We start from the raw sequence: 72,089 nt of genomic DNA, 5'->3' as shown, positions 1-72,089 counted from the left end.
ACTATGTGCCAACAAGTCTCTGTGTGTTTACTTTTGCTTGAGTCTCGTTTCCTCCAAAGCTTCTAAATCACAAACCTTTTTAAACATACTAGAGACAGGATCCAATCCATGGGGTATTTTTGGAAAATAGTCTGAACATTCTTGACAAATCATCAACCTGTAAGTGAAGGGTAGAAAGGGAAGAAACAAATGTTCACAACCAGTAAGAAATCTAAACACTAGAAGTTTCATAGTGATTGTTGATTCCTATAAACTCAAATGTGAGATGAGAGGCTTGTTCACAACCAGTAAGAAATACTAAGTAGAAAGAAACAAATCAGCACCGTTTTCTGATTCTGCTGCAAGCAGTAATATGGAGCGTGACCCACAACAGATGAGGCAGTCATCTCCTTGAAAGCTAAATACATATGTTCTCGCAACAGTAACATAAAAAAACAAACAATAATGAGAATAATTTATGGCATCCATCACCGTTAGTATCCAGCCACTAATCAGGACAAATTCATCCATCAAACACACAATCAACACTCAGCAAGCCCACTCCACTACCCTCTCCAACAGCAAGTCAAAGTAAGCATCATCCAAGTGTTAGTGCCAAAAAAAAATCAAAACATTCATTAATTTTAACGTGTTGGGAGGAGAGCAATTAGGTAAAAGGATTGAGAAATTCATACCCATGCTTATCTTAGCAAACTTGGTTTGGAACACATGCACAATAAAATATAAATTATCAAAAGACTAAATGACTATCTTACCCTTACATTGAAAAGTCAAAGTGCCGATTTAATATGAAACATGGGTATGATTGTATAAAAAACGGACCTTGAAGCCAGTGTCACCTGGATTGAAGTAGAATCTCTCCTGGTATCCTGAAAAAAAAAACAAGGGACTATTTATTTTAATTAAACTTACATAAAATATAAGAGATTCTTTATGCTGATTATATGTGTAGATAATTAGAAACTTAACTGAAAGCATTTTAAGTCTGGGGAGGGATAATATTGGGTCCATATGTAGGAAAAGTATCTGAAGTACATCACCTGAAATCGATCGACAACCACAACTCGAGCCTGGTCGCGATTATGGCTTTAAAATTACATCATTTACTTTATTAAAGGAAACATCCATATGCTACTCTATTTTACTTTCTGATGAACATCTTTCAAAGGAAACTTGTCTTTCTGTTGACCCAATAGGAACTGTGTTATCATCATAATTTAATTTAAGAATATAATACACCATGACATGTGAATACAGTAGACATTACATGCAAGATATAGCACTGTAGTTACATTTATATGTGTATTACAACAAATAATATGCAGCAAAATTTGTGCATACCTTCTTAATATCTCTTATTGCAAAGAATCCAATGTAGTCTTCCTCAATAACCATCCACTGGTCAGATAAAACACAAATTAAGTAGTAAGTTGACAAATTAAACAACATTCAAACGTATTCATAATCCAATAAAGTACCTACCTGGCTACAACTATACAAGTAGTGTCCATCATAAGCTCAAGTCAGATCATTCGTAATAGTGGCCTATCTTGGTTTTTGTATATTTATTAAAATAAAAAAATGAAAAAAAAAACAAGAAATATAAATGTAAGATACCATGTTTTTTTATTAAAGATTGTACCTTTACAAATGAAAGAATATGTTGAATTGCAAGTTGTGGGGAAAGAATACGACAAAACTGGGTGACTTTTTCAGCAGTTGCAATACGTACTTCATTTTCATTATCACAAAGCAGCCTCAACGTATGTTGGAACTAACTCACCCCTGTTATAATTTAGATGGAAAATGTTAAAAAAATGAAAATAGAAAAAGAAAATAGAAAAATAAAAAAGAAAAGAAACTGTTTTGGATTTGAAAATTGAACATACTTGGTGGGTTCAGGGCCCACACCTTCACATAGTTCATACAATTGATTAGCAACTATATAATGAACACGCAAAGACTTGTCCTGTTTTTAAGAGAAAACATTCAAATTTTGTTTTCATTTCAAAAAACAAAAAAAATTCACTTGTTAAAAAAAAATTCACTTGTTTTCAATAATGTAGCACATCCAATAATGACGTGTCATTGTCCTTGGCTTTTGATGTTTGGCAACCTAGGACAAACCAATATCATTTACCGTATCTTAGTTTTCAATATATATATATATATATAATAATAATAATAATAATAATAATAATAATAATAATAATAATAATAATAATAATAATAATAATAATAATAATAATAATAAAGGTAGGTACCTTACAAGCCTAATCATTAGATACAACATAAAGTTTAAAACTCTTTTTAATGTATTAGTATCAGTATCGGTTTATTAAAACCTGGAGCCATTGGCCGTGACACCAAAAGATAGCATTTTCAAATGCTTAAATAAGTGATGATTATCATCGATTGTTTTTTTTTTCCAATCCTCATGAACAAAATGCTCAGATTGTCTTTTTGCAATTTATAGCATTTCTACATGTTGTACTAAAAATGTTTTAAAGGTTGTACTAAAAGTTGTATACGCTAAAGTGTTGGTAAATGTCAATTATTCAACCTCCAAATAAGCAGAATGTTTTCTAAAGCAAAGCTATAAATGGAAAATGTCATGGGTTTCAATCTTTTCTCCTAATAATTTCCTGTTGAAGAACATGGCCAAAAGGTAGAAACCTTTTAGGAATTCGTGAAACCCATAGGAATATGGCATCACATACATAAGACAAAGCACACAAAAAATAGTGCATGCTTGGTTTATTCTAAAGAATAAACTATGTCCACAGCCATACAATCGAGTTTAAATTATCATAACAAGGGTTTTTAAATTAAAAATGATAGTATTTATAAGTGCGGAAAGGGGAAAGATCTTATCAAGAGTGATAAGTAGACATCCAGCTTGTTTAGATTCAAATAAATCAAGTTGATGGCATCTCTAATCTCACAATCAGTCCACTAAGAACTTTCTTGATTTACATCTGGCAGTGTCTCAAACATCAAAGGAAACGAGTAACCCCCATCAACAAAAAATCCAATCTGCAAAATGAAAATTTAATTGAAAGTTAGAAAATTTTTGTCCCATCCAAAAAAGTAGAGAAAACATAGCCTTAACATCCAATCAACTTGAACTAAGGTTGTGTTTGGTAGCCAGCCTAGTTGAATATATAAGGGTAGATTTGGAAAAAGGCCCATGAGCTTATCAAGAAACTATCTCAGCTAGCTTAGAAGCTACTTTAGTTGTCTCAACAAACACTACATTACAATTACCTCAAAAAATAAGTTAGCTTAAACGCGCCAAACACAACCTAAGTTATCAATTGTCTGCCTTTTTAAGTAGCATATGAAATGGAGGGTACTTGCCTGATGTGTTGCACTGAAATGGCCAATTGCTGCATCTAAAATTAAAAATAAGCCATTTACAGTGCCTAGTAATGCAGCCAATGACTTCCCAGGCTCCTTAAGTATCCGCTCCCTCGATTTCTCAACCTCCACATAGACCTGATGTGTAATAAAAGATAAAAATATGATTCAACATTGAAATATCAAAAGGAAGGTTTCAACTCACAGGACCTGTGCTAAAAATGTAGCCAGTGAGTATCTTAAGCTACTTAAGACACTTATCCTCTCAGAGATATATACAGATGTTGAGGATGAAACTTGCTTCATGCTGGTACCATGGAAAACATAGCATTGTAACAACTGGGCTGAACCATCAAGAAATGCTAAAGGCCATCTCTCAAAAACCATCAAGTATACATTATTAGAAGTTGATCCCCGACACAATAACACTATTAGAGTTGTAGGAATTTAATGCGCTCCTATGGATTCTCTATTGAATTTATGGAATTCATATAAGTTTGCCTTGAGAAGTTCATAAACGATTAATAAATGCTCCTGAAAGTATTTATTATAAACAAGTTAATAATACAAAAAGGGAAAACCAAATTAATAAAAAGAAGTTATGAATTTGACTTACTCGGTAGTAAAAGTAATCATAAAGTATGAGAAGGTGATATTTGTCACTGGGATCATTTTTGTTGATATATTTTCAAAGCTTTATCTCATTAAGACTAAAGTTAAAAGAGTTTGTTGTTTTTTTATTATTTTCACACACACATCCATTCCAGTGTGAAGATCATGTGCTTGAATAGCTTTGTTGAATGCAGCAGAACCAAGATACTTTGTAACATGATACTTACCAGCTATCACATAATTTAAAACTACATGGAAATTCTTGTCCTCCTCAAATCCAGTTCTGAGAAAAAACAAAAATCAAGGGTAAAATGGTAATTTTAGATGCAAGAGAAGACAATAAAGATTAATAAGACAACAAGATACTCTGTAACATGATACCTACCAGCTATCTCATGTGCACGGGTTTCTGGGACATTTTCTGTTGTTGTTTCCGTGACATCTTCAATTCATGGATCATGTCCGGAATGATTTGATTCTGTACTTGGCCCATCCACGACCTCAACTGGAATATGCCTTAGTTCTCTTGGACGAGACAAAAATGGTTCACTACCCCTGAACCTTGGCCCACTATCAAACATACTTCTTGTGAAGTTTGGATCAAGAAGAGAGAATAGGTTCATGTTGATATCTCTAGCAGAAGGAAAGAGGGAGAGAGGAGGTCTCAGAGGTGGAATAGTTGGATCATCTATGTCCATGAAATCCTCAGGTGGAGCAGCAATGGAGGTTGTCTGTCTTCTATAACAACATAAGTGAAATATATGTAAGAAAGTAAGATGTTTCTATCTCCTTCTGTGAAATGTGCATTAACAACTACATTAAGATCTCCACCATGCTCCTGACAGAAATATAGATAGAAAATATCTTAGTAAACTTTGAAATTTACAAAATTAAATCCAAGAAAACATGAAGCAAAAATACTCAAAGCAACAAATCATCACGAAAGCAAATTCAAAATTAGACCATTTTGAAATAATCTCACTTGTTGACCTTTTTGATGCCAAACAAGTTACTTACAAACACGTACCAACAAAAAATCGCTACCTTGATTGAACTTCATAACAAGTAATGTTCTGAGATTTGATATGACAGAAAACCCTACCACTTTTGTGTATATAAGTACTAATTTTGAAATCAAGCCCTAGCCCTTTCTACGATAACATAGTAAATCAAAATTACATCTGTATGCAATTAGTTTATTCGAATCAAACAAAAAATTATGGAATAGTTAAAAAACTAACCCCTATACTCTATTATAATATCAAAATCAAGCTCAAGATAACATATAAGCATGAATTAACACTATTAATATGTACCAGAATAAATCAAATAAACGATAACAATTAATCAAGAAGGAAGAGGAAAACAAAAGCTATATGAGCAGTGATGCGATTTAGATGAAGATTTAGCGTAATTACCGTGAGTTTCTATATAGCAACTGATTCAGATGAACCGGTGATGCTCATGAAATTATCGATTGCTTCTTGATTAGGTGTCACCATCGACAACAAAATTATGAAAAAAAAAACTTACGTATAGGAAGAAGCCCTAAAATCAATGTTAAAACAGAGTGGAAAACGAGATTTGAGGAATAACAGCTACCTGAAAAAAAAACACAGCAAGGATCCAAAGTTCTAAATGATATAAAATACAGTTTTTCAATCCAACTGGAAACATATTTCATTTTCGTTCTTTCATTCCATCAAACTTGGTTAGTATATTTCTTTGTCATCTCTACCCGCTTTTGCCTAAGAGAATTCGACTTGGACTATGGTTTTTCATAGTTATTTGTGTTGTTGGTCTTGGAAAACGAAATCAACGGAGGTGAAAGGAACGCAAAAAGAAACCCCTGTGAGAGAGAAAGAAAGATTCAATTTGAAGCAACCGACAAATGAAATTGAAAGGTAGAGGTGCTACACTCCTTTTTTTTGTTCATGTCACTACACATCAACATAGAGAAATCGAGAACCCCTGCGGGTTTGATCTGTTCAAAAGACGGGATCAAATATTTGGTGATATTGCGATTTTGTTGTGGGAGAAAAGACGATTGGTGATGATATTAGGGTTTCTTTAGGTATTAGAGTGAGAGAGATATACAGAGAGAGAGAGAGAGAGAGAGAAAAAGAACGATGGAAATAAGGCAGAGGATAACGATGGCGGCCTTTCAAACTTTTGGGATTTTCGTTTCCCCCCAGCTGCAAAAGATGAGAACGCGCCTTTCAATAAAAAAAATATATAAAGCGACATTTCTAGAAGACGCCCATTTTTAAATAAGTGACCTCCGTGTTTTTAATTTTTTTGTTGGACGTTAATTTCAGGGCACGCACAAAAGCGTGTCCACTATCCTTCAAATTTTAGAAGAGATGACAGTATTTTTAAGGCACATGCTTTTGCGCATCGTAAATCTCTGCGTGTCATTGTTTGCGCGTCATTAAAGGGCTATTTTCTAGTAGTGTAAGCCCCTAAAAGCGACACACAAGTATTCTAAGAAGAGTATAGATGATTTTGGTGCTTCCTAAACCTCTCTCATAATCCTCCATTTGTTCTTGGTGTTTTGTGACTTATTTGAGGCATCACATTTGAGGTGCTAAGCTCTTGTAAAGCCAAGTTCTACAAGCTACAACCAAAAGGTAATCATCTAACTCGTTTTTATGTTTCAAATATCAATGTTGTATGCTAGTTAGGCTTCGTGCTTTGGAAAATGAAAATTACATGTATAACTAGAGAAAAATTAGATCCAAAGCATTAGGGTTGTATGTGCACCATAGGGATGTTATAGTGCTCAAAACCCATCAAAAAGTTCATAAATTGATAACTCTATATTGTAGATCTATCCGTTTCTTCCTTTAGGGCAATTTTGGTCCCAAATATGGTGATTCTTAAGCATGTCATGTTCTTAACTAAATAAGTCGTCCTTTCAAATCTTATGGGGGGGGGGGGGGGTCTTAAGTCATAAAAATGTGGTCTTGATGGTTAATTTTACTCCATGCATGCTATAGAAGATCTTAAGGCATTAAGATGTTGAGATTTTGTGTATTAAGCACTTAATGGACATGCAAAGTCATAAAGTTGGAAACTTTATGACTCTTGATAGTATATTAGCCTTGGATATGCAATTGGACGTGTTAAGTCGGAGAAATAAGCACTTAATGGGTTAAGTGGGGGGACAGTTGCGTATGTTGGGCGTACCGAAGGGTACACTACACGTACACAAATCTGGCCCCAACGTCTCGGACAGCTAGTACAACCCACGAGTACGCCCCGCGTATGAAGTGTGAGTCGACCCGACTGAGTTGGCTCGACTGTGTTAACTCTGTTGACTTGTTGATTTTGACAAGTTTTAAACAAGAGTATTTTTGGGGAAATGTTATTAATTTAGAATTGAAATGTTTTGACATTTAAGATTTGGTTTGAGTCGGTATTTGGGAGCAGAGTATTGATCAACTATTTGTTAGACTGTGAGGTGAGTTTTCCTCATTATACTTACGGATCGAAGGCACCAAGGCCGGCCCATTGGACTGATATCCTAGTTATGTTGTAGTGATATGTTAGATCTATATCCTGGTATATAGGATGTTGCTATGTTGTAGTGATATGTTAGATTTGTATCTTGATATATAGGATGTTTCTATGTTGTAGTGATATGTTAGATTTGTATCCTAGTAGATACAATGTTGTTGTGTTATACTGATATGTTAGATTTAAATGACCACCTGTATATGATAGCTATTAATTGCTATGGTATATGTTGATATGTGACGGTGTACCGGGTTGAAGCGGTCCTGCTTTGTGCTGGGTCCAGATAGACCGAAGGCCTGCAAGGTGGACCAGTTAGGCCGATGGCCCGGAGAGCGGTCCAAATAGGCAGAAGGCCTAGTGAGGCGGTCCAGTCATATTGAGGGCTCTGTAGGCATGCTATTGTTTATTATATTTATGTGGTGGTACTTTGGGGGAACTCACTAATCGTTGGCTTACAATTTTAGTTTTGTTTCGGGTACTTCAGAGGTTTATGGGAAGACGAAGGCATTACCATACACACATCCTGAGCTTTATGTTGTTGATCTTGGGAGACTCTATTTTTGAATAATGTTTTGAAAACAATGGTTATGTAAACACTTATTTTTAGTAAATGGGTTGTTTTGAAAAGTTTAAATTTGTTGTGATTTTTGAGACGTTACATTTGTGCTGAAGGACAAGATACCCGGGCAGGCCAACGGTGTGTTGTAGGCCAGGTGCATACCAGTTGTATATTATAGGAATGAGAGGAGTACCATTCGTGGACTGGAGGCCCATGTGTAATGTAAGACTCACAAAGCGGTCCATTCGGACCGAAGGCTTGTATGTGTACATCCGTTGTATGTGTATTGTTGTGTGTGGTATTTTAGGGGGACTCAATAAGCATTGGCTTACAGTTATGGTGTAACGTCCCAAAATTCATAGTAAAATTTTCCTTTTAAAACAGTAAACCATACAAACGAGTTGTTCCAATGTGACATCCCCATTTTTACGGTCAGAAAAGACCGACTTTGTTTATGCTTTATAAAAAAATCAGAGTACTTCTTTAATAAAAGTGTTGCGGAATTTGTCCCCAGAAAAACATGATAAATACGTTATTAAAACATTTTCGAAGAAACGTATTTTATTCATTTTAAAACGTTTGGGATGTCATCGTCAATACAGGAACATAAGCATAAACAGAACTTACATTTATTTACACTAATGATTTACATCTCCTTTATTCTCTCAGTGAATTATGTCTTCGTATTGATACCTGTGATACAAAGAAAACTGAGTGGGTCAGGCTTGGGAGCCTGGTGAGCATATAGGGTTTTCAACCCACAATAATACATTTATTATATTCAATTATCAACAATCAACCCAAATACCCATCCCCATTATCTTCTTTAAGGTTTTACCCTAAGAATCGATTATACTTTCTTCATTTATTCCTAAGGGTTTACCTGAGGAACTGGCACACAGTCCATTTGCTACCACGGTTTATACAATAGGTACTACGTCGCATAGTCACCAGGGTTCATACAATTGGCACTACGTCTTATAGTCACCAGGGCTTACACAATAGGCACTACGTCTCATAGTCACCTGGGTTCATACAATTGGCACTACGTCTCATAGTCACCTGGGCTTACACAATAGGCACTACGTCTCATAGTCACCTAGGTTCATACAATTGGCACTACGTCTCATAGTCACCACGGTTTGCACAATAGGCACATCGTCACCAAAGTTTATCAAATAGGCACAAAGTCGCATCGTCACCAACTATTCCATCTACCCATGTTCTACCCAACATATTTGTAGATATAAATACAAACACAATTTAAATCATTTAACACCCGTATAAAAACATCAATTTCCAAATCCATCTCAAATAGATAATTAATATATAACACCTAGCACGTATTTCATAACTAATACTTTATATTTATGTATTAGAAGAAAGTACTATGCACTCACGCATATAAACAATAATATATATGTATACACATAACACGTATCTTATAAAATACTTCATATTTATGTGTAAGATGAAAGTGACTATACACTCACTTGCTCAGAAGATGATCCGACAGCACTACGGCTTGCAGATGTAGCGCCTCTCCGTAGATCTGGAAGATCTTCACAAAAATCGGGCTCCTCGCGGGCAGGGCTTCGGCTCGGGAATAACGCTCTTCGGGATTCTCGGGGCTTCGGATCTCGCTTCGGGGCTCGGGAATGATACCGGGGCTTCGGGATATGATTGGCACGCAAATCGAGGCAAAACTTAGAGAGAGGGAAGAGTTTGAACAAGAGAAAATGGCTGATTTCGAGTTCTATTTATAGGCTGAGGGTCTGGGATTACGTGGGGCGTAATCTCAAATTACGCAGGGCGTACTCAGTACGCGGGGCGTACTCGGTTACGCAGGGCGTACTTTGACGTCACTGCATGCGTCGATCTGTGGCACTCGAGTATTGGTCAGACAAGTTGCATCCGACTGAGTACGCGGGGCGTACTCAATTACGCGGGGCGTAATTGACTCGTCGAACTTCTAAGTTGCATAACTTTCGCATACGAGCTCCGTTTTCAACGTTCTTTATATCCACGCGAAGGTCAGACCATACTCTACAACTTTCATTTAGACTCTGTCGGCTAATTTTGACTTTTATTTTTATTATTTATTTTTAGAAGGCCGGGACAGAAAAACTTCGTTATAAATTCATAACTTCTTCGTCTGACGTCCGTTCTCACCTAACTTTTCATCGTTTCGCTACTAACAACGAGATCTTCGATTCTCATTTAGATTGTTTCGGCTAAAAACCGCTCGATCTCAAATCGAGTATTTGGGCTGCATACTGCTAAGTCAAAACTTAGAAAAATCATAACTTCCTCATACGAAGTCAGATTTGGGCGTTCCTTTTATGCACGGTCTCGGTTTAACGAAATCTACGACTTTCGTTTAGATCGCTAAGGCTAAATATCGCTCTAACATAAATTCACATTTTACGTCACTCGGCGTCGTGTCGGTTCTGTCGCGAAACTTCGACAGGTCATAACTTCTTCGTTATAACTCAGATTTTGGCGTTCTTTATATGTACGGAATCCTTGTAACATATACTATAACCTAGTTAAGATTATTCATTCTAAATAATCTTCTATCAGAAACTCATTTTTGACGCTTATCGTCTTTAAATTGACTAGCCCTGATCTACGGGCGTTACATCCAAAAACCAATCAAAGTGGATATATCATTTAAATATCAGAGTAAAAATCACAAATAGCCGATGCGTAAAACTCTGGGGGATGCTTTGCAGTGATGCCCGACATAGAAAATCAAATGTTATGTGCCAACCATAGTCTTACAATTACTATGATTTCGTGAGCCGTATCATGGTATTTCCTTTCCATGTCGGGGAACAATACCTATGTCTTACAAACAAGTGCCAAGAGTTACCCCTTGGTCTTCCATGCAATCATCACAAAGACAACTAGCACCCTACATATAATTGACAGGGCCGAGATCCTAGTCTTGCATATAATTTTTCGGGAGCCATATCCAGGTCTTTCATACAATTGGCAGGGGCTACCGCCCAGTCTTCCTACATAACATAATCCAGTGAGCTGACATTTGTGCCTTTGACTCACAAGTACAGTGAGGAGACTCACCTCGATCGGTAAACGGATAGAGCTCACATACGATCCACTGGTGCTGAAGTCTCTCCCACTAAGCATATCCAAAACCAAACCCTAATTAGCAATTAAGGTAATGCCCTACTTAATAGGTCCAAATATTAAGAATAATCCCCAATTGGGTAAAAGACCATTTTGCCCTTTTAAGTCCTTAACCCCTCACAGCTGACTAATGGTCAAACTGGTCAAAAAGTCAACGTTCAACGCCCATTTGTCTTACGCCATGCATAATCAATCTACGCCCTATGTAGTAGTACACCATGTGTACTTAGAGTACGTCCTACGTACCATGTTGTTAAGCCATTTCCATTTTCAACTCTTAATCCATAAATACCAACTATCTGTTGCTCATATATGGTCCTAATAAATGTATAGAGTGGTAAATTTCTTTCATGAATGAACAAATACAACCAAGATCCCATTTTTATGACTCCTCGATCTCAAAAATCACAAGGGATGACAACCACAAGGTCTGGAGTAGCTTATACTCATCAGACTCAAGATTATGGGACTAAAGGACATGAAAATCAAGAATCTAAAGAGTTCTGACATATAGACCAACAAGATTCAAGCTTTATACCTCTCGGAGGATGTTGAAGAAGAGTAGAGTCTGGATCTACAAGACTTGGACTCCCTAAGCACACTTTCAATGATATCCTTCTTCATAAAACAGTGAAACACACAACGGGGCACTAAAATGCTTCCAAATACTCCCACTATGGATAGGGTTTCAAGTTATATGCTCAAGAGGGTGGAGGTTGATGATAAAAAGGGCCTCAAGGGGTTAGAGTCCTTAAATAGGGCTCAAAACCCCGAAATTAAGGTTTTTACTTTGTGTAGTTGCCCCCTACGTAACATAAGGCACGCCCTATGTAGCTCAATAAAAACACATCCTTCAGCAGCCACTACACCCTGCGTACTTAGAGTACGCCCTGCATAGTGCAAAACTCTCATTTTCCATCTCAACTTCAAACAACCATAACTTCTTCGTTTAACCTCCGTTTTCGGCATTCTTTATATGTACATAAAGGTATTGAAGAGCCCCACAATCCTATCTAGTTACTTTGTTCTTATCACATATTGAACTAAAATCATAACCAATGCAATAAGCCCGATCTATAACTTTTCCACTTTCTTCCCTTTGGTTGTAGCATAGTAATCAAGAGCTTAGACCTCACAACCAATATTATTAACCTTTAATAAGGTCCAACTTTACCTTCTCAAATTCCAACGCCTTTACATGATCAAATTATGACCCATGATCCTTGAGTTAGGGAATGTATGAAATAGGGTGTTACATATGGATTAAATGTTTTTAGGTACCAATGGTGATCGTGAGAAGGCAAAGGCGCGACCGTACACACTTATCAACAACATTAGAGATTCTGCATTTATTATATTACTCTGATTTTCAAACAATTGTATTTTGGTACAAATGAGTTTTCTTAACTTGGGACTATGAAAATGATGTTTTATATTAATTAAAAATGAAAATTTTGTTTTCGAAAATGGGACTTTACACAGATCAAAGGTAACTAATCTTAAATTGTGGATTATGATGAAGATAATGAAAGTATAATACCTCCGTGAATTATAAATTTTTATTTGGACTTGCTTGTTATTTTTAAGCTTGTATTATGATGAAATAAGTTTCATTAACATGATTGATTATAACAATAACATTATTCAAGCTTGCATTAATGATTTATGGATTTGGGTTAATAACCATGATTTGAGAATTTTGCTTGTATGTTAAAGTTGATGTTTGTAAATCGTCATGAATGAAAATTGAATTATGAAATTTGATAAAAGGGTAATTATGATATAAACTCAAATTTGGAAAATTGTTTGGAATGTTGGAATTTGATATACATAGTGATGCATTAGGAAAAAACATGTTATACATGGTTTAAACATGTTAGAAGTTGTGTTTGATATCCAATCTAATGAAATGGGATAGGGTGATTGACAAATGGGATTTAAACTTGAAATATGTATCGAATTGAATACTTATTATTATAATTAATATATTATAAAATGAATTTAAGGTTATTATCATTGTTGCCTACTAAACAATGAGTTTTAGCCTTATTTAGTCTATGAAGTTATTTTCTCGTATCGTGACCCCCACACAATAAATTTACCAACTAAATAAGAGAACCTTTTAAATAGTAACCAATTTCATCGACCAGAAGGAAATGATAGAGCCAAGTAAAATTACACCTCACATCTTCCACATGGTTTTATAATTTTTAAAACATAAAAAAATTCTTATATAATATTTAATATTTTTTTGTTTATGCAATTTTGAAACCTAACGAATATTGATTTCAAGTTACTTTGTCATATCTCTCTACGTTTATAATGTCTGTTTTCCTTATTTGACCATTTAAAGACTTAAAGATTTCAAAGACAAGGGTTTTGGGAAAAACCTCAAGTCACGATGTGGTAGGATGATGAACACGACGTGGCCATGACACATAATGAAGAAGCATATTTGGTTGGCTGCCACGACATAGTGAGATGCTGGCCACAACGTGGTACCTTTTGCAGCCCAAGATCAAGATTTTAGGGTTTCTCCCATAATTAATGTAACAACGCGAATTTTCGAAATAAATTTTTGATTTTTAAAACATTCATTCATTCATAAATATTGTCAAACACATTGTATCAATGTTATTATCACAAAACATTTCCCCAGAATCTCCACAAAAACTCCAATGCGTGTGCGTACGAATCATGCCGGCGTCTTCCCGCGCTCATCACTAGTACCTGAAACACATAACACAACAACTGTAAGCATAAATGCTTAGCGAGTTCCCCAAAATACCACATACAACACATACCCCACTCGAGGCTATAATACGACCCTCCAGTCGCTATGTCTCAGCGGGACCCTCCAGTCCCGTAGCTCGTTGGACCCTTAGGTTCAGTCATAGCTCGTTGGACCCTCCGGTCCGGTCTATAACATCATATAACATACAAATACCACATAGAACCTAATCTCATACATAACAATTAAGACCCTCTGGTCATCGCATAGTACCACTCTAGGTAACGTATAGTGAGAAGACTCACCTCAATGTCTCGGAAAATATCTGACTCGGAAGAAGTATGATCTAGCCTCCGCCTAATCACATAAAGTAATACTCCCATAAATACAACTATGCTCAACCCTAAAGCCAACAAGGTCAACGGTCGAACTTGACCCGACTCGGCGAGTGCACAATGGCAACTCGGCGAGTCCACACGTGTCCACTGACTCTCTTAATCCCTCTCTTGACACGTCGAGTTCTTCCCCTGACTCGACGAGTTCCACCTGGCATGAATCGAGGGGCCACCCCGACTCAACTCGCCGAGTCTCAAGAACAACTCGGCGAGTTCCAACTTGAACTCAGACCCCTGACTCTCCCTGACTCACCGAGTCATTCCCTCAACTCGGCAAGTCCACTCACTGAGTGATTAACAGGCAACCTTTATACTACTCGCCGAGTCTGTTCTTGGGACTCGGTGAGTTCATGCCATGCACAATCTCAAAACGACTTCTGAGGTCAGATCTGTTCCATACAATCATAGATCTGGCCTCCCCAAGCATGATTATCACATAAAGTTCGGACCTTGACACACATATAATATAGAAATGGTCCAAAATGGTGATTTATCCCCAAAAATGTCATTCTAAGCTCATGACTTCCAAAATGGCTCATAAAGCTCCAAGGGTTTAGGTATCTGGACCTCTTTGGGTCCAGATCCAAAGCAAAAACTCGAAAACGGGACTAAATACTCTACATACTATTCTTCTAAAGGGTTTAAAAACCCTAACTCTATGAATCAAAGCTCAAAACTGGAGAAGGTCTGAAGGAATACCTTAATATGAAGCCTTTGATCCCTGAAGACACTAGATTTGCACTTCCTTCAGCCTTCTTTTGCCTTGGACACCTTCACCTTCAAATTTCACCAACAAAAACTCAAGATTGCCTCTCCTTTCCTCACAAACGCTCTAGATCTCTTTAGGGTTTCTCTCTGGGGGTTGGTGGCCACAAATGACGACCATAAGGCCCTTTAAATAGGTCTCAAACCCTGTAAATTAGGGTTTCATTAAACAGCATGGACTCGTCGAGTCCACTCATGAACTCGCCGAGTCCAGATGTGAACTCGCGTACAAATCCGCGACCATACTCGCCGAGTACCCCCACAAAACCCAAAAATAAAAGAACAAAATATCATACCTGGGAATCTGGGTGTTACAATTAAAGACCTTAACTCTTGGATTAGGGCATTCTCTGCAGCCTCCATTCCCCCTTTTCGAAACTATGGCCTCCTTATATGGTTATGAGCTTGGTGGCTTGGTTTTGAGCTTTCTTTTGAAGTTTTGTGAAACTTAAGGGTGAAGGAACTCCATCTTTGTCTAAGGAAGCAAAGAGCCAGCTTAGATCCATCATCTTTTACATATTCCTATGTTATCGGAGGTATAAAGCTTGTATCTTAACATTTGTTCTCTTTGATTCAATATTATGCTCTTTATGGATGGTTTTGGTCCCTTTCATGAATGCTATTGGAGTTTGGGGAACTCCATATCTTATTGTGGAGCTTTTAAGGCTATTAGACTTTTGTGGAGTAAGAAAAAGGTCCAAAGTTTATCTTAAGTCCATCCATAAGGACTTAGACTTTGAAGGACCCAACAGACTTAGGGTTGTAGATCTTGGTTTGTGGCGATGTATTAATGGGTAAAGTTGGAAATTGATGTGTATTTTTAATGCACTAGTTTTTTATTTATAATTCCTAGTCTATGATATCTAAATCACACCTTACAGACAGTAAACCTGATCGAGTACAATATAACTTTGATAAGCAAATGCGTTGAACTCAAGGGGATCGATAGTAAATTAACATTATAATTTTTTATTTTAGATTATACGAAATAAAGTAAAGCAATAAAAAAGAGGCGTTTTGATTATTAAAACTCAATTAAATCAACAACTAAACTAACTAGATAAACTGATAAACTAATTGGAAACAAATCACTTCGGGTACTTTGGTTCAAACTGAATTTCATATCCAAATAATGGTTAACTACTAAGTGCAATGGATATTTATTAATTATTCATCTATTCATAATATGACTTAGCATAGACAACTAATTCAAATGAATTTAAAGACTCTTAATTTCATCTTCATGCCATTAATTATCCATAAATTTATTGTCGAGTTTGTATTAAACAAGATTTGATCTTTATTAATCCTAACGATCATAAGAATTAAATAATGCATAGAATGACCATCTACTTATGCACACACATCAAAGATCAAAACTTTATTAAGCAAACCCTAGGTTATGATCAAACTCTAGTCATAATTACCAATGATTATGGACAACTACGATTCAAATTAACACGATAATAATGGTCATCTAAACTTTATTGATTCAACAATAAGCAATAAAGTAGGGATACTTAATACATATGGAACTTTCAATCAAACTTAACAAAATAAATTAAACAAGAACAAACAATCCAAATAACAATTCAATCAAAAATCTCAAGATTCATATAATCTAACACAAAGTAATAGGGTTTTGAAGCCATAAATAAGAAAGTAAAACAAAATAAAAACAATTGGAATGCTAATTATGGTCAGAACATCAAAACCAATGATTCATGTCATGAATAACCTCTTGAATCCTTCATATCTTTGCTCCAAATCAGCTTAACGACCATCCGACCACCTTCCAGACCCTCAAAACGAAACTCCTGGGGTTTATTTTCATAGGGAACAAATTAAGTTTGAAGATATATCATTATGGCTAATTTTCGGCTCTATTTATAGCTTATAGCGATGCCATGTCATGTAAAAATACTTGTCACGTCGTGGAAGATGGAATCTTCATGTCCATAAAATTTTCTGATTTTTCCACTATGTGGAAATGGATTTGCCACGGTATGGGAACTAGGAATCAAAATTTTGCACAAACACAACAGTCGTCCAAAATTTTGTCTAGTTTCAAAACATCTCGATTCTCGTCATTCGGAGTTACGAGTCATGAGATATGGCCAAAACACTGAAGAGAGGTCTAGCTGCTAACAACATTATTTTCGCGTCTTTTTCAGCTCATTTCTTCTCCTTTTGCATCACAACTTTGATTCTAATTGTAATTCAACATTTGAAAGCATATTAAGTATCATAGATCTTAAAATATAACATTTTTAATCAAATATATTACTATATTAGGATAATGACCTAAAATACATAGTTAAATAAGACCTTGTCAGAAACTTTATCCACTAATCTATTGAAAATAACCAAATATGAAGTAATGGGATTTAATATGTAAGGATTAAACTTTGAATTAAGATAAAGGCATTTTACCAAAGACCACGATGTGAACAAGGAAGGCCCAGGCCCCACGGCGTTGTGGTGTTTGACATCTAGACTATTTTTTCCTGACTAGAAGGGTCTTGTTTGTTGATTGTATGATATTATAAGGTGTCATGTTGGACTATGGTAATGATAGTAATGACTGATCATTGAATGGATACCCTATCGATTGTATCTAGTTTAAGTTGGATAGCCTGAGAACTCTTGGTATAGGTTTTCCTTCCTATTCCTTGTTTGGTTGTGGTTTTAGAGTATGATCATATATTTGACTGTCTATCTGACTCCTGACTACATATGGTTTCTTGTTCATGAGGCGATTGTCAATATTCACATTGGCTCGGTGTAGATGTGATTTCGGTGAGAGGTCGATGATTGCATGACGGTTGAGAGCCGGTAGTAATGGGTTGCTGAGAGCTGGTAACGGTAGTGGCAGAGTGCCAGTGACTGACATGCATGTTTTTTTATGTATGTTGTATGCATGTGGATAGGAGAGTTGGCAGATCGACGCTAAAGCTTAAAACGTTGCTTGTATGCAATGCATGTATGGTGGGATATGTGGTATACTGGGAAACTCACTAAGTTTTATGCTTATAGTTGTGGATTCAATATTTTGTAAGTTATTCGTGAGAATAGCTCGTCGAAACTGTACACACGCAGCGAAGATATTGGTTTCCGTTGTTTTTGTAACTCAACTTTGTTTACATTATGATTTTCAAACAAATGAATGTCGCTTAATGATTTTAAGTATCAGGTTTTTTAACTAATTAATCGATTTTAAATGAAAAATCTCTTCGTAATTTTAAAGACATTACAATCTTTTCTAGAAAACTCGATTCAATATTTTTTTAAACCGACAATCGTCACAAACATCAACTTTGTGTAATAATGAAGTGTTTTGATTAAATGGAGATATATTTTGATTGTGTTACTAAATATATCGGTGGTGGTATTCATGACTAATGGTGGTGGAATATAGGGGTATTGCATCATCACAAACTTCGACCGGTGGTCTTAGCGCTGACATTTGTGATTTTTACAGTGATTGGCTTTATTATCTATAGACAGTTATGGCATGCTTTAATCAAATGTATTTTGAACCCAACACACATTCGATTTAAACCAAAGTCAACCATTATGAATCTTTAGTAACCCCCCCCCCCCCCCCCCCAACTCGGGTATCAATGGTTTGGGTGTTGTTGACTATGATTAACCAGAGTTTGATTTTAGACATGCATGTTTTGTTATACTTTTGGGATCATTTTTATGGATTTTCTTTAAAATTATTTTTTGTATTTTTTACTTGAAATTTGAACTTCTTCATCCATGGATATTGACTTTATGGACAATAAAATGTCGGTTTTTATGATGAGATTTGTAAGGAAAGTTTACTGTTTTTTCTGCATCATAATCTTAACTTGTAAGTTTCTTATTATATACTAGTCAAATGATGGTTAGAGGTAATTATCAGCATAAAATTGATGAATGTTGTTTGACGGTGATGGTAGGATCTAGATGATGATGGTGGGCGGGGAACGATGGTTAGAGGTAAATATGTTCTCGCATTTAAGTGAAAAATGATTTCATAATAATAATAATAATAGTTTTAATATTAATTAAAAATTTAAATATTAAAAAGAAAAACCACATGGATGCCATGTCAGTTCCATGTAGGTATATTCTGGTGACAAAATGACACATGCCATGCCATGTATATTCGGTAACCGACTGACACGTCACATATACTAAAATGACTTTTATGTCACCAATTTTACAAGTTTAGGGAGTTATAATGCACAAGAAAATTACTGATGATTAAATTGGATCGAAAACTAAAGTTGGTTGAACAACAATGATACTAACCATATGGACACCCTTTATCAAAAGTCAATCTAGATTAATTACTTATAATTATTTTTTTTGATAAACAATATAATTTCAACCGATACAAATAATTGAATAAATGAGCAAATGTCGGTAAAAATATATGTCTTTTTAGGTGACCTCAATTAGTTTTATGGTCCCACTCACCACTACAAAATTAAGCTTCATAAGAAATTGTTCATATTTTTTTGCAAAAATCTTAATTTTTTAACAAAAAAATATTTTTTGAAGGATTTTCCTTGTACGGATCTTTAAACCATTTTTTTCTGGTAAAATCAAGCTTCATATTACGAAAATGATGAACAATCTAAAAATGTATTAAATACCGATACCAGCTTACCAACAAATAGTGTGTTTTATAGTGGACGTTACGAAATTGGTAACTATATTGACAAAGAAATGTAGAATAAAAAATTGAAATACAAAGTCTCATAAAAAACGTTGTCGAGATAACACGAGTCACCAAGCGGGCCATGGATACTTAGAGAGTAAAAGCAAACAATATTCGGTATAAATTATATATATTTTAACCATTAGTTATAATTTTAACTATTTAAAAAGATTTGATGTTCGAACAAACCTTAGTAACCAATGATATATAAAATACTTAGTTGTTTACCCATATATGTGATTAACTATTTGTTATATGATCGGACATAAGACAACCAATTACTCGATAATTATGTGGGAGGAACTTAAAAGGACTTTTGACCATGGGGAGATACCATCTGTGATCCATGGATCTCCAACCGATTTTTTTGGCACTCGGTTCCTTCGTATAAAGTAAAATTTTGTTGACTTTTTTGATTCAGAACTCAACATGGAACCCTTTCTTATCAATTCCTACCTACCATATGTATTCAGGGAAGGGGCTATTTGGTAAGCTTATCTCGAGGTCACTATTCCCGGGTAAGAGAACAAGCTAAGCAGGAGTTGCCCTTCTTGTTCATGAGTTCATCAATCGGAAATCAAGACAAACCGACAAAATTTAACAAATAAAAGAGAGTGCTCGCTCCTGCTGGAAGACTCGACTGGTTTTCCCATCGTGTTCACATCCACTTAAACGCCTTGTTCCCGAGTTTAACAAAAGAAAAGAAAAGTCACGAGAGAAAAGAAGAGAAAGGAAGGAAAACAAAAATTTTCTTTCGTGTTCCTGGGTTGGAGAGAAGTGGAAGAAAAATGAATCATTTTGTTATTTCCTTCCAAATCCTCACAAATCGGAAGGAAAGTTAGGAGAGAAAGTGATCCACCCATTTCTCTCTACTTTTTCACTTCCCTTATTTAATGAAATTCGGAAACAAATGTTTTTTTTTATTTTCTTCTCATTTCCATTCATTTCTTTTTCTTTCTCTCGTTAAGTTGAACTCGGGAACGGGTGTAAGGTTTAGGTCGAAGCAAAACATTTGTTTTACATGCCTAAGGAAAAATGTTTTAGGACTTTTGGAAGAATTGTGAGAATTTGATGGTTCATAGACTAAACTTGACCGTGTCATATATTTAAGGGACACATATTGTTATTGGGCCTTAAACATGCGCGTCACAAACCGGGTTAATAGGGATCCGAACTTGTCCGAGACATAAAACCTTAAGACCCGCCTCCAATCAGAAAACTTCACCAGTTCGGTTAAATTAGGGTTTTACAGGTTCTTCTTGGCGGCAACACATCCTTTGCGATGGCGAAATCGAAGGGATCAAGGAAAGGGAAGAAAGCATGGAGAGCCAATATAAGCACAGAAGATATTGAGGATTTCTATGAGAAATCTAGCAAAGACGCTCTTTCCGGTGGTTCTCTAACCGAAGTCCCTAGCGATTCTCTGTTCTTCGTCGATAAGTCCAGAGGTTAACATCTTCATGCTCCTATAATATGTTACTGACGTGCCCTTACTCTTCCTTCCTGAATTCATATGTATTTGTTAGTAATTAGTATTCACTTTCTGTTCACCGCATTAGATTCTTCGTTGCAACCTAGCAACTCTGTTCATGTAAAATGTGAAAAAGTAAGAATAAACATTAATGACAATTTCAATTGTAAAAATAACTGGTGAACATGTTTGTGGTTTTGCCTATTCAGATCTTTCCGTCAAGCGTAAAATCGATAAACACAGAGAGAAGATCCTTCGTGTTGATAGCATACTACAGAAAAACTCGTTTGTACAGCCTGTACCCTCTTCAAATCAGAAAAACTCCTTTAAAAAACGGAAAATGATTCAGAGGTCAGACGATTCTTCTCAGGTCTGTCCAAGTGGAAAAAGTTTGGGGTTTGGGTTCTTCTTAATGATTGTACTGGAATATTTTGTGTGATTGATATGATCTAAATTGTTGTTGAACAGAAAGATGGCACCACAGATACCGGCATAGTTGATATCTGGGATGATAAAGGTTTATCTCTTAATTATTTCTTCGCAGATGCCTCTTCTTTTTGGGGTTAAATGAGATTTCTTAATGGATGTGTGATTTTTCAGGTGAGCGAACTTTTAAGGCAAGAAAGGTCTCTAATAAGATTATTGTGATTCCTGCTGTAGAAGTAGAACCACCTGGATGCTCATACAATCCATCATCTGAAAGTCATCAGGTCCTTTTCTTATGCATGGTTTTTACCGAATAGTCTGTTGAAACTATTAATGAATAATGACTTCCATTTATTTACTACTTCTTCCTGTTTTAAACTTTTTGCAGGATTCATTAGCTCATGCAGTTGCAGATGAAATGCAGAAGATTTACACCAAAGAACTACGCCCTACACCTGTTCCTTTAACTGTTCCTGGAGAAGCCATTGATGAGGAAGACGTGTGTAGCTTTATTCTTTTGCAATTTTGTCCCTTTAAATACTTATGTTAAATGGTGTACCTAATGATTTAGCAATTTTAACAGATGTATTTTCTTGATGCGGACAAAGAGAGTGATGGTGATGATGATGATGATGATGATGAGCAAAATGTTGATGAAGATCTTGAAAAAAGGTATGTAGTTATTATGTACATCTCCTTGTTATCCATCTATAAAGTTTATGTACGATTTATATTAAACTTGTACTTTGAAAATATTGAAAAATGCAGGCCATTTAAAACTAAAAGGGTAACACGAGTAGTTTTGAATAAGAGGATTAGAAATAAAGAAAAATTGAAGAAGCAAGCAGAAGCTAAAAAGACAAAGGAGTTCACTAAAGAGCTTGACAGGTGATTTTTTCTTAAGCTGGAATTTTTTTTTTTTTTTTAATTTTTAATTTTCATTATATTTACTTGTTTTGGTTTTAAATATATACTGCAGCTTACCAGATATAATTGATGAAATTGCCAAAGAGGATGAAGAAAAAAGCAAGAGACATGAAAGGCGTGCTATTGCCAAAAAAGAAAGACTAAAATCTTGTCCACCACGTCTAGGGAGACACAAGTAAGTTTAGGGTTGAATTTGTAAAATACCAAATTTTCTTGTGTATAGCAATTTAAGTTTAGGGTTGAATGTGTAAAATTGGGGTTGAATGTTTTTCAGATTTGAACCTGCACCTGTTCAAGTGCTGTTATCTGAAGAAATCACTGGGTCTTTAAGGAAACTCAAGGTTTGCATTTTTTACAATTAGAGTTTTTTATTTTTTTTATTTTAATGATAATAAATATATATTTTTGAATGTTATAAATATTATATTATTTTGTAGGCATGTTGCACCCTTGCGAGAGACAGATACAAGAGCCTTGAGAAAAGAGGAATAATTGTGCCTACTGCTAAGAGTGGCAGGTATTGTTACTTAAATCAAATTTTTTTTTAAGTGATGAGACTTTAGTTAATGTTTTTAGATGCTGGGATTTGCTGACACGTGTCGAATTTATCTGTTGTGCAGGAAATGAAAGGAAGTCTTGGTTTGTATTTTAATTTGTTTCTCCTTCGGAATCCTCTAAAGCCATATTATTGATTCTAGCTCTTTATAACAAATATGGAGTTGTGTTTTTTTGTTTTTAGTTTTTGGTTTTCTTCAAAACTATAGGATGGATTTTTTGCTATACTTTATTCCTCCTAAATATACGACATTTAATTTTGAAACATGCATATATTTTTTCAACAGAAATCTTGATCCTTTTTTGTTTTTTTTTGGAGTAGTCATTTTATAAAATCACAAAATTTGAATTTCTTAGCAAATAAAACTTCAGTATGAATCAAGTGTCTAGTTAAAGTATAACATAGGTCCTGAGTATCTGGTCCGTTATATTGTTTTTTTTTTTTATACATTCGATTAACCTTGTTAATTGAAAAAATCACTTACATATTACTCCAACCAATTAACTGGTTAAAAATGTTTTTTTTTTTTGGTACAATCGGGCTTTCTTCACCAATTACGAAACTGGGCCTTTTGTGCACATCTACAGTTTCAATTTTCGATTGCGTAAGCAAACTAATGGGTATACGTAAACCCCATCCTATTAATGAGATATAGAACCTTGTGGACTTTAAATCTCAATAATGAATGAGTTATAAATATCGGTAGTGTTATTATTAAATAATGAGATATAGAACTCTGCACACTTTCAGTTAAGACTAAAAAAAGGGGGAAGGTGCCCGTTAGCTACACCAACTCTGTTTTATGGAGTTTTAGACTCTAACCATTAACCTAGACCTGCCAAAACATGACACGGCATGAGTCCGACACGAAATTAGCGGGTCAGGGTCAGAGATTTCGACATGTTTATGTAAATTAAAAGGGTAGGGTTAAGGTCAACACTTTCAACTCGAATATGACCTGTTTAATTATATATTATTTATTAATAATTTCATATTTTTATAAATATATTATATGTTATAGACTTGTAATGAGTCAAACTCGATAATTAGAAGTAATATTCAAATCTTCAAAGTTACTTAATTTTAGTCATCCTCGTCAACTATCTATTTTGCTCCCCAATTTTAACTTTTTTCATTTTTTTCTTCTAAACTAACTATAAATTTTGTCATTCCATCTCATAACTTCAGTGTTTCACTTTTCCTTCTTGCCTCCACAACTCCTATTTTCCAACCTTTAAAATATTTCAATCCGACATGACACAACATATTTACAAGGTCTAAAGCTTAACCCGAAACTCGACACGAAAATAAACGGGTTGACACGACACGACACGATAATTAAACGGGTCGGGTTATGGTCAAATCCTTTCAACTCGTTAAATGTCTTGACACGACACGTTTGCCAAGTCTACATTAAGCTTCCATTGTAAGTTCAGTTAAGAAAGCTTCCATCGTAAGTTTAGTTAAGAAATAAAGGAGATGTCAATTTAGATATTTATGTGACTTGATCAAAATTCACATGTAAAATATCAGCTTTGTATGGTTTTTGTTTCAAAAGCCAAAAGTTTTGATCTGTTGTTTCCACGAAACATAAAAGAAAAGGTCAGGGAAATCCATAGAGTTTCTTCTCATCATGTCAATATTTGAAGGGGCGTACATGTAAATATACTCACACAGAAAAAATCTGGTCTGTTTTGGAGGAATTTTGCAAAAGAGAAAATTGATGAAATGACCATAGGATTTGGAGATTTTAACCATGAAAAAAAAATCATGGTTAAATTATTCATACATAGTGGTGACTGGTGAGGCTATCTCATAATCCTTTTTTTTTTTTTTTTTTTTTTTTTTTTTTTTTTTTTTTTTTTTTTTTTTTTAATAGTAAGTTATATAACTTAATCTTAAAATTTGTGACCTACCTAAAAAATTTTAAATGAACCATCTTAATACTTTTGACAAAAAAATTTATATAAATCATATTTTTAAAACCCACATTCTATACTTTAATAGCTAATATTTTTTAAGATATAATTCAATGTTGATAGCCCAATATAAGTTAAACTAAAAAATAATAATAATAAACATGAACCACGAATGAGCAATGTCGTTTCACAACAAATGACATTTCAACCCTTCACAATCGTCGATTTAATATTGCCTATGGGTTGTTGCAACTGCCGATAAGTTATTCTACTTTGTTAATTTTGTGTGGAAGTTCTATTTTCAATTCCATGAACATTAAATTCATCGTGGACCACAATCGTGAATTAATAATAACAATTTAGTTCAATGTAGGCAGTAGGTTTAATTCTATTTAACATGGCCGGTTCTGAGGATTCAAATGCGCAGAACGAGATGGATAAAAAAGGCCCTTAGGCCTTAACGTGTAACAAATTAACTTACATAAACTAATATTTTTATTAAAATGACGATAAACTTTATAGCAATAAACAAAGCAAAATCATAGTATTTTGATGAGTAATTACATATCCTAACAGCTAACCGACGATTCTTGAAGCTCTCAGAGCATTCTTGATTGCAAATTGGTTGATCAACTCTTCATAGTCTATACTCTCTAAGATTTCGTTCTCGATAGATATCATTGCCAAACCGCTAAGTCTTTCTTGTGTCATTGTGGAGCGTAAGTGTTAGGCGTGTCAAACCCAACAAATAAAGGGTACAAATGACTCCTTAAACACTACTACTATGAACTAATAATGAAGTACAAGGTAAGCAGGGTCGATCCACAGAGACACGGGACAAGTGTTTATACCTTTTTGCGGAAGGTACAATAATGGTCACATAAATGGGGGGTTGGTATGCAAGGATTTAAACAAGAGGATAAAACAATAACTAAATGATCAATTAAATGAAACAAATTCAGGATTTGTGAGAACTCCAACTCTATGAAAGACAATTTAACAATGTGATTCCAAGGATGAAATGATATCTACTCAATTCCACCTAAGTTGGTACTTGAAAGTGTTAACAAGCTCTAACACTTTCCATTCACCACAATAATTAACCAAAACAAGCTCTTTGATTAATCCTAACCTTACTAACCTAATCTAAACAAGCTCTTAGAATTAGATTGGAAGATTGCATGAAGCTTTATGTGAATGTTCCCAACAACACCCAATACTCCTCATAAGCTCGGGAGTGTAAAAGTGTATGTGAATAAGATTTACACTAAATCCATTCAATGGAAATCAATTTAGTGTTTGTTACTTAGTTCAATTCACAAAACAATTACGGATTTTGCAATTTGATAACTTGAATGACCTAACCCTAATTCAAATGGCCAATAAGAATCACAATTAGAATCAAACATTCAATTGAAACAAAATCAAATTCACTAGGTAGGAATTAGAAGCAAACATCAAATCACATGATTGAAATCACAACTAAAAAGTCAAGATATGAAGTTGGAGAAACTAGGGTTCTAGCCACTCATGACTAGAACAAGATCACAAATCTAGAAAATGAAATTAAAGTTCTTACAAAATGAAATCAAATGTTCCCAAGTGTTAATCAACTCCAAAATCCTCTAGAAAATCGCCTTCTTTGCTCCCAAAATCGACACCTTGGTAAAAAGTTGGTTCCCCCCTTTAAGAATGGTGAAAAACTGCTTTAAAACCCACGTTTACGTTTACACGGCCCGTGTAAATTAACACTGTCATTTACACGGCCCGCGTAAACGAAAAAATATACTGCGCATAAATCTACGTTTACACGGCCCGTGTAAACGCAAGGCTTCCATTTACACGGCCGTGTAAACGTCTGTAAAGCCAAAATCTTCGTTTCTTTGATATATTGCTCCTCGGTGCTCCGCAAGTCCTGAAATTTTGTCCGCAACTTTTATTTACCTCCTCCAACAATATCCTTCCTCCAAAAGTCCCTGAAATATCACAAAAGTATTTGAATGAAATTGCCTCATGAAAAATCCCGAAAACGTGCAAAATGCATGAGTTTAAGCCTATATGCAATGTACTTTTATAAAATAAAGCTACAAAATGGGTACATGAAATGCACCTAACAGTAAGTAAGATTTCACAAACTTCAATTTTGAAAAACTCCTTTCTGCAGATGCAACTGTTACTGGAATAGTTAACGATATTCTATATGCAATGCTTGCATTTGGGAAATAATCAAGTTCTTTCAAAAACTTCAAAACATCTATAGGGTTGCTAAACTCATTGGTTTCCAATGTCTCAAATAATTTCAACTCCGTATAAAGTTCATCGACATCAATATCCGATCTTTCTTCAAACTTGAGTGCTTTTTCAAGACGATGACAATACGACTTAAGATCTTTATCTTCAATTCCCCTCAAATTATGTGGAAATAAAAAACCAAATACTCTGTCATACTCTTTGAATTGTTCAAATCTTGTCTCAAGAGAAGAAATAGCTTGATCAACAATGAATTAGAAATAATTGACTCTAAAGTTCTCTTCAGGTGTAAATGAAACTTCTTCGCTAGTTGAACTCTCATCAAACCTTCTTTTCCTTTCAATCAAACGGTTTTGTGGAAATATTGGATCAATACCCATTTCAATAGCAATCTCCTTAGCTTCAACAATCGCTTTTGAAAAACCAGTTTCTCTATAATTCTTGAAGTACCCAATCAATTTTTTTTTAATTTCTGTAATAGCTTTATCAAGATGCATATCCTTTGATTGTAACTTCTTACTCAAAATATTCACATGGTTTAGTACTTCATACCAAATAACAGTTGATACCAAAAATTCAAAGTCACCAAGTTCTTTTTCTGCTAGTGAAGTTGCTTCACTTGCAATTGCAACATCATTATCTTTTTCTCCAACTTGAAGTAAAGCTTCCCGTACATCCACAAGTTGAAGTTTAATAGCCTTTACACTCTCAACCCGACTTTCCCAACGAGTTTGACACAATGATTTAAGACTCCAAGCTTTAACATTATCTTTCAAAATTTCCCACCTCTTAGTAGAATTTGCAAAGATAGTATAAATGCGTTGGATGAATCCAAAAAAGTTCTTTCCTTTAACACACTTGTTAGCCATATCACATAATGTTAGATTAAGAGAATGGCAACCACAAGGAGTGTAAAATGCTCTAGGATTTATATCTAAAAATCTCTTTTGCACCCCTTGGTGTTTTCCTTTCATGTTTGCTCCATTATCATAGCCTTGACCACGCATATCATCAATTTCAAGACCAAGAGACTTTAACTCCTCAAGTGTAATATCAAATAGTCCTTTTCCAGAGGTATCATCAACATTCAGAAAACCTAAAAAGGACTCCTCAACAGTAACAAAATTATATGATAACGTCAAATACCTCACTATTATAGTCATCTGTTCCTGGTGACTTGAATCGGGAGTACAATCAAGTATGATTGAGTAGTACTTTGCTTCCTTTATCTTCTTGATAAGTTTTTTTTTTTTAATTTCTTAAGCTAGCAAAGATATTGTGTTCGTTTTGGATTAAGTGGCCAAGATAATGCACATGAAGCCCATCACTTGTGATCCGCCGCACATGCTCTTTGATAACCGGGTCAAACTCTTCCAACATTTCAATGACACCCAAAAAATTTCCGTTACCTATTAAATAAAATTAACAAATAAGAAGTGAAATCAGTCATAATAATTAACAAAAAGGTATTTGTTGGAATCAGAACAAAAAAATTACAATTTATAGTTACCTTTTTGATACAACTTTTCATTGGATCCACGAAATGCTAAATTATGTTTAGCAAGAAATTTCACTACTGCAATGATTCTCAAAAGGACTTGTTTCCACTAATCTCTTTCTTTCTTGAATTGCTCGTATTGAACTTTATCAATTGTTTCATTTAAGTTCAGTCTTTTACGCATATCAAACCACTTATTCCTATTTGTAAGATGATCCAATGAAATTTCGTGTTCTTTAACCCTAGTGGTGACATGGTGCCAATATGCATAACCATCACCATCCAATTTACCTTTTGAAATCCCTTTTCTAAACACTTTACAACAGAAACAAAATACTTTGTCTAGCTCTTTTGAATATACTAGCCATTCTCTATCACACTTCTCCAAATTTGGTAAAGTTCTTGTATATAAAACTGCAGAAAACCGTCTACCAAATTTATCGTAGGGACCATACATAATATTACTATCTCTTTTAGGGCATTTCTGGACCAAAAATTTAATCTCCTCAGAATTAAGTTTTTCTGACCTTCTTGGATCATATATATCAACAATCTCTTTAACGGGCTCTTGCTCTTCTGCCTTTTCTACTTCTATATGCTCTTGCTCTTCAACATGCTCTTCAATGTGCTCTTCAACATGCTCTTCAATGTGCTATTCAATATGTTCTTCAACATGTTCTTTAATAGGTTGTCTATGGATAAACTTATCTAGAGCACCGGCGTCAGCCTTTCTCTTTTCTTCATCTAGTTTTCCTTTTTTACGTTTTTGACTACCGGATGGTTGTTTATACTTCATATCTACAATTTTACAACAATAAACATAATTTGATAAACAATTATAGAATAAACAATTCATTGATTTCATTTATACAATAAACATAACCTCATAATTTAATTTCTGATTCTAATAATATATTTCAAAATCATTCATTGATTTCATTTAACATTGTGAATCATTCAATCAATTTCAATATGATAATATGACATAATGACAATATGTCATAGTGATAAACAAATAAACAATTAAAAATTCATTAATCACATTCAAGAATCTGAAAATTAAATAGTTTATCTAAACAAATAAACAATTACACAAGAATTTGAAAAACTGATAATACATTCAAGTTTTCAACTGATTGTCTAACACTCTAAGTCTCTAATCGTGATTGACCCTAACCTAGAATTAGAAACTGATGTATCGATATTCAATGGAGGATGATTGTTGATTATTGGCTTATTGCACGTTGTGTGCCTATGTCGATGTCGCTAAGACGCTAACCTGATGGGCGATTGTTGATGCTATGATGCACTGCCCCTTTCGTTTCCCACTTTCCCTGCCCTGATTCGGTGATTCCACAATTGCTGCAATGACTTTTTTTTTTAAGGAGAACGACTTAACGAGCAAGATGAATCGATGATGAATTGAACAATGATCGATCACTTGCTGCTGCGCTAATTCGCTTTAAGTTTCACGCCTGATTTCCGATTCTGAAATTCCGATGGTGTTGGATTGCTTGGGCCTGACGAATTCACTGATATACTATAATTTTTTTTGGGCCCCTTAAAATTTTGGGCCCTATTCCATTGCCCATATGGCACCTACTCTAAACCGGCCATGCTATTTGATCACTATTGGTTTTTATTTATTTATTTTATTTTTTTTAATTATTGCTTGTTAATACTTAAAACTATTGAATGTTTGTTAATACTTAATAGTGATTTTTTTCTTCATTTTTTTTATTGTTCCATGATTCCATGATAGGTTTTTTTTATTGTTTCAAACTTTTAATATTATAAAGGATTAGTAATGACATAAGTGTGACAATATATGATATAAGACATCGTCGGGTACAATTATACGGATTTTTTTTTGCAACATTTCGATCCGATCCGAACACGCAACTAGTATTTTTGATTTTTTAAAATTTTTTTATTAGTTTTATTAAAATAGTGAACCATGTGGTTTTACGTTTTAGAATCGCCACTATTTATAAACACCCTATAATTTTGTTATTTCATGAACTTTCTCTTTACAAAACTCCATCTTTACGTTTGTACTACTCCGGTCCACATGTTGCCAAATTGTAGGAAAAAGCCGGCAATCTTTACAAACTTGGCAAATCTTGTAGGTTTTCTTCATATATTAAAGGTAAACCCCACCCTATAATATATATTGATTTGTAAATAAATGCCAATAATGTTGTTGTTAATGAGATATAGAACCTTGTGGATTTTATAAAGCAATAATGTTATTATTAATGAGATATAAATATGGATAACATTATTATTTAATAATGAGATATAGAACGCTCTACACTTTCAGTTAGATTATTAAAAAGGGAAAGTGCCCAATAGCTACATCCGTCCGAACTCAACACCATCTATGTTTTATAGTAAGCGAATGCCCGCACATTGCGCAGAAACATCTGTATATGTGAAATCTTTACAAATATATGTTATTTTTAAATATGACAATTATGTTGTTAAATTTAATATAATAATTCGTATACTAAGTTGATATAATATATTGATTATTTTGAATTATATAATAATATATAAATATATTAAAACTGCATAATCTCAATTTTTTGAATAACCTCTACCCACGGGTTACTCATGAATAAAATTAAATATAATATATGGTTTAATGTTATTTATAGTTATTGTTATTTTTAATTAATTTTTTAAAATTTATTTGCTTAACGTTTTAATTTCTATCATTGTAATTATTTAAAACATCTAATAATTTTTTTTTTTATTTTAAAGGTAACAATGTAATCATTTATATAGAGTTATTTTTATATATTGTTATTGTAAATTATTTTAAGCTACTTATTTTAAAACTTTTAACGATTACAAAAATACATTTAGGAAATATTTTAGTTAAATTAATATTAAAATTTAGTTTTTGTATTTAACACTACAATTTATCACTTTTAATTATTCACAAAATATTCTTTGGGTTTTTAAGTTGAACTGAAATTTATATTGAAGTTGACCCTATAATGTTATATTTAAATTAACAATTTAAATATTTTGTTCAAACTGTTCAAAAGTTATAGCTTTAAACTGATAATGATTTGCATACAACAACATATTAAATTTAATAAATTAAGTAGAATATGTTAAAAGTTAAAGACATAGCTTTATAAGTAGAAGTGAAACTATTATTTTAATATTGAAATTTAGTTTATTTATGATTACACTTTAGGTTTGATATTTATTTAACATTATTAACCAAATTATGATCATTATTAAAAAGACACTACAGTTTATCACTTTTAACTATTTCCATAATATTCTCCGGGTTGTTTAAGTTGAACTAAAATTTATATTTAAGTTGATCTTGTAAGGTTATATTTTAATTAACAATTAAAGTATTTTATACAAAATTTTCAAAATCTGTAGCTTTAAAATGATAATGGTTTACATACAACAACATGTTAGACCTAATAAATTAGATATAATATGTTAAAAGTTAAAAACACAACTTTATAAGTATAAGAAAATATATATTTTTAATATTGAAATTTAGTTTATAATCATTATTAGAAAGAAATTGAAAAGTAATGAGAGTTTCAAATGAATGTGGTGAAAGAAAAAAAGAATGAGAGTTTTAAATGAATGTGGTGAAAGGAAAAATGCTTCCTTTATAAGTATATAATGATAATGATAATGATTTTTATGTGACTTGATCAAAATTCACATGTAAAATATCAACTTTGTATGGTTTTTGTTTCAAAAGCCCGAAGTTACCTAAAGGAAAGTATATTAGAAATAAAATGGGTCCGGTCATAAATAGTAAATTATATTTTACACTATAAAAATAGTGTAAAAATAGAATTTGATTGGAGATTCTCCTAGTTCTCTAATATTGGGTAGAATTTAGGGAATGACTGGGTTTTATAATCCTTTTAGTTGCAAGGTTAGGGTTATGAATTTGATGCACTTGGATTGGTGACGATCAACTTGAAAAGCATGTAGGCGGTTCTAACAAGATATCACAGCTTTAGGTTAAAACCTTACTGTTGACCATAACCCACAATCGCCGCCCTCAACCTTCGACGACATTCTCTAATAGTCGTCAGAGGTGTCTTCATTATGCTCAATATTTCTCTCTGTCTCTCCCTCTCTCTCTCTCTCTCTCTCTCTATATATATATATATATATATATATATATATATAGGCTTAGGTTATTTTGTTTTTACTAAGTATTGTGTGCCAGAATGCACAGATCTGGACCAATGGATGAAATTAATCAATGAACATGATTTGAGAGTGTATGATATTACAATGGGGTAACATGTAGCATATAATCACACAATTTTAAGCAAAAGAGTATTTTGGACAATTAACTACATTTATAAAAGGAGATTTTCGGATTTTTAGGGATGATTAATTATCCTAACTTAAAAAAATTTGAATTTTTTAATTAATTCAATTTCAAATTTTTACCGATTTTATTCTGTCAGAATATTTTTTGTTAGAATGATGCTCTTTTAGAATTTTATTCTAATAGAATATTATTGAAGAATAACATAATTTTTGAATAAGATGTTGAAAAATAACAAACATTCTAATATATTCTTATACATCCGAACTTAAATACAAATTCATACATATTCTTATAGACTAAAATATTTATACATTTTAATATAATTATACATATTCTAAAAGAATATCAAGGTCTTCAACGCCTTCTTCCAGCCATTCCTATCACAAATACAACAAAAACTAATAATTGTTAAAAACATGTTACTTGCAATTAACTATCACTTAGTATATTCTGGTAGAATACATAGAATATGACAGCATGCATATAATACATTCTGGCAGAATACATCGATTTTATTCCAGTAGAATACATTCTGATAGAATATATAGAATACATTCAAAAGTATTGTATTTACTGCTAGTAATTCTGGCAGAATGCATACCACAAGGTTAAATTTTTAAAATTCTCTTTCAGACATTTCAACAAACACTTGTTAGACATTATCATCAAACAAGCCAAAAACCATATTTGATTTACTTGCAATAGTTTACCTATAAACATAATTTCCAGCAACGTGATTTAGAGCAAATAAAAGTTCTAAGATTTAGCAGACCCTTAGAGCAAATAAAGATTATCCTAATGTCACCACAAAATCATCAATTAGAAATCATATAAGAATCATCAACTCTCACCACACGATCCTTCTTAGTAATTATATCAAACACTTGGAATGCATCATTTGGTGCTTAAATCATACAATAAAAACCACACAGGTCTAGCCGTTTTTACCAAAAAGTAAGATGATACAAAGATAAACACCTAAATTTAATATCAATTTCAGCCCAAAATTGTTTGCGCCTCTATAGAACAAGATATGTAAAAGGAAAACAAAACTTAGATCAATATAGAAATAGAAGAAGTAAAGGGAAAAGAACATAATAGAAACACGAACCATGTCTCATAAAGGAGCATCCATCTTTCTTGTAGATCCCATATAACACCCCCGTTAGTATTTTTTTGCAACAACGGAGTCATATCAAACGTTTACTACTAGAAACCATAATTATCAATAAATTAATCAATCCTAAATATAAATATTAGGGCAAAATTCAACGATACAAATAGATTACCTCTGCTCTTCGTATATTGATATTATCTTGAACTTTTTAAGGATTTTGATTTACTATTGAAATCAATGAAGAATAAATGGCTTTTAATAATCGTTCCAATGAAATTGAGATATCCAAGAAATCAAACTGTGCGAAATCTGATCACTATCGTCTCCTCGTCTTCTGCTCTTGGGCACTGAGATTTGATTTTGCCGCCTTTATCACCTCTCACGAACATTTTTTGTGCGCCAATGTCCAATCCCAACTAATACGACAATGGCGGACCTATTCCAACAATGAATAATAGTGTCCGACGGTGGAGAAGGGGGAGGAAGAGGCGGCAATGGTGATATGACGTAGGTGATGATGAAGAACGTGATGAGGGAGGTCGACGGCTAATAGGGTTTTTAAACTGATTTCTCTAATTTTTAAGGGATATTAAATGTTTTAAATCTTTACCATAATTAATTCTAGTCAAGATTACTATCATACCCTTACTTATTTAATAAATTAATAAATTAATTGCTAATTTGTGATTGGTGCATTTAGGCACACAATATTTATTAAAAACATTTGAACCTATATATATATATATATATATATATATATATATATATATATACATATATATATATATATACATATATATATATATATATATATATATATATATATATATTCCTCCTAAATAATAAAGCAACCACCAACACCAAACTAGAGCTCTTTCATTGACTTCTTTTACTGCCTCGGCTGCTCTGTCTCCTCCTCGGATGGCCCCTCCCTTCGAGTCTTTTGTCTCCTCTTTGGTTGACCTATTCTTCTCTGAAATATCTTTTCAGAGTCAGCCTCTTCCGATGTTGTTGCCGCCTCCTTCCAATGACACCTTCTCCACCAGGTAGCCTCTTTCTCTTTCTTTCTCTCTCTCTCTCTCTCTCTCTCTCTCTGGAACTAAAGCCCTCTTTCTTTCTCGCTGTCTTTCTTTGGCCTCCTCTGCTGGCGGTTCCATGATCGTTTTCGTCACTCCTCTTTTTTATTACAACGAAACCGCTTCTGGCCCCCACTTCTTTTCTCTTCTTCTCCAACAAGTAATCATTTTAGACACCATCATCAAGGCTCCTGCCACTCTCGTTGCCGATGCCTTCATCTATGCTTTCATGTTTTGTTCTTTTGTTTATTTTTCTAGTTTAATCGTCCGATGTTAGTGATCTGGGCTAGGCTAATACCTATTATTTAGGTTAGACCAAAAGTCTATTTTTATATTCCTATTTATATAAAGTTAAATTTTGTTTATGAATCGAACAATGTATTTTCTAAAGCAAATGGGAAATAGTTCCGGAGAAGAATTACTACTGTTTAAATGAAAGGTTTAAATGAAAGGCACTTTTCCATAAGAAGCAGTTAAAGAAATTTGCAAGTTTCATTGTTCTAGGACCAATACTTATTAACTTTTCAATTATATTATTTTCTTAAGAGTGTTTCTATTAAAATATTGTTTCAGATATAAATAAACTTATCATGGGCGGCTCAACCATTTTAGGGACTCTAAGCAAGGCAAAAATTTGGGGCCCTTTAGTTTTTACTATACTCGGATATAAAAAACAAATGAGATGAATTTGTCGCAGAAAATAGAATCGGTTGAAGAAGGCAATGTCGTTTCAGTTTCATGAATGCAACGATAGTTGATTTATTCTTCAATTTCATTTATTTTGTGGTTACCGGATTGAATTTTTTAATGGACTAAACTTTTGGATTTTGAAAAATATGGCGCCCTTAGAATTAGGGGCTCTAAGTCCTAGCTTAAAAAGCCTCTACATAAGAGCGGCCCCCAAAATTAATGTGTCATGCGTAGGTGAATGTAGATCGTACTTTAAAGGAGCCAACACTCTCGTCGGGAGGAGAAAGGGCAAACAACCGTTTCTATTTGCAATTTAGTTGGCGTGGATTTCATTTAACTTTCAATATTGTTGAACATAACAACTATATATAATTACATACATGGGTAGATTTGACCCCTTTTATTTACTTATTTATTTATTTTTTAAATTATATCACCTTGACTAAGTTAAATGACTTCACTATATATACGAGTAAAATATGTCGAACGAGTCGAAAATCGTCCGACATAATATTATTTAAAAACAAGATTATGATTTGTAACTAGTTAATTATGTATCCTTTGTCATTATGTTTGGCATATTGATTATTTTATTAAAAATAGATTTAATAAAAATATCAACTAATTTTGACTTGTTACTTGGAAACATTACACCTTCCTATTTAAAACAATTACTTGTTTTAATATTACAAACTTTTTTCACGATAAAATTTAATTCTTAAAAAGATAATATATTATTTGATTTGTACATATTTATTAACTAAGTATTTTTTGTCTATATTTTTCCATTTAATTTGTTTAACGGTACATATTTAGTCTTTATGACCAACTACTCTAGTTAAGCCAAAAAAATGATTTAATATGATATAATTCTTATTTTGTACATATTTAGTTCTTAATATATATTTTTTTGCACTTTTAGTCCTTATTTTTTTTTGTTACAAAATAAGTCATTTTTGTACACATTCAATACTTATGAACGATTTATTTAAGTTTTTTTCACGATATCCTATGTGAGACGATCATTAATGAGGTGTGCAGAGTTGTTGATGATTATGGCCACCGTGACATTGGCTATTTGATTTCTTAGGTCTTGTGTTCTAAACATCGTAACTTTTTCATCCGATCTCAAATTTTAACGATATTTATATCCACATGTTTATATTTGAGTATACTATTTCGTTTAGATTACTTCTATTAAAAAATAACATATTTTTACTTATGATTTTATAAAAAAACGTTGATACATACATTTATAAAGAACGCATGTATATAAATAACATAAGTAAAAATATATTACTTTTTAATGAGAGTAATCTAAATAAAAATTATAGTAGACTCAAATAAGAACGCGCATATATAAAGATTTTTAAAATCAGAGATCATATGAAAAAGTTACAGCGTTCAAAACACAAGACCTAAGTCAAACCACAAGACCCAAACAACCAAGTAGCCGATGACGCGATGAGTATAAGCATCAACAGTCCCAAACACATCATTAATGATTGTCCCACGTAGGATACCGTGAGAAAAACTTAAAGAAACCGATCATAGGTACTGAATACATACAAAAATAACAAGGACTTATTTGCAAAAAATATCAAGGATTAAACGTACAAAAAAAATTAAGTACTAAATGTGTACAAAATGAGAAATATATTATCTTATTAAATCATTTTTCTGGCTTACCTGAAGTAGCCGACCATAAGGACTGAATGTGTACAGTTAAACACGTTGGAGATGCACATGTGGACAAAAAAAAATTCAGTGACCAAAATGTATACAAATCGATATATATATATATATATATATATATATATATATATATATATATATATATATATATATATATATATATATATATATATATATGTTTTAAAGTCATTATCCATAAAATTTATGGATAACATTAAGAGATAATGACATAAAGGCCATTAAGTTTGACAAATACATATGGATTTATCCTTTTACGAAATTTAGGTTCACAAAAATTGAATGTGTGATTTTAATTTTTTTTATCCTTTTTGTGTGGTAAAACCAAATATTTTTATAAAACTTAAGGACTTTAATAAACCATAAAATCAAACTTAAGAGATTTTATGAACCAGAAAAAAGTAAAATCGAATATTTCTTCCAAATGTAAGTGCTCTAATGAAGTAGAAATACACAAAAAAGGTAAAAAAAAAATAGCAACTGTCCGATTTTAATGAGCCTAAAATCCATAAAAAATTAAAGTTATACATTTCTGACAAAATTAAAGATTTTATATTATTATATATGATATTAATAGAATAATCTCTTTACTTTCCAAAAGAGAGAGCAATTTATGAATATCGAAAATATCTTATCGGTTGCTTCTAAAATATTTTGTAGGCAAAATAAAACAATGAACAAACTTAATTCTATTTAAAAAGGGTCTCGGGATCATTTATAACGATAAGAGGGAGTAGTATGTATATACGAAAAGTCAGAGGACTGCTTCTGTACATTTTTAGTAAAGGAAGGAAAAGAATTGCCGTTTTATAAAGCAACGCCGCTGGACAGCGGAGAATAGGTTTATTGTTTGTGCCGGTTTTTGGTTTGCGGTCGTTAATCGGTCAAGCTAAGCGGCTTCGCATTGACCGAACCGAATAATTCAATCCACCAGCTGAGCTGCCTGCTATTCGCAGATTTTTTTTTCTAGTGGAACACAAAAGAACCTTCTTCCCTTCATTTCATCTGCTTTTGAGCCTCTTTTCCTCCGTTTAAGGATTCTCAATAACTCTAAAGTTGTTACCACGGGAGGGTAAGATGAATTCGAACTAGGTTTTCAGCTACAGGTACATATTTTTCTCAAAAGCATTTTCAGATCTTAGCTTTGTTCGTACGGTTTTAAGATTCTTTCAGTTTTCACGCTTTTTGATGATACACGCGTTGACTGCTTTAAGTTTCTCAATTTCACTTTTTTGAACTCTTGAGGTTTTAGGTAGATGTTGTTGATCAGTTCTTATTTTGCAAGTTTAAGTCGTTTAACAACTCAAATTTGGCTTAATTTGACAACTTAGCTTGAGTTTAGGTTTGAGAGAACAGACGAACATTACAGCTATACAATGTTCTTACGATATTGATCTTTTTGCCTTTCGTTTGAAGTTAGCTCTATTATTAATTACAGTTAGATTTGTGTTCGTTTGCTTATCTCGTGCATAGCTGATGCAATTACATTTTGCTTTACCAAAAGGGATGCACTTAGTCAAAAGTAGCACTGCTCAATGTCGATAGTCAATTATTCATGTGAAATAGATATCTATATTCTTTTAATTGAAGGCGTTGGTTATTTAGGTTAACTTTTGATCAATTTTTTCTCATAAACTTGCTTAGTTCTCCTGGATTTGAAGTTCGAAGCTAGTTCTCCATGCCTATTCATCGCTGCCACCATTGCTCTTGTTATTAAAGGAAGATAATCCAATTCCAAGAGCAATTAACAGCTGAAAAGATATTAGAACTACTACACTACAATGACTTCAAATGATAATGATGGAGTTGAAGAAGAGAAATCAAACGGATGTAGAGTCAAACCTATAGTCAATCTTCACATTGAAACCTCTCGCAGGGGACTTCTAAGGGATGAAGGTTCTCAAACTCGGGGGGATAGTACTGCTACAACTCCTACTCCTCTAACCAATAGAACCCCAAGTTTCCTTGTATTTGGCAATTTAGGTACTCCAACTGCAAAATTCCAAAGAATTGCCCAAGAAAGAGACGATTTCTCACGCACAGTTCCCTCCAGTGCAAGTCAAGCAATTCGTGATCGCTTCACTCGAGTCTTCTCCAAGAAAATTGACTGGATTTCCCTCCAAAAATTAGCGAAAGAATGGATAAGAAACCCCATGAATATGGTTCTCTTAATCTGGATCATAGTTGTTGCTGTCTCAGGTGCAATCCTGTTTCTTGTCATGACAGGTATGTTAAACCACGTCCTTCCAAGAAAGACTCAAAGAGACGCTTGGTTTGAAGTCAACAACCAAATCTTAAATGCCCTTTTTACCCTCATGTGTCTTTACCAACATCCCCAAAGGCTTTACCACCTTGTACTCCTCATAAGATGGAAACCAGAAGACATTTCAAAATTAAGAAAATTATACTGCAAAGATGGAACATATAAACCTCATGAATGGGCCCACATGTTGGTTGTTGTCTTGTTACTTAACCTAAACTGTTTCGCACAGTACGCGTTATGTGGTCTCAATGTCGGGTACAGGAGATCAGAAAGACCAGCAATCGGAGTTGGAATCACCATTTCCGTAGCAATCGGCGCTCCCGCAATCGCTGGTGTGTATTCCGTCGTGAGCCCCCTCGGAAAGGAATACGATTCCGCTCCTTCCGATGAAGAATCACAACTTAAACCGGAAAGCAACCGAGGGAAGTCTTTCGAAAGAAGATTCTCATTCACCCCAAAAGACGAGAGCACAATCGAAACTAGTCCGAAATGGAGCGGGGGTATTTTCGACTTTTGGCAAGATATCTCATTAGCATACCTCTCGTTGTTTTGTAGTTTTTGTGTTTTCGGATGGAATATGGAGCGACTTGGATTTGGAAACATGTATGTTCATATCGCGACATTTCTTTTGTTTTGTTTGGCGCCTTTTTGGATTTTTAATTTGGCTGCGATAAATATCGATAATGAGACAGCTAGAGAGGCATTGGGGATTACGGGGATATTTCTGTGTGTGTTTGGGTTGCTTTATGGTGGGTTTTGGAGGATTCAAATGAGAAAAAGATTCAATCTGCCACCTTCTGATTCCTGTTGTGGGAAACCTGCTGTTACTGATTGTGCATTGTGGCTTTTCTGTTGCTGGTGTACGCTTGCTCAGGAAGTCCGGACTGGAAACATGTATGACATTAAAGAGGATAAGTTTTATAAGAAACCCGGGGAGGAGGTAGCCGTTCCGATTCCGTTATCAACTCTGCCACGGGAACAGGAATCTGGATTCCATTCCGGTCCCAGTTCTCCACCTCAGAATAGCTCTGCCAGGCAGCCATCAGATGTGGAGGATTCGCATGCGAGAGGTAAAGATGTAACTCTGGAACCACCGATTCCATCTTTAATACATAGAGAAGACAATTGAGAATATTAAAATTTTAATATCATTCGAGGTGTATGTATATGAGATCTTTTTTTTTTTTTTTTTTTTTTTTTAAATATTTTCTGCTGTGTAAATTTCATCTTTTTTCTAGCATTTCCTTTTGTTTGTTGTATCTTAAGTTTTGAAGGATGTTTAATTTCCGAAAGTTCTGTCTAATCGATAAAATGGTGAAAACTAGAAAGTGTTTTTCTGTAATTTTCCTATCATAATTAGTAATTTTGTTAATATAATAGAGTTCTTGGATGTTGATTAGTAGCAAGGAAGTGAAAGGGTTTTAGGGAGGAACAAAATTGTAGACTCCAACCCAAGCCGATATAATTATAATCTAGTGTTATATCTTAACCTAAGAACTGTCTGTCAAATGATATCAAATAAAGTGACGTCGATTAATTACATGTAAGAAGTTTATGTTGATTGTTTCTTAATAATCAATATCCTATAATCTTTCTAATCAATTCAAACACAAATTCATCTACCACATAAGAGATTGAAATACTTGATTGATAATCGGTCTCCAAAGAGCTGTTTGATGTTGAAGGATGAGTTATTGATTCCCATTATCACACATCCAAATCGATGTAGGATTGCACAAACAAACTCGTTCCTGTTCTTGGGGGATTGCTTCTGGAAAACGTGATAGAAAGAGAAAAACCCAAGCTTATTTATTTTTGTGCATATGTATGGATGTCTAAAACAAAATCATATTACCCTATAGTCGTAGTTGTCAACTCTTTTTAGGTTCTAGATTTTGGAGCCATTTTCTGACTCTCTCTCACCCATATGAGTTTGAGGCGATTTTTATTTGAAGGTTTTTATTGGGAATCACTTGAGAATCATTTGGAAACATTTTTCTTTTAACTATAACGGGATTTAATCTTGTAATTTCCATTTATAGACTTTGAATTTCATGCTTTAGCCATTTCCGGCTAAAGCCCTTTCTATTATGATTTCTAGACAATTGTGTTAATGTATTTAATCATATGATTTGATGTTTTATTCGTATTCTATCTAGCAATTGTAATTTCGTTTTAATCTCATGTTTAATTTAATTTTGGTTCATGTTAGCCACTAGAATTAGGGTTAGTTCATTCTTGTTATTCAATTTATGGAATCTGTAATTGTTTTATGAATTGAAATTTAAAGTACAAGCATCAAATTGGTTCTATGATGGGATTAACTTTGGTGTAAACTAAAATTACATATTTTTACACTTCCAAACTTATTAGTTGTATCCATTGTTGGAAAAATTCACACAAATCTTAATGTGGTTTTTCAATATAATTCTAAGAGCTTGCTTAGATTAGGTTAGTAATTTAGGGTTAGTTCAAAGAACTTATTTTGATCAAACACTTTGGTGAATAGAAAATGCTAGAGCTTGTTAGTATTGGATTATGTGTCTAAATCAATAACTAAATTAGTATAATCTTGAATTATTAACAAAGTCCTTTTGGGTTGTCTTCAAACCTAGTAATTGACTGGAATGTTTTTTGGAAAGAGGGATTGGTTTATTAATTTATTATATAGTTAATAAATTAATTAGAAATCAAAATAAATGATTTATTAATATATTATGAGAATAATATATTAATTAGAAATGATATTATTTAATTAAGAATTGATCAGAAATTAATTGGATTAATTAAAAGCGAAAGGACTAAAGGTAACAATGTTCAAAAGTTGAACATCGACCAATTCCAGAACCTCCCTAGGAGGGGGATGAAAGTCTAGATGGTTATAGGGTTTCTAGAGGTATTCTTGAGCACTAAAGAAGCTTGGAATGTCTTAGGGAGGAAGCAATGGGAAAATGGTTATCTAAAAGGAAAATTGTCTTATCCTTAGCCTCCCTATCACCTATACAAACCCCTTGGGTTATGATTTTTGAAATTTACCTCATTTCAAAGAGAATTTCGAAAATTCCCTTCCTCCTACTTTCTTTTCATTAGCCTCCAACTTGCTAGGGTTTGAGTGTGAGTCATTAAAGACACGAGACTTCTGGTGCTTGCTTTCTGAAGACCAACAAGGAATGATTACTAGTTTATTTGCTATAATAAACTAAGGTAAGTATTTTCTAATAACACTTTACAAATTTTAAAAATAGCAACATACTTTTAGGGTTCTTAATATTCAATAGTTGCTTGCAAATCATAGTGAAAACATAAACCTTTTAGGGTGCATGTGAACTTAGGGTTTATGTTTTTCCGCCAAAATAAGTGTTATTAATATATAAAACCCATTAGTTATTGCTTTCAAATATAGATTATTACTTCATTTTGTGATTGAATTGCATGATACAAGAGTTTGCTACATGATCGAAACTCTTTTTATTATTAAATTTCAAATCTTTAATTGCATGTGTTTAATGTTCATTTATGCAAATTCAAACAAATCCCCGTTTTTTGTGACTCAAGTACCTTATGCAAATTGATATAAGCATTTGTCCCATGTCTTTCTGGATCAACCCTGATTGTCTTGTACTACTTTTTAGTACAAAGTAATAGTGTTTTTGAAGTTCATTTTGTATCCCTCTATTTGTTGGCTCTGACAGCCTAACAAATACAAAGTACAAACTTGAGCATACATGAGGCTTCCAACTACAGAAGCATAAGGTATCAATCTCATTTGCTCTTTATCTACCTCTGTTTTTGGACATGAAAAGAAACGGAAACGTCTCTTATAACTCCAAGATCGAATTGTGTGTGTGTGTGTGTGGGGGGGGGGGGGGGGAACATTAATGCATTTTATAGCATTCAAGAACATGTTCAATATAAGCCTTTTGAGACAATCATAATGTTCCATGGGCCTGATCTCGGTGTATTTCAACATTGATCACATAAGAGGCTTCGCCGAGTTCTTTCATGTCAAAATGGCACGAAAGTAATCGCTTTGACTCGTGCCTAAAATTTAAATTGTTACTTGCAAAATAATGTCATCAAAGTATGACAAAGTTGCTCCCGCTCATTTTAAGGGAGTATACTGTCCACTCGATTCTTATTGAAGTCATTCTTTTTCACGACTTTATCAAATTTCAAATACCATTGTAGGATGCTTATTGTAACGGATATATTTATTTCTTTAGTTTACATACCAAATGCTCTTTACCCTTAGGCTTAAAACTTTCCGGTTGGGTCATGAACATATCTTCATATAGGTGTCATTTGACTTTTGTTTTCTTGGATTTTGAGCTATTATTTAGGCAATCGACCATATCGAGATGGAATTGAGAAAACTTTTCTCTCAAGATATTTTTTTAAGTTAATAGTTGATATGATTTTGGTTAGTATGTTTCCTTTTAGTTGAATTTGTGAATTAAATTACAATTCTGTGTTCTTTAAAATTGTTTTTGTTAGAAAGTTAAAATGGTAATTTCTTTATCTGATCAACTTTACCAAATAACATTGAATGATTTATGTCTCTTAATCATTCAATAGTGAATTATTTAGTTTCTACCGAACAACCCTTTAAAAAATTATAAGCATAAATACAAGACAACATACAACAAAATTCATAAACGAACCAGGACACAAAACCAATTTGGGGTAAAAAACACGACCCGAAACATAAGCATACAAAAGCCTACCTAGACATATACAATCCTACCTATGCACAAAAAATCCTACCTAAGCACACAAAATCCCACCTACTGTCACAAAATCTTACCAAATGTCACAAAATATGGTCCGGGCATTTTACATGGTCAACCTTAATCAAATCCGACTACTTCAGGAAATAATTTAAAAAAAATAAAAATTTAGGATATTACAAATGCAGAAAAAATGATTTTTTTTTATTTAAAAATAATATAAAATTAACCATCTCTAAAATTGGTTAAATGATTGATTGATTCTGATAACCATGGTTGTCAAAATCGCGATCCTGATCGTAGGATCGTACGATCCTATAATCCTAGGTATGAAAACGATCCAGATCGTAAAATGATCGTATTTGGGGTAGGATCGCAGGTAAGATCGTAAGATCGTAGGATCGAGATCCGATCCGATCCGATCTTACCTTCCTTTGATTTTTTTTTTCAAATGAAATTTTTTTACCACTTTATGTCTTTTACTCTTTACCAATTTACCATTTATCATTTTGTATTGTATCTTATGGCTAATATTTTGTAAATTTTATAACTTTTGAATGAAAAATTGAATGTTTGAAATATTTTTCATGATTAAAAATTATAAATTACAATTATATTTTATTTTGTGGGATCTTAGGATCCCGATCCCGATCTTGCAAACCCAAAAACGATCCTAGGTAGGATCCCGATCTTGACAACCTTGCTGATAACCATATAATTTGGGTTACTCTCGCGATCAAGAAACACCGCACCAGGGGTGCGGGAAAGGAAAGGCGGGAAGAAGGTGGGGGAAGGGAGTCCCGCACACTCTCTCTCTCTCTCTCTCTCCTTGTGAGTGGCTGGAATTTTTTTTTTGAGCTGCAAGTTTTAACGAGAGGAAGAAGATGAAAGCTTCTGAAAATGACATATTTGGCCCCTATGTTTTGGCCTCATGACAGAATACACCCAACTTTAAAATCTCTTCACAAAAATAATTTTCAAAAATTACAAAATAGACCCTACACTTTTAATTTTCTACTAATTTAAATATTAGGTTTAATGTAATTTTTATTTTAGTTAATTAAATGCTTTTTATTTTTAATTAAATTTTATGTTTACTATTAATTTAAAAATTATAAATCAAAAAAAATTTTATTTTAAAAAAAAAAGTGAGGGAAACCCTTCCCAACCATTCATTGGGTTTTAGGTGAGGAAAAGAAAAATGAGGAAAAAATAAGTATGACCCACAAAATATGAGGGAAGCTTCCCTCCCATTTCCTCCGGTCTTAATGGGGAAAAATGATAAGATGAGCATGATGATTAATAACCAATTGTATCCATTACATCTCTCTTTACAAGGTGTTTGTATCACCTGTGCTTCTACTAATGACTCAAAAGTAGTGGAAATCTTTGTCATTTATTAATAAGTTTTATCTGAATCGACATGTTTGTAATTATTATATTGATACAAAATCTATCCTAAACAAGAAATAAATTGGAACTTATTGGTGGGTATGTGTATTAAATAAGATATTTTTTGGAGGAATTGGAAAATTTGTAAGGTGTAATAATGTATATCACTCACTTAATAAAATACTTAGGCATAAGTTCCTCAAGTCATCAAACAAATACATTTGTGTATTAGACGTGACAACTTCAACTTATTTAATTACTAGATGTGAGACCCATGTATTACATGGGTTTAATAAAAAAAACAAATATAAAAGTTTAACAATTTGAAAAGTTTGAATTTATAAAAAAAATTAAAAAAAATTTGAATTATTAAAATTAATGAGACTTTAATGTATTAAATACATTACATATATAAACTCTTTCTAATAAATAGTTTACATATATGTTACATTACACATTAAATGTGGAATTTTAATTTAATAAAATAAAAATACAATAAAATGACAAGTGGAAAATAGAAATTTTAAAAATTCTAGAAAATGTCATGTGTCCAAATGAATGAGAAGAAGACATGTGGCAAAAAAACCTTCATTTATTATAGTAGATACATGTGTCTATTTGAGTTTAATTTTATCATCAACAAATCAAATTAGTAAAAAAATAGCTAAAAGACAATATTGTACTACAATGATTCTTGTAAACATCTATTCTAATAAATAAAAATCTTTTTGCCACATGTCACATTCTCATTCATTTTGTCACATGTAATTTTGTGGTAATTTTAAATTAATTTTTATTCCACATGTCATTTTATGGTTTTTCCATTTTATTAAATTCTACATAATATTAAATGCATATCACTTTTATTTATGAGCTTTCATTCTAATTTCAAAATTACCAAGTTAAAGTTTTATTAATTTCTTTTATTTATTTATCTAAATTATTTCTTTAAATTTAAAAGAGAAAAAAAAAACACTTTGAATTTTTATAATTTAATATATTTTTAAATTTTTTTTTTTTTGATTCAAACTTCTTAAATGTTTAGAACTTTATATTTAATTTTTATTTTAAATAAACTCATATAATACATGGGTCTCACACCTAGTAACTAATACACAAAAATATAACTTAAAAATAAAATATTGAATGCCTAGTACACATAATTTTTTAAATCGTTTTAGTTACATAGAAGGAAACTTTTAAATTTTATCTGTTTGAAATCATTTTATTTAGCCAAGGATTTCCTGTTTTTTATTATAAAATGGAATTTAGCTACGTTATAAAGCACCTGGGGCAAAGTTTAAACAAAAGCACCAGTGGTCTAGTGGTAGAATAGTACCCTGCCACGGTACAGACCCGGGTTCGATTCCCGGCTGGTGCAACTCAATGCAATGATGAGTTATTTGTGCTACTTGTGATGTTGGTTCATCACAGCATTTCGATAATTCGAATTAGAAGCGCATCTGAGCATTTATTTTTTGTTTTTGTTAGTTTCCACCATTTAAAAGTTTATGAAAATTTAGCCACAATATATTCGTTATGTTTTCTAAATGTAAAGTGTTAGTATTAAACGAAGAACCCAACGCTCATTCCTATGTTAAATAACTGGGTAGTGTAATCTAACTTTATTATAAATTTCAAGATAAAATTTGATTATGTTCTCGCCTAAAAATATACAAACACCTCCACTTGTTGATGTATTTGCTCGATTTATGTGAAAGAAATTGTGTATTAAGAGAACTAAAATCGTTGATATCATGGTTCAAACAAAATAACTGTCCACATGTTTCTTTTCTAAGATGATTTAGAGGTAAAAAGTCACTATCACATGTAATTTAAAACCTATCATATGGGGCCACTTTTCAGAAACATTCTTTTGGGTAACTAAGAATAATTTGGTATTTATGTTACTTTTATTACAAATTAAGTCATATAAACAGTGCACTTATTATTATTATTATTATTATTATTATTATTATTATTATAAATGATTAAATGGGGATAGGAAGTTGCAACTTGAATAAACACTAAGGTGTTGTTTGTTTTTTGGAAAAAAAATTCTTCAGACCTCTTATTGCTGTGCGGCGCAGCACACGCGCAATACTTTTCATCTCGTAGCTGTTTGTTTTTTTAGAAGTCTTCAGAATCAAAAACCTCCGCGCGTACTCTGTTTGGCGCAGCCTTGTACTGCCTCTTCCAACCTCTTCTAACCTCTTCTTTTTTTTCTTGCTGAAAATTTTATTATGTTGTTGAAATTTTATTTCATTTTATTTCATTTTTTTTCGTTTTTTTTGTTTATTCTTGTAGAATATATATATATATATATATATATATATATATATATATATATATATATATATATATATATATATATATATATATATATATATATATATGTATAACTCCCAAACTACAATCTATGTTTGAAAATATAATTTGAGTTTTTATGTTTTACTTGTTAGAAACATTTTTAATCTCATAAGTGATTTGATTAATTACAATCTAATTAATTTTTTGTAGTCTCATTTTCTCCATCAATAGTCATATCAATGATAACAAAATCAATACATTCCTTAAACGATATATTATTATTCATTTTTAAAATAACAGACGTTGAACATTTAGTTAAAAATTGCAAACTCATCAATAGTCATATCAATGATAACAAAATCAATACATTCCTTAAACGATACATTATTATTCATTTTCAAAATAACAGACGTGGAACGTTTAGTTAAAAATTGGAAGTTTGCAAATGCATAACCTTTGGTCTCCAAATTAGTAGACATGAAATAGTATGTTTATACGATGCCATCCAAATTAGCTGATGTAAAACCTTTGGTCTCTAAATTAGTAAATATGAAACCAATTATGATCTAATTTCATCCAAGTCAGCAGATGTAGACATAAAATTGTGTGGTCCTTAAATTAACATACAATTAACATACACGTAACTACTTCTGATATAATTTCATCCAAGTTAAATAAAACAAATAAAATCTAATTTTTAGCTTCCTCTACCAAGAACACCAAAAGCAATTAAGATTAAAGAACAACAAAAAATAATAATCTAAAACAATATAAACAAAAAAATATATCAATTACGAGGTTTTGTTCGAATTTTTTTTTATCTATTGTCGGTAGATAATTGACAACCTATTAAAAGGGCAAGAACTAAAAAATATAGAAAATATAAGGATTTTTTTAAATAAAAAAAAGTTTAGATTTAAACCATAAATATCTTACTTAAGGTGTTTTATATAATTAACGCGTAAATTTATGTTTCATATGTTACAAATTTAGATAAACACATTGGAAAGAGAAGCCTCAAAGTCTAATAAGATAATCATCAAATTGAAAAAAAATGTTATATCTTTCTAATATAGAAATAGTATGTTTCTAATGTGGAAATGGTATGTGGCGTGTTGGTGACTTCTTTATAAAATTTGGATATTCTATTCATCCATTCCATCGTGCGAAAAGTAAGTCATCAAATCTGGCTTTCCACAACATGATTGTGGCCGATGACATTATTTAAAAAGCTAAATCTGTTATATGTATGTGCTTATTTCTATGGTAAATGTCTGAAAAAAAAAAATACAATTTTTTATGGGAATATCCGAAAAATCATTATATTAACTTTAGAATTCTTTCATAGCATCTATACATATGAGAAACCCCTCCCATATATTGGAAAACTCCGTATATTAATCTTGTGACTATTTGAAGTCTTCTATTATATAAATCATTCGCAAAATTATTTGAAATGTTCTTAATACCAAATAGCACAGCATATTATAGATATTTTATTTATAAATCACAACATATTATAGATACAATATATATATATATATATATATATATATATATATATATATATATATATATATATATATATATATATATATATATATATATATATATATATATATATATATATATATATATATATATATATATATATATATATATATATATATATATATATGCTGTTTTTCTTTTTACATGCACCCTTTTTGTATCTGATAATGTAATTTTAAAATATAAATTGCATAATGATTAAATATATATGCTGTTTTTCTTTTTACATCCACCCTTTTTGAAAATATTGTATCACTTGTATTTATTTTTAGAACAAATTACGCGAATGGTCCTTTAGGTTTTGGATTTTTCCATAATGTAGTCCCTACGGTACTCTTTTCCCTCAAATAGTACCTACGGACCATAAGTTGCACGCGTTTGGTCCCCGAGTTGGATTTCCGTCCATTCCACGTTAAGTTGCCCCCATGTGACTTGCACATGAGGGTATTTATGTCATTTTAGCCTAAAGGACGTTTTCTGAACATATAATTTAATGCCTATATTACTTCTTCTTGTTCTTCCTCCTAATTCAATCGATCACTACTACTGTTAGAGAAAGAAAGCTTTGGAAAATGCTGATATGTGCTTGTGGAAATCGTGATCTAGCCATCGTTACTTCCTGGTCAGATCGCAACCCTGGAAGGCGATTTTGGTCTTGTCTTCGTAATGAGAGAAGGTGTGGTTGGATTGGGTGGTTTGATGAGCCCATGTGCCCTAGATCAGTGGAAGTGACACATGGGTTAATCAGGTCTATGAACAAGCTACACTGCAAGCTAGGATGTATAAGTTAATCATTCTCTTCAGTTGGGGTCTTTTTGCAATTCGTTACTTGAAGCATGGTTGAAGTTGCCTCTGAATGTGGTGTCTGAATGCAAGAAGTAGTGTCGTAGTCATAGGGTTAATGTACTGGTGGTCTTATTTTGAGTCTGAAGACAGGAAATTATAGCATGGTTTATGTAGTGTTTGTGTCTTTTTTGAGTTTGACCGCAGGAAATTATGTTCTGGTTAATGTTGTCTTAATGTTATAGTCTTTGTGTAATCAAATGGTTTAATTTCAGAACAAGGTTATTGTGTCATGACTTTGTGTAATCAAATATTATTTGACAAGAACACCAATTCAACATGCATGACCATACACTATGAATATCACAAACTATCCTTAAGGTTTTAAAGTTTTCCCTAAAATGGTCCTTATTAAACCTTTTTTTGCACGAATGATCCTTATGAGCAAACATTACACACAAATGGTCCTTACAGTTAGCCACGTTAGTTTTTCTATTAAGTTCTATGAAAAGACCTTTTTACCCCCACTTTTACTGTACCTCTCTCTCTCTCTCCAAGATTCACCTTCCCCGTCTTTTATTCTTCTTCTTCTTCCAAAAAAAACACACAAACATGCAGTTTTTGAAATTAAAACACACACTTCACATATACATACACACTGAAATTAAAACACACTCATAAACACACTAATCAGTAAGTTTGAAGCCTGCATCGAATTTGGGGAGGATTCACCCTAATTCTCCGTTACTTTTTACTTTTTTTTTTTTTTTTTTTTTATCTTGGTTCTTTATAATTAGAAATGCAGAATTAATGGGTTATTTGTCGTATGTTTCATAAGACTTCAAGTGGGAAGAAAGTCCCCATTTCTGGTAGTGCTAACAGGTCGCTGCCACCATTGATGGACTCTCTGACGACGTTTAGTGGAAGAAACATCAAGTATATATGATTGACTACTCATACCCTGCTCTCCAATCAAGTCGATGTTCAAACAACCCGAAAAAACATGATTAATATTTTCATCGACACTTCGATTTTCACATTCGATTCCAGTTCCATTCCTTTACTTGAAGGCTAATCTGATCCTCTTATGCACAAATTCCCTTCTGGTCTTCATTTTCGGTTCATGGTGAGGCGATATTTAGGGGTTTAATCAAGATTTATGTCACACCCCAAAACCGGAACGGCGGAAACGTTCTGGGGTGGATGACGTCATGTCAAGTATCACAACACATGCATTATAGTAATCAAAGTACAACAACCATTGCATTAATAGTAATAGTTTTACATGGTTTACATATCAATACATCAAAGTAATACAAGTAATAATATAAGTACAGCTTGGTACTAAGCTATCTTCATCAACAGCTCCGGAAATGTACCTGTCTAATGCTGACATGAGAATACAAGTTATTTGAAAAGCGAGTATCAACATTTTTACAAATGCTGGTAAGTTCATAAGTATTTAGTGTCATTTCATTCAAATAACTTTAACAAAAGTGGTAGTTTTAGAATGTCCATTACATTAGTGTCTTTTCCAGAAAATCCTATATTTTCTTTAACAAAAGCAGTCTTCTACCAAGACTGGACGGAGTTATGTGGTAAAAAGTAGTTTTCCCTTAATCGCTATCATTATCAAAATACAGAATTTGATTATTAAAGAAAGCAAGAGGAATCAGGGAAATAACATATGCCTCAGCAGTGAAGACTGCTGACTAAGGCAAAGGAATCATAGAATCCAGGAGAGTATCGAACAAACGACACGCCTGGCTCAGTCTAACAAAGAGAGACTCAGAACCCAGACGGTACCAAATGAAAGGTACGGCTAGCAAGGTCTAAAAACATAAGATACAGATCCCAGACAGTATCAAATGAAAGATACAGCTAGTAAGGTCTAAAAACAAAGAATACAGACCCCAGACAGTATCAAATGAAAGATACAAGTAGCAAGGTCTAAAACAAGAATACAGACCCCAGACAGTATCAAATGAAAGATACAGCTAGCAAGGTCTAAAACAAGGAATACAGACCCTAGACAGTATCAAATAAAAGATACAGCTAGCAAGGTCTAAAAACAGAGTGACTCTGAGAGTGGGTTTTCAGCATACAGTGTAAAGTACAGTGTGAAATACCGTTACCTTAAGGCCATGAATTATAAGGTAACCTGGGATACTCGTAACCATACTAACCGACACTAGAGTACCTGACGCCCTGTAAGCGTCTATAAAATGTGACGTTTGTCACCCCTTGGCTTGGTAGGCCGTGGACTGTAGCTAGCAGTCAGGGTGCGGGGGTGTCAATCCCGTATAGATCTATACACACAATGTCCGCTCTCCCTACAGGAGACTCTGGTTACCAACTAGACGACGGAGAAGGTCGTGTCCCGAAGATGCATCCCAAATAGTGGGTAGTGGGTTTCCAATATAAGTGATGAACTAGAGGTAGAGACTCATAACCGAACTGACTAGAGTAAACCTATATGACTATGCTCGTATACATAATATATAACTAATGAATCAAACGACCTTCGGACGGACATCCGATCCCACCATACCACATCTCAACGAAGAAAAGGAAATAGGGCGGACAAGCCTTCCTAAGTCCTTCAACCATTATTTATATACATCTATACAAGCATATGCATACATCTAACTACGTTTGAGTGTGTAACAAGTGGAAGCATATCGTGAAGTATAACCAAATCGTGTGGAATAATCGAATCGTGAAGTATAAGCGTACAGTGTGGAATAACCGAATCGTGAAGTATAAGTGTACAGTATGCAATAACCGAATTGTGAAGTATAAGTGTACAATGTGGAATAACCGAATCGTGAAGTATAAGTGTACAGTATGCAATAACCAAATTGTGAAGTATAAGTGTACAGTGTGGAATAACCGAATCGTGAAGTATAAGCGTACAGTGTGGAATAACCGAATCGTGAAGTATAAGCGTTACCAAATATAAGTGTATCATGAAGTAGAAGCGACAACAAGTGAAGTAAGAGCGTCTACTAGGCATAAGCGACTACAAGTATAAGCGAAATAGAGGCAATAACAAGTATAAACGCATCACGAAGTGAAAGCGTTATCAAGTAGGAGTTTAAACTAAGAGGGAGTATCAAAACATGGAAGAAAACCTTTGTACTTGAGAAAATCACAACTTGGTGTTCTTTGGTAAAATAAGTTTGAAAACCTTTGGAAACCTTTCATAAACCAGTTTAAAATGAACTTTGATAAAACAATATAAGTAAGAGTTTTGAACAGGTGATACATTTTAGAAAACCATTTATAGTATCCTACTCGGTAAAACAGTTTACAGTGTGGTGAATCCTTGTGCATGCGGGTTATCAATCACATGTGATTGATATGATAACTGGCATGTTTAACTTGTATTCCCCCCTATAAAACATGTAAAAACATTTAAAAGGTTCATTCAGGGGTATGAACTCACCTGATGTAAGTGGATCTGACGGAGGTGCTGGTTGAGTGCTCGGTGTCAAGTAAAGACTTGGACACACTTAGTGACCTATTTAACATATGATAACATATGTTCACATACAATTAGTACATTTAATACTAATTAAATAAGTATACGCACCCTAAAGAGCGGAAAAGACTTTGGTTAAGTGTTTGGGGTGTCCCGGGTAACATTTAAGGGTGTGAATGGCTTAGGAATGGAGTTTACTCTCCAAGAGTAAACTCTATATGTGGTATTTACGGCCCTGGAACAACTCCCCATGAGTTTACGGCCGTAAACTCATGGTGAGGGTGTTCTAGGATGTTTAAAGGTCTCATATCAATTGTAGATTTATGCTAGGTCCAAAAATAAATTGTATGAATGGATTTAAGGCTTCACATGGAACATTTGAGGAGTTTACGGACCTAAGCAAGGGAGCTTACGGCCGTAAGCTCCTATACACTCATTCTTTTGGTGTTTTGAAGTCTTAAATGGTAGAGGATAAAATCCTAAGCATTTTTCCAAGTCAAATGGGGAGTTTAGGGCACCATTCAACCCCTTTATTGGAGTTTACGGCCCAGGTACCCTTTCATGAGGGGTTTACGACCGTGAACTCCTTATGGAGTTGTTTTAATTGAGTTTAAGGTCCCTAGCTTGTTGGTGGTTGATTCTAGAATTTAATCCAAGGCCATTGGTGTGTTTAAGGGCATTTTAACACACAAATATGAGTTTACTCCCCATGAAGAGGAGTTTACGGCCCAAGCATGTTCTTGGGCAGTAAACTCATGTTTACTCTTCAAAAACTCGTTTCAAGGTGTTCTAAGTCCGAATATGTAAGCCTAAAAGTCATATCCAAGCCTTAGGGGCAATTTGGAGGGGTTTTGGGGCTTAAAAACCCCCCATTAAATGGTGTTTACGGTCAAAGAGTGTTCTTGGGCCGTAAACACATCATTTTGCCCCTATTTTATGTTTTTAACTCAAATTTGTAGGCTAGATAAGCTATATAACAAGTTAGGATAATTTACCTACTCGTTTGGGGCTCGAAACGGACGATTTTTGGCTCGGGAAAAGTTGTAGAGAGAGAGTAAAAAGGTTGAAATGGAGTTTACTCTCCCTTATATAGGGGTTGGAGTTGAAGCTCAGTGGAAATCTACCCAATACTGCCATTAAACGAGGCTTTTGGTCGCACCCGATTTAGTGGTCGTAATAAACTTAACCTTTTTCCAAATTAATATGGAATGTAAAGTAATTGTTTTATTTATTTTATTACGACTTTAACGACATAACATATAAATAAATAAAACATTTATTTATTTTACGGCCTCAAATTAACGGAACTTTTATACAATGGAATATTCCGTCAACGGAAACGGGGTAATGTAACAGAATGAATTTTGGATTGTCACAATTTATAGTAAAGGATTGAAGATAGAAAGAGATGTATTTACAGGATCATCACTTTCTTTTGTTCACCTAACCTTCACCTAATTAGGGCACCATCCACAACCACAAATGTTGGATCTCTTGTGCCCATATTGATTGGTCTGGCCATGGTGGGAGAATGGCGTCGAGCACACAGTGGCAGATCGTAATCTTCGTCTTCTTGAGCTTTGTCTGCAAGACAACTACTTTACAAATTATTTGACAAAGAAATTGAGGATCAGAGGCACATGGAGATAAGGGTGAGCATTTGGACATGTGGACCGGACCGGACCATTTTTTTGGACTTCTCGGTCGGTTCTCGGTTCTAGAATTTAAGGGCGGTTTGGTTCGCTTTTTTTATCGGTTCGGTTCGGCCGGTTCCGGGTAAAAACCGGTTGGACCAACTTATTTATAAAAAAAATGTTAAAATTTTAAACAAACATGTCTCATTCATTGTAAGTCGGACTGATATGTAGTTTTTTTTTTTCAACGTGTAATTTAAAGTTTGTAGATGATTTTAAACTATAATTTTGTTGTTTTTGGTGTTATATTCAGTGAGTTACATTCAATTAAAGTTGAGATATCAAAGCTGAAATATTTTAGCTTTTCAGCAATCAATTAAATTTTTTTATTCTGTAAAATTGTTTAAACAATCATATTTCATTCGTTTTAAGTCGGATTGACATGCGATTTTTTCCAACGTGTAACCTAGAGTTTGTAGATGATTTTAGACTATAATTTTGTTATTTTTGGAGTTATATTCAATGAGTTACAATCAATCAAAGTTGGGATATTAAAGCTGAAATATTCCAGCTTCTCAGCAATAAATTATAATTTTGTATTCTGTAAAATTATTTAAACAAGCATATATCATTCGTTTTTAGTCGGATTGACACCCGTTTTTTTTCAATGTGTAATTTAGAGTTTGTAGCTGATTTTAAACTATAATTTCATTGTTTTTGATATTATATTCAACAAGTTACAGTCAACCAAAGTTAGAATATCAAAACTGAAATATTTCAACTTTTCAGGATATCAGGATATCAAAGTTAGGAGGCGGATGGAAGATTAGATTATGACGTTTGTTAGTTGGATTAATTTTAAAGTTTAAACTATGATTTTTGGTGTTACGGTAATTAATTTTGTATGTTTGTGTTAAGAACTAATGACTGTTAACTTTTGTTGGTAAACTTGATATATATGTTAGTTGGTAAACATGTTAGATTTAGATGACAATATATGTATGTTTGTGTTAAATTGTTACCGGTCCAAACGGGTCCAAGAACCGGAAAACTCGGACTTGGACCCGGACACGGACATGGACCCGGACCTGGACACGACTCATCCGGTCCGGTCCACGGTCGATAATATTCTCCGTAACCTGTTCGGTCCAAGAGTCGATCTGGTCCGGTCCAGTCCAAATGCTCACCCCTATATGGAGAGAATGTGTTGGTGGCGTGTGACATGCAACATCTTTTGTGAAATGATATGATCGTTGAATGATTTATTCCTATATGTTTTGCTAAGTACCTGTTTTAAAAATGAAATATTTGGCTCGTATTTTTGGGATGTTACAAGTTGGTATCAGAGCCCTGGTTTGAGGGACTCGGACACACCTTCGGGGGTGTCTGAACTCAAATCGAGGGATTAAAAGATTTTAAGAAAGAAAATATTTTCAGAAAAGCTAAGAAAAAAGTTTTAGGAAGGAATGAAGTGTGTGATGTGCGCGACCGGCCGAGCTCAAGTAAGTATTCCTCGAAGTACCCATACAAGCTTATGTTATGTTATCAGTTTCAGTAGAACAGCATGCTAGAATAGGACTAAGGATCTAGGAGTGATGCCTTATGTGCCTGCTTTATGTGCTTCAGTGTATAAAAACTGCATGTTAGAATTAAGTAGACAACAGTAGGATAGCCTGCTTAGGTTAGGCCTGATAGTATGAGTTTAGCACTATATGCTAGTTCAGTTTCTCTCTATGAGAACAGATTTGCTTGAGATTGTTCCCTTTTGTCTGAATGTCGCTTGCTTTGTGCTTTGTAGGATTCTGAGTGATGGGAGTTAGCCATTAAGTGAATACGTCACGTCACATGTGATCAGGGTTGAATAATCTTAGAGTGCTGGATTTGGCCCTATTGCGCAACTCTCGTTTGAGTCTAACCGTTATAGGGACGAATCTGTTACTCGAAGGATTATCTGAGCCTCATCACATGTGATGGTGTTCAAGTAATGGCTAACTGGCATCACAAGGAGGCCTTCAGCAGCTGAGGACCGGGTCGAGTGGAGTTAGAGATTTTCCTAGGGCAAGCCTAGGATGAGTATAGTGGTGATCAGTGATAGTGACAGGGACCTAGTGGAGTCAAGGCAGTCCTTGGAGAAGGTACGGATAGATGCGGAAGGTAGTATGGGCCCATACTACTTAAAGCAGAGGACTCGTACCCGAACCGAGGAAGGCTAAGATAAGACCAGGAAACTTGTAGTAGGTGTGATTCCTCCAGAGGTATCAGTATCACTAATGATTATTATTTATGTATTTCAGAATGGTGGTACTACGCTCGAGGCCAGCAGTTGGCAGTACAGGAGAGGGATCGGGTTCGGGATCAGGTTCCGAGCCAGTAGATGAGGGGCTACGCGAGTTCATCGCGTCAGAGATCACCAGAGGCATCCTTGAGTCGACCCCCATTATCTTCGGGTCGATCAAGGAAGGGATATTGGAGTTGATGGAGGATCTCCTCCGGGCATTCAGGAGTGACATGGCATCTGGCCAGTCGGGATCTCGCACACTGTCCTTCAAGGACTTCCGGGGAAGTGGTGCACCGGATTTTCACGGGGCGAAGGACCCCATAGCTGCCAGACGATGGATTGCAGACATTGAGTCTGCACAGATGATTAGCTTCTGCCCTGAGGGGTCGAAGGTGAGGTTCGCATTAGGGTGTTTACAAGACCGAGCTAGGGATTGGTGGGAGTCCGTAGGGGACTCGTTGGGAGTCTTGGCTGTCGAGGCTATGACTTGGTCGGACTTCGCGACCAGGTTCAGGGCAGAGTTCGCGCCGGCTGTCGAACTTTAGCAGCTGGCCAGGGAGTTCTTGGATATGAGGCAGACGACAGAGACTGTGGCGGAGATCACCGCCAAGTTCCGGGAGAGGACATTGTTGGTGCCCCAGTATGCGGGTGATGAGGACATGAGGAGGACCCGCTACCATGATATGCTCCGAGCTGATATTCGGGAGCATGTCAGTTTTTCAACTTGCCCCACCTTGGACTCTATGATTGTCAGGGCGAGGGAGAGGGAGATAGATCTGGAGCACATCCGGAAGAGGAATTCAGAGGAGGGACAGGCAGGAGGGGCTTCGGCGAAGAAGCCCAAGGGATCAGATGGTAGGCCGAAAGGCCAGTCAGGACCGAGCCGCTGCAAGAAATGCGGCAGGCCTCATGAGGGGGCGTGTAGGTTGGGATCGTTGGGCTACTATAAGTGCGGCAAGACGGGGAATTTCAGCAGCGATTGTACCGCCCCTACACTTGTGATTCAGACATCAGAGTTGCTGTGTTTTCACTGCAACCAGAGGGGCCACAAGGAGGCCAATTGCCCCCAGTTGACAGCATCAACGCCGGTTAAGGCGCCGACTCCAGCTACCCTGCGGATTATAGATGGCCAGCAGGGCAAGGCAGAGGCTCCAGTGGTGAGGAGCCGGGCGTTTCAGCTGACGGCAGAGGAGGCACGCGCCGCACCCGATGTGGTGACGGGGATGATTATTTCCCTCTACTTTATTTTTATGATGTTATGATATTGATATGTGCTCTGTGTATATGCGTTAGGATCGTTCCATGTGAACGGTATTCCTGTCCAGGTGTTGTTTGACTCGGGTGCCACCCGATCGTTTGTTTCCCTTGCGCTTTGCAAGAGGTTTACTGAGTCTTCGGGCATGTTGGATTGCCCTTTAGAGGTAGAGATTGCCGATGATCGATCAGTGCGAGCGTCAGCAGTATTCAGGGATTGTGTCCTAAGGATATTTGAGGAGCGCTATTTGGTGGATTTGGTTCCCATCCCTTTGCGGGGGAACAAGGTGATTATAGGCATGGATTAGTTGAGCCCCAATGGGGCGGTGATAGATTGCGCACAGCAGCTAGTGCGGGTTAGGACCCCAAGCGCGGGAGAGTTGGTGATCCACGGCGAGAGGCCACAGCGTGGACCTATAGTATGTTCAGCAGCGAGAGCTAGGCGCTACCTTCAGCAGGGTTGCGCGGGATATGTCGTGTATGTTAAGGATACCCGGGAGACGGGTAAGGCGACGGTGAGCGAGGTTCCAGTGGTGCGAGACTACGCTGATGTGTTCCCGTAGGAGCTTCCTGGAATACCTCCGGAGCGTCAGGTGGAGTTCAGGATCGACCTAGTTCCTGGTGCGGCTCCGATAGCCAAGGCACCCTATCGGTTGGCTCCTCTCGAGATGCAGGAGTTGTCTACGCAGCTGCAGGAGCTGCTAGACAAGGGGTTTATTCGACCGAGCAGTTCACCCTGGGGAGCCCCGATCCTGTTTGTAAAGAATAAGGACAGGTCGCATCGGATGTGTATAGATTACTGGAAGCTGAATAAGGTAACGGTGAAGAACCGTTACTCACTCCCGAGGATTGATGACCTATTTGATCAGTTGCAGGGAGCATCTTGGTTCTCCAAGATCGATTTGCGTTCAGGTTATCATCAGATGAGGGTCAGAGAGGAGGATGTACAGAAGACCCCGTTTCGGACGCGCTATGGCCATTATGAGTTCGTGGTGATGCCGTTTGGACTCACCAATGCTCCTGCCGCGTTCATGGACCTCATGAACCGCGTGTGTAGACCGATGCTGGATCGGTTTGTGATAGTTTTCATTGATGACATCTTGGTTTATTCCAAGACGCAGGAGGAGCACGAGGAGCATCTGAGAGAGGTTTTGGAGACCTTGAGGAGGGAGAGCTTGTACGCCAAGTTCTCCAAATGTGAGTTTTGGTTGTGCGAGGTGCAGTTTCTTGGGCACTTCATCAACCAGAACATGATTTCAGTAGACCTGCCAAGGTGGAGGCCGTGATGAGACGGGAGGTTCCGAAGTCTCCATCCAAGATTTGGAGTTTCCTAGGATTGGCAGTCATTTAGGATTTCTCCAAAATAGTCGTACCCCTGACACGGTTGACTAGGAAAGCCGTGGTCTTTCGATGGGGGCCTGAGCAGCAGGCAGCGTTCGAGATTCTGAGGCAGAGATTGTGCGAAGCGCCGATCTTAGCCCTGCCCGAGGGCGTAGACGATTTTGTGGTATACTGTGATGCGTCGATCTCAGGCTTAGGCGCAGTATTGATGCAGAGGGGGCATGTCATTGCTTATGCCTCAAGGCAGCTGAAGCCTCACGAGGCGATTTTGTGGTACACTGTTCAAACTGTTTTTCAAACTACTTCACTTTGAAATGTTTTACAAACTGTTTTACTATCCAAACTTATTTATAGACTGTGATTCAAACAAATGCTTCTTATACTTAAACTGTTTTATCCACTTATGCCTTCAAAATGTTTTATAGATCGACATCAAGTCAATCTTCTCTTGAAATTATATTTATGCTTCAAATGTTTTATGAAAACTTATTTATGCTTTTATATATTCAATTGCATGCCCATATATGTATAGATATATAAATAATGTTCAAAAGGCTTAGGAATGCCATCCGCCCTATTTCCTTTTTCTCGATTTGGATGTGGTCTGGTGGGATTTCGGGTGACCATCCGAAGGTCGTTTCCATATTACTTATATACCATATATACATGTATAGACATAAAAGTACTTCCATATTCATACTCATCAGTACATCAGTAGTTGGTTACCATCGGGGTAACACAGGATCATACATATACAGATATACTAGAAACAAGTACATATACAAATATACTAGAAACAATACATATACAGATATACTAGAAACAATACATATACAGATATACTAGAAACAATACATATACAGATATACTAGAAACAATACATATACAGATATACTAGAAACAATACATATACAGATATACTAGAAACAATACATATACAGCTATACTAGAAACAAGTACATATACAGTCATACTAGAACGAGAAACGATACATATACATAAATACGTTGTTAATCGTGATCCACTGTGTCGGAGCATGCCTTAAATGTCATGGCCCGAGTTGTAGCCAGAATTCTCTTGGAGGGAGAGCGTGAGTTTGCGTATAGATCTATACTGGATTGACTATCCTACACCTTGCTGCTAGCTACAGCCGGACCTGCAGGTCTGCGGGTGCCAAACGTCATTTCTTTTATTACGACCATTCATTATGTCGTTGTTACCAGTCGATAGCATGGTGCAATTTATCACGATATAACTTAATATAAATCCGGTTTAAGGTAGTAGTATTTAGTACAAGAGTAGTCTTATTATACAAAGCTACAGTACTACAATGATTTACCCATTACATATTTTAGTGATAACATCACTTAAGCATTAATGTACAAACTATATTTTTAACAAATGATAGTTACACTTGGGTAATTACACACTTTTACAACAGACAGGTTTACAAAACAGTTTAGCCTTGGTAGAAGGTTACTTTTATAGAAAATATAGGATTTTCTGAGAGATTCAAACTTTTACAAACACTTTCAAACATTTGCTTACATTTTTACAGACTTATACATTGAGACAGGTTCAAACGTTTTTACAAGAAACATTGACACTAAAATACTTATGAACTCACCAGCTTAATGTTGATAAACTCTTTCAAAATAACTTGTATTCTCAGGTCATCAGTAGACAGGTACCGAGGCCAGCTTTTGAGAAGATGGAGTGCATTCAAGACTCATCTCATATTATTTTGTGTTACATTATTTTGGTGTCTATAACTGTACAGAACACACTTGTATTAAAATTATATATTTAATGCAATGGATGATGTTGTTTGCTTATTTACATTTACTGTGTTGTGATACTATACATGACGTCCTCCGCCCCAGAACGTTTCCGCCGTTCTTGGTTTTGGGGTGTGACAGATTGGTATCAGAGCATTGTTTATAGTGATATACTAATCTATAAAACCCAAAAGGGACTAAAACACTCCGACCAAGAGTCTATACTTTAAATAATAGAATATTTAATTAAGTATACTAGTCTGCATTCATACTAAAATCAGTGTCACAATGACAAGAACAAAAGTATTACGATTGTTGAATATCCCAAGTGAGCTCGGGGATGTATGGTCAGTCCTGGGAATGGCATAGCCTGATCAACTATGCTGGTCCTAGGAGTGATTAGCATATGCCCTATAATGGTTGTGATATGTTAACAAGTCTAAAAACTTACCAACAATACCACAAGAAGATCAATAGAACTTAAACTTAAAATACTATAGGTGTATTTTGTGCTACTAGTTACACGTATACTATATTCTTATACCTCTCTTCTCGCGTAGATCTAAATGGCTGGATTCCATCATGGCGACCCGTACTTTCCCAATGAAGGCAATGCCGGGTGGATCGATGAAGAGCCCGAAGATGATCATCCAATCCCTTTGGATGATCACCTCGCAGAAGGCTTTTCAGATGGATCTGACTCCGAGCCTAAAGTCAACAACCTACCGCTCGTAGGTCAAGCCCCGAACAACAACCCTCAACCAGCGTTTCCAGGTCCTACACCCATGTGGGCAAACAACCTAAATCGCTGGAGTGATGAGCAGGGTCAGCCCTCACCATACTTTGGGGACCGAACCTTTTACAACATCAGTGATGGTGGCTCCGCTGACAGAGCTCTGCCGGTAATCATCCGCAGAATAGCTCGAAATGTCGAGCAAGGTCGAGCAGCCATCGACCGGGTCATGGAGATTGATGCCAATTCAGGTGTCAACACAGTCCGCATTCGCCGTCTCGAAGAAGACATGGAACGGACCCGGAGAACCAACGAAACTCTGCAGCAACAGCTGGCTGCCTCCCGTGCTGAAGTCTTAGAACTTCGAGCTCGTCAGAGAGCTCAGGACCGACACCTTCAAGAGGTGTTTCGCCAAGTGTCCGACCTCAGGGCTTGCCCGAGGAATTCCCATCGCCATTAGATGATGTCTAGTACATCTCTGTCTTTTGATTTAGGGATAGCCTTGAACTTATGTGCTCTAAGTAGCACTTGTCTGTAAAATATTCCTAACTTTCGATACTCTAATTAGGAATCTAGGACTGTCAGTATTGTCCTTATGGTGTGATGTAAGACCTACTGTTAGGTCGATTTTCCTTGAATTTATTACATCAGTAATACCCGTACTATTGAAATCTATCTAATCTGTGGGAAAAATTTGTACACTTGCGTATTCCTACTAATATTTCTTATTGTGATTTCAAACACTCATTCAAACTGTTGGGCTATGGTTAGTTAGTCCATGGGTCACTCTCACGTTGCTTACAAATTGATTCTTACCATCCTTCTTGTCTTTATAAACTTATAGCTGAAGGATGCCTCCTCGCAAATCTCCCAGGAATAGGAATAATCCTGTACCTCCACCGCCTCCACCACCTGCGGTCATCGATACTGCAGCCCTGAATGCTGTCGTAGCTGCAGCAGTGGCAACTGCCATGGCTCAGTATCACTCATCCGATGCTAGCAGAGGTGGAACCCCTGTTGAATCTATCCCAATTGAAATCCATGTGCGCTCGAGGGAGTGCTCTTACAAGGATTTTACAAACTGCAAGCCGAAGCCTTTCTATGGCACCGGCGGAGTCATTGCTCTCTCGCAATGGTTCGAGAAGACTGAATCAGTCTTCGAAATCTGTTCGTGCCCTGCTGCATTTAAAGTGAAATATGCTGCATGCACGTTCGAGGATAAAGCCCTAACGTGGTGGAACGGCCACGTCAAAGCCCTAACTCTCGTCGTGGCTAACGACATGGGCTGGGAAACAATGAAGGACCTCATGACTGAGGAGTACTGCCCTAGAGGTGAAGTCCAGAAGTTAGAACATGAACTCTGGAATCTGACCATGAAGGGCACCAACGTGATCGCTTACACTGCCCGCTTTAGCGAACTGGTGGCCCTATGCCCCAATATGGTTCCCACTGAAGGGAAGAAAATTGAACGGTATGTATGGGGGCTAATGCCTCCGTACCAGGGGAATGTCTTAGCATCCAACCCTGCTACCTTCGACAGTGCCAAGCGATTGGCACAAAGACTCATTGACCATGGAGTCAAGACCCCTGCAGCCACGACCACCCAAGCCATTCCAGAACCCTCCAAACCCACTGGCAACAAGCGGAAGTTCTGGGATGAGAAGAAGAAGCAGCGAGCTTCAAAGAAACAGCAAATCGTAGCAATACATGCTGCGGTATCCCCTACTGCTGTTACTGCTCCGGGGAAGCAGTGTTCTGGAAGTTTGCCGAAGTGCAACAAATGCAACTTCCATCACAACGGCGCCTGCCATGAAATGCAGTGTACTAACTGCCACAGAAAAGGACACACCGTCCGATTCTGTAAGTTCCCGGCGCAACCGATCTCCTAACTTCCTGGCTCTGGCGCGAGCCCAACTTGCTATGGATGTGGCGAAGCAGGCCACTTTAAAAGGGACTGCCCTAAGGCGAGGAATACTGGAGGAGCAGGGAGGGTACTAGCAATAGGCCACGGGGAAGCAGTCGCTGACCCGACAGTGGTGACTGGTACGTTCCTCCTTGATAACTCCTATGCATGCATTCTGTTCGATAGTGGAGCGGAGCGAAGCTTCGTAAACCACAAATTTGCTCGCATGCTTAAGCAACACAGTAGAAATGGCCAATAGGAAAACTGAAAGTACTAATAGCATATACTTAGGTTGTCTTCTAACATTAGATAACCATTCATTCCCAATCGACCTTATGCCGGTCTCAATAAAAAGTTTTGACGTTATTATCGGCATGGATTGGTTAAATCTTCATCGCGCCGACATCATGTGCTACGAGAAAGCAGTCCGACTAAACCTCCCGTCTAACGAAACCCTTATAGTCTACGGCGACAAACCTGGTGCGAGTCTTCGCATCATATCTAGTATTCAAGCACAGAAATATATGCGCAAAGAATACCACGCATTCCTCGCTCACGTCGTCGACACGAACCTAGAAACGAAAGAACTAAAGAATCTCCCAGTAGTGAGCGACTTCCCCGACATTTTCCCAGAAGAACTACCCGGGTTACCTCCGCAACGACAAGTCGAGTTCAGAATCGACTTAGTCCCAGGAGCTACCCCAGTAGCCAAGTCGCCCTACCGTTTAGCACCAGCCGAGATGCAAGAATTCTCTGGTCAACTTAACGAACTGCTCAGCAAGGGCTTTATAAGACCAAGTTTCTCTCCTTGGGGAGCACCGGTCTTGTTCGTTAAGAAGAAAGACGGATCATTCCGTATGTGTATTGACTATAGAGAACTCAACAAATTGGCGATCAAAAATCGTTACCCTCTGCCACGCATAGATGATCTATTCGACCAACTGCAAGGGGCGAACTATTTTTCCAAGATTGATCTGAGATCCGGATATCACCAGTTACGAGTGCTCGAGGAGGATGTGCCAAAGACAGCCTTCCGAACTCGTTACGGACACTATGAGTTCGTGGTGATGCCATTCGGATTGACCAATGCGCCCGCAGTCTTCATGGATCTGATGAATAGAGTATGCCGACCTTACTTAGATCAGTTCGTCATCGTTTTCATTGACGACATCCTGATCTACTCTCGAAGTAAGAAAGAGCATGGTGATCATCTACGACAAGTTCTAGAGACATCACGAAAGGAGAAACTTTATGCGAAGTTCTCGAAATGTGAATTTTGGATCCGAAGAGTCGAATTCTTAGGACACGTGGTAAGCGAAGAGGGAATCCACGTGGACCCATCCAAAAAAAAGCCATTGAGAACTGGTCAGCACCAAAGACACCTACAGAAATTCGTCAATTTCTAGATCTCGCTGGCTACTACCGCAGGTTCATTCAGAACTTCTCACGAACAGCGAAGCCTCTTACAACCCTGACCCAGAAAGGCGTGGCCTTTGACTGGGAAGAGAAACAAGAAAGAGCGTTCCAAACGCTCAAACGAGCCTTGTGAACCGCACCAATACTATCCCTTCCAGAAGGAATAGAAGACTTCGTAGTCTATTGCGATGCGTCCAATCAAGGACTCGGATGTGTTCTGATGCAGCGAGGTAAGGTCATCGCCTACGCCTCGAGATAGTTGAAGACACACGAGGTTAACTACACGACCCACGATCTTGAACTAGGAGCAGTAGTTTTTGCTCTGAAGATCTGGACACATTACTTGTATGGAACGAAGAGCACTATCTTCACCGACCACAAGAGTTTACAACACATTTTCGATCAGAAGGAGCTCAACATGAGACAACGACGGTGGGTCGAGCTACTCAGTGACTACGAATGCGATATTTGTTATCATCCGGGTAAAGCCAACGTAGTAGCAAACGCCCTAAGTCGAAAAGAATATTCTGGTCGCAAGGTCAAGTCATTATCAATAACCATCCATTCACACCTGACTAAGCAAATTCAGGCGGCTCAACTTGAGGCCATGAAACCTGAAAATGTGTCGAGTGAATCCCTTAGAGGAATGGACAAGAACTTCGAAGCCAAGGGTGACGGAGCTTTATATTTCATGAACCGGATTTGGACACCGAAACACGGTGGTTTCCGAGACTTGGTCATGACCGAGGCGCACAACACTCGGTATTCTGTCCACCCAGGTTCAGATAAGATGTATCTGGATCTTAAAAAGCTATACTGGTGGCCTAATATGAAAGCATAGATTGCTACCTTCGTGAGTAAATGCCTTACTTGCGCAAAGGTTAAGGTCGAGTACCAGAAGCCCTCTGGTTTACTGCAACAACCAGAGATTCCAGAATGGAAGTGGGAGCGGATCACTATGGATTTCATAACCAAGTTACCCAAGACGACGGGTGGACTTGACACCATATGGGTCATCGTTGATAGATTGACCAAGTCTGCACACTTCCTGCCTATCAAAGAAACCGACAAGATGGAGAAACTTACGAGGACATACATTAGGGAAATTGTACGGTTGCATGGTGTACCTATTTCCATTATCTCCGATAGAGATAGTAGGTTCACCTCAAGATTTTGGCAATCCCTACAACATTCCCTAGGAACAAGGCTGGACATGAGCACAGCCTACCATCCACAGACCGACGGACAGAGTGAGAGGACCATCCAAACACTGGAAGATATGTTGCGAGCCTGTGTGATTGATTTTGGGAAGGCATGGGATACTCATTTACCCCTTGTCGAATTTTCCTATAATAACAGTTATCACACGAGCATCAAGGCTGCTCCATTCGAAGCTCTCTACGGCCGCAAGTGAAGATCCCCTCTGTGCTGGGCTAAGGTTGGTGATACCCAATTAGCAAGAGGGCAAGCTTCCGACAGTACTCTCACTGGTCCGGAAATCATTCGGGAAACGACAGAGAAAATCGTTCAAATCTGTGAACGATTGAAAGCCTCTAGAGATCGACAGAAGAGCTACGCTGATAAACGAAGAAAACCTTTGGAATTTCAGGTGGGAGACCGAGTCCTTCTCAAAGTCTCACCCTGGAAAGGCTTGATACGCTTCGGCAAGCGTGGGAAGCTTAATCCGAGGTACATAGGGCCTTTCGAGATTCTTGCCAGAGTCGGCCCCGTAGCTTACAAACTTGATCTACCCGACACACTTCGTAATGTACATTCTACATTCCACGTATCTAACTTGAAAAAGTGTCTGTCCGACGAGACTCTCGTAATCCCACTCGACGAGATCGAGATCAACGAGAGCCTCTACTTCGTGGAAGAACCTGTAGAAATCATGGACCGTGAGGTCAAGCAGACGAAACAAAGCCGTATCCCTATCGTGAAGGTTCGCTGGAACGCCAAGCGAGGACCGGAATTCACTTGGGAACGCGAGGATCAGATGAAGTTGAAATACCCTCATCTTTTCGCTTAATTGTTTGTAACTTTTATTTGCTTAAATTCTAATTTCGGGACGAAATTCCCTCTAACAGGGGGATGATGTGACAACCCGAAATTTCCATTTGTACGAACATTATCTATTCAGTAGAAGCTAGTTCAGTTTCAGTGATTTTCATACTTTTCCGAACTAGTCTGTGTACATTAGGGTCTATGTTTAGATGATATCAGGAGAGTGGATACTCCTGGTTTTGTGAAACTTGGGCATTTCAAGTTTCATAATGTTACAGTCCAATATCAGGAATAAAAATATTTTCTGCCAAAATATTCCAGGACTATATATAGTTTTCTGAATTTAATTAATTCATTATTCACAATTCCAAATAGAGAAAAGCCATATTCTCTCTGACGGATCTTCGGGTTTTCATCCCATATTGTGAGTCTACTTTTCTATATGTGATTCAATACTTGTTAGATGCTTATTAACATAAATTACATGTTTAGATTACAAGATCCGGGAGTTTACCGCCCAAGAACGTTCTTGGGGAGTAAACTCCAAAATGGAACATAAAGGCTTCCTAGTCCCGATTCCTTGTTAGACAACTTGTTTAGGGGTTAGGGTATGATCTTTATAGGCCAAAAAGCATCCAAGAAACACAAGTCTTTGGAGTTTACGTCCAAGGAACTTCCTTGGGCCGTAAACCCCTTTTAATGGGGCATAAGTGCCCTAAACTTTCCCCTAATGCTAAAGGACTTTATCCACTAATACTTGTGCTTATTTAGAACATCAAAAACCCATCAAAATCACAAGTTTGTAGGAGTTTATGGCCAAGAACCCCTCTTGGGCCGTAAACCCCTTTTTGTAGGGTAAAAATCATTCCAAGCACACCTTAGGCCTTAAGACAATTTACCTTGAATACTTGGGACTAGAATGGAGAGTAGAACACATAATAATCACTCCTTGAAAGGAGTTTACGGCCAAGGAACATATCTTGGGCCGTAAACTCCAAGTGAAGGCACAAAAGTGTGCCTCTTGTCCCCATTAGCCTTAGATAAATTCATGGAAGCCATCCTTGATGTTTAAGAGCCTCAAAACAATTAAAAGCCATCACCCCATAGGAGTTTACGGCCGTAAACTCTAGGGTGAATGGACTTTAGGCCGTAAACTCCCCTAAGGAGTATTCTAGAGCCTTAAACTACTTCATGTGTTATTCCAACAAAGCTAGGAGTGTTCTAGGATCAAGATAGCACCATAAAACACCCAAAACCACCATTTGAGGAGTTCACGGCCATAAACCCATAAGTTTACGGCCGTAAACTCCAAGGTGTGGGGTTAGTTGGATGGTGAACTCCTATACAAGGCCATTTGATGTTTCAAACCCTTTTGCCTTGTCCCGTAGCAACTTAGATGCAACCATTTGAACCTTAAACACTCATAAAAGTGTTTACATGTTTCCTAAGTGTCTTAACTTATTTACTTAAGTTATTATTTTTCTAATTAGTTATATATATGCTTATTATATGATAACTAGGCTCGTGCGTGTAAACAAGTCTCCGTTTGCCACCTAGCACGGTAGCCGACACTGCAATTCAAACGACTCACCACAAGTGAGTTCATACCCCTTGAATCAACCTTTGAGATGATTTTAAATGTTTTAAACACTTTATGGGGGGGAATACAAGTCAAATACTTATAGTTATTATTTCAATCACATGTGATTGCATTTAATCACATGTGATTAATAACTAGGAAAACAACGATTTTTACCAATGTTCAAACTGTTTTTCAAACTACTTCACTTTGAAATGTTTTACAAACTGTTTTACTATCCAAACTTATTTATAGACTGTGATTCAAACAAATGCTTCTTATACTTAAACTGTTTTATCCACTTATGCCTTCAAAATGTTTTATAGATCGACATCAAGTCAATCTTCTCTTGAAATTATATTTATGCTTCAAATGTTTTATGAAAACTTATTTATGCTTTTATATATTCAATTGCATGCCCATATATGTATAGATATATAAATAATGTTCAAAAGGCTTAGGAATGCCATCCGCCCTATTTCCTTTTTCTCGATTTGGATGTGGTCTGGTGGGATTTCGGGTGACCATCCGAAGGTCGTTTCCATATTACTTATATACCATATATACATGTATAGACATAAAAGTACTTCCATATTCATACTCATCAGTACATCATTAGTTGGTTACCATCGGGGTAACACAGGATCATACATATACAGATATACTAGAAACAAGTACATATACAAATATACTAGAAACAATACATATACAGATATACTAGAAACAATACATATACAGATATACTAGAAACAATACATATACAGATATACTAGAAACAATACATATACAGCTATACTAGAAACAAGTACATATACAGTCATACTAGAACGAGAAACGATACATATACATAAATACGTTGTTAATCGTGATCCACTGTGTCGGAGCATGCCTTAAATGTCATGGCCCGAGTTGTAGCCAAAATTCTCTTGGAGGGAGAGCGTGAGTTTGCGTATAGATCTATACTGGATTGACTATCCTACACCTTGCTGCTAGCTACAGCTGGACCTGCAGGTCTGCGGGTGCCAAACGTCATTTCTTTTATTACGACCATTCATTATGTCGTTGTTACCAGTCGATAGCATGGTGCAATTTATCACGATATAACTTAATATAAATCCGGTTTAAGGTAGTAGTATTTAGTACAAGAGTAGTCTTATTATACAAAGCTACAGTACTACAATGATTTACCCATTACATATTTTAGTGATAACATCACTTAAGCATTAATGTACAAACTATATTTTTAACAAATGATAGTTACACTTGGGTAATTACACACTTTTACAACAGACAGGTTTACAAAACAGTTTAGCCTTGGTAGAAGGTTACTTTTATAGAAAATATAGGATTTTCTGAGAGATTCAAACTTTTACAAACACTTTCAAACATTTGCTTACATTTTTACAGACTTATACATTGAGACAGGTTCAAACGTTTTTACAAGAAACATTGACACTAAAATACTTATGAACTCACCAGCTTAATGTTGATAAACTCTTTCAAAATAACTTGTATTCTCAGGTCATCAGTAGACAGGTACCGAGGCCAGCTTTTGAGAAGATGGAGTGCATTCAAGACTCATCTCATATTATTTTGTGTTACATTATTTTGGTGTCTATAACTGTACAGAACACACTTGTATTAAAATTATATATTTAATGCAATGGATGATGTTGTTTGCTTATTTACATTTACTGTGTTGTGATACTATACATGACGTCCTCCGCCCCAGAACGTTTCCGCCGTTCTTGGTTTTGGGGTGTGACAGATTGGTATCAGAGCATTGTTTATAGTGATATACTAATCTATAAACCCAAAAGGGACTAAAACACTCCGACCAAGAGTCTATACTTTAAATAATAGAATATTTAA

The 72,089-nt window shown here is 35.4% G+C and overlaps 4 protein-coding genes and 2 non-coding genes across 6 annotated transcripts; 4 read left to right on the top strand and 2 right to left on the bottom strand.

Annotated features, from left to right (window-relative positions):
- The first annotated feature begins 21,016 nt into the window (after positions 1 to 21,016).
- Positions 21,017 to 23,458, top strand: LOC111879862 (ribosome biogenesis protein NOP53). Its single transcript, XM_023876297.3, has 11 exons — positions 21,017 to 21,256; positions 21,489 to 21,649; positions 21,748 to 21,796; positions 21,880 to 21,989; positions 22,094 to 22,204; positions 22,289 to 22,377; positions 22,474 to 22,593; positions 22,685 to 22,807; positions 22,907 to 22,973; positions 23,070 to 23,149; positions 23,253 to 23,458. Exons 1-11 carry the CDS (start codon positions 21,091 to 21,093, stop codon positions 23,257 to 23,259), a joined length of 1,083 nt encoding a protein of 360 aa, XP_023732065.1. The 5' UTR covers positions 21,017 to 21,090; the 3' UTR covers positions 23,260 to 23,458.
- Positions 23,459 to 27,047: 3,589 nt separating this feature from the next.
- LOC111879880 (uncharacterized) lies at positions 27,048 to 28,520 on the bottom strand. The gene is made up of 3 exons (XM_052769077.1): positions 27,685 to 28,520; positions 27,207 to 27,573; positions 27,048 to 27,083 (listed from the first exon to the last, which is right to left on the bottom strand). The coding sequence occupies exons 1-3, from the start codon at positions 28,518 to 28,520 to the stop codon at positions 27,048 to 27,050; spliced, it is 1,239 nt and encodes a 412-aa protein (XP_052625037.1).
- A 444-nt stretch (positions 28,521 to 28,964) lies between these two features.
- Positions 28,965 to 29,743, bottom strand: LOC122194480 (uncharacterized). The gene is made up of 3 exons (XM_042899799.1): positions 29,739 to 29,743; positions 29,647 to 29,653; positions 28,965 to 29,507 (listed from the first exon to the last, which is right to left on the bottom strand). Exons 1-3 carry the CDS (start codon positions 29,741 to 29,743, stop codon positions 28,965 to 28,967), a joined length of 555 nt encoding a protein of 184 aa, XP_042755733.1.
- An 8,880-nt stretch (positions 29,744 to 38,623) lies between these two features.
- On the top strand, positions 38,624 to 41,242 carry LOC111879839 (uncharacterized). Its single transcript, XM_023876272.3, has 2 exons — positions 38,624 to 38,893; positions 39,432 to 41,242. Exon 2 carries the CDS (start codon positions 39,569 to 39,571, stop codon positions 41,177 to 41,179), a length of 1,611 nt encoding a protein of 536 aa, XP_023732040.1. The 5' UTR covers positions 38,624 to 38,893; positions 39,432 to 39,568; the 3' UTR covers positions 41,180 to 41,242.
- A 6,237-nt stretch (positions 41,243 to 47,479) lies between these two features.
- Positions 47,480 to 47,550, top strand: TRNAG-GCC (transfer RNA glycine (anticodon GCC)). Its single transcript has one exon. It is a non-coding gene; the product is annotated as a tRNA-Gly (tRNA).
- Positions 47,551 to 47,555: 5 nt separating this feature from the next.
- On the top strand, positions 47,556 to 47,640 carry LOC111879902 (small nucleolar RNA snoR114). Its single transcript, XR_002846262.1, has one exon. It is a non-coding gene; the product is annotated as a small nucleolar RNA snoR114 (small nucleolar RNA).
- The last annotated feature ends 24,449 nt before the right edge of the window (positions 47,641 to 72,089 follow it).

The sequence above is a fragment of the Lactuca sativa genome, chromosome 2 (assembly GCF_002870075.4).
Source record: "Lactuca sativa cultivar Salinas chromosome 2, Lsat_Salinas_v11, whole genome shotgun sequence".
Classification (NCBI taxonomy): Eukaryota; Viridiplantae; Streptophyta; class Magnoliopsida; order Asterales; family Asteraceae; genus Lactuca; species Lactuca sativa.
Note: the sequence above shows the minus strand (reverse complement) of the source record. Positions and strands in the feature narration are given on the sequence as shown.

Coding starts and splice junctions, on each gene's coding strand:
- LOC111879862 (XM_023876297.3), top strand. CDS start 21,091: ATGGCGAAATCGAAGGGATCAAGGAAAGGGAAGAAAGCATGGAGAGCC. Junction 21,257..21,488: donor CTTCGTCGATAAGTCCAGAG/GTTAACATCTTC, acceptor TTGCCTATTCAG/ATCTTTCCGTCAAGCGTAAA. Junction 22,205..22,288: donor AAGCCATTGATGAGGAAGAC/GTGTGTAGCTTT, acceptor CAATTTTAACAG/ATGTATTTTCTTGATGCGGA.
- LOC111879839 (XM_023876272.3), top strand. CDS start 39,569: ATGACTTCAAATGATAATGATGGAGTTGAAGAAGAGAAATCAAACGGA.
- LOC111879880 (XM_052769077.1), bottom strand. CDS start 28,520: ATGACTATAATAGTGAGGTATTTGACGTTATCATATAATTTTGTTACT. Junction 27,574..27,684: donor TTGATTGAAAGGAAAAGAAG/GTTTGATGAGAG, acceptor TCTTGAGACAAG/ATTTGAACAATTCAAAGAGT. Junction 27,084..27,206: donor TACTGTTAGGTGCATTTCAT/GTACCCATTTTG, acceptor GTGATATTTCAG/GGACTTTTGGAGGAAGGATA.